We start from the raw sequence: 72,089 nt of genomic DNA on the forward strand, positions 1-72,089 counted from the left end.
ATTATGATACACTCAGTCTGGCTCATTCACTCCACGGTATGAAGCATTCAGACTAGGTATGGCCACACTCCTACAAGGTCTACTTTGCATTGCTAATGCTGGCCGAGATAGTAACTCAGAAACATTAGTGAGTTCTGCTTGACCCATTCATTGGTGGTAGGGAGACCCCTGCTACCTCCCTCAACCCCTCTCCTTACTCCTCCCTACCACCAGTGAATAGGTCAAGCGAAGCTTACTACTGGTGTTTTGGAGTTACTATCTTGGCCAACATTGCTAAGTGGACCTTGCAGGAGTGTGGTCAACTACAAATGTTGCATAAAATCTAGGCAGGTAGTGGATTCTGCCTGAGGCACTAAGGCAAGAATGCTTTTAGTCTAATTTCTGGATGAGATGCACACTTCACTGGGGATTATCTTATGAAGTTGCAATAAGATGGTGAGTACAGCTAGGGAAGAGCAGCACTCTGTCATAAACATGACAACACCTCTAGAAGGTGCTGCATGAAATAAAACATCACAAATTGCAAAATGGCACATTTATTATTCTACAGATGAAGTTCATGTTGAGTACCCTCATGGATGGGCTGACACAGCGCCCACTGCACTCGTCTTACAGTATTTGTACACATCACGTCATTTGACTGAGTCAAGTGCCGCAGTGCCTGGAAGCTCTGAGGCACACTGAACTGGTGCCTGAACTCAACACTCCCCATCATTTTTGGAGGGGTGGGGAAGGAGGGAAGGGAAATTAAGGTAGCATGGGTGAGCCGGCAGAGTTTATCAAGTGAGCGTTGACGCAGGGAACAGTATGGGTCCCTGCGAGTCTCAGGCGAACCAGGATGGATGGAATATTTCTGAGTTAAAATATTTAAATATGAATCTTTAAAAATGCACAAGGATAATAATTAGTTCATGAAACTTATGCTGGCTGCTCCTGTTATCAAACATTATCTCAACAAACCATCATAATATCTACAGAGTTGAGAACACACAATAAAATATTCTTAAAAAATTTCAATAATTTCAATAATCTTTCAACCAATTCTTAGCTAAATTATTTTGCCAAGTACCTAAAGCAAATATAAATCACACTGGAGGCTTGAGATCTTCAAACAGCTGTGCCTTGAAGAACCTGACAGTCAGATGATAAAGGTCAACTGTGTATAGAACTCAGGGTCATGGTTGTGTTTAATAATTTGTAATACATTATCCAATAGAACTGGATATTAATAAGATATTATGTGCAAACACCACCATGTACCTGCTATGTACACTCTTTTAACCTGACATGTGAAAGTGCAGTCCGAGATGAGTGGGATTATTACTTTGTCACTGACCCCAGATATAATTACCAACAAGTTAAATAACACTTCAATTGGAATGTTTTAGAATACGTAAATTACAGAAATCCGCACCATTTTGCGATCAAAGTAAGATTTGTACAATGCCATGTCACAACAATTTATGAATGACATTCAGCTGCAATTTTGAAAACAATTTTTCTTTTGTTGAAACCCAGATGGTCATAAATCTAATAATAAGCTACACAAAACTTCAGTTAAGCTGCTGTTTCTTAGCTGAACAAGTAAAAACCTCTAATTGATATAATGGATATCACTAACTCCCACAGATAGTTAACCAATGTTGAGGCACTGGACTGGTGGGCCTCCTTCCACTCGTGACAGAAAGGTGAACACAGGGTTCCAGCTCTAAATAATGAGTATTATATATATATATATATATATATATATATATATATATATATATATATATATATATATATATATATATATATATATATATATATATATATATATATATATATATATATATATATATATATATATATATATATATATATATATATATATATATATATATATATATATATATATATATATATATTACACACACACACACACACACACACACACACACACACACACACACACACACACACACACACACACCATACATGCACACATATATTTGCAATATATATATATATATATATATATATATATATATATATATATATATATATATATATATATATATATATATATATATATATATACTCACACACATACATACCAGTAAAGTCAGCAGATGAACACAGGAAAATGGGAAGCACTAACAACTACACTAAAATTATGCACTTAAAAGAGGAGTTGCTCAACACTGTGAAGCTACCTTTTATGATTTTAGCTTCTGAATCATATTCCTTGATGTAAACCATCTGTTCATTATAGCATTGTGCATTCATTATATTAATTAATCTTTTTTTCAGAATAATCACCTAGCTAAAAATGTGTTCTTAATAAAATAATGAGTCATTCTGTACACAATGTATAATAATTATGTATACAATGCTAAACCTAATACAGTCAAGTTCATTGCTTGGTCTTCACTGCCAACCCAGAGTGTATGGCTGTTTTTTAATGCCAACTCTCAGTTCATAGCACTGCACTATTCAGCTTCACTTCACAATCCAAGGCATCTTGTTGCTCTTTGTTAAAACCTTTCCAATTTCAATATTAATTTAGAGTCAGTGCTCAGCATGCACATTCATTTTTAGAGCTCAGATACACACCAAGACTGGCATAACTTCATTTTGCACACTTCAATGCATGTGAAGCTTAATTCACGTCACGTCATGACCAAGCTTAGGCTGCCTGTGATATGATTGGCTGCGAGATATTTTGTGGAAGATCGCACTCAGACCACACACTGAGCTGCACTGGGCAGGGGGATTAGGGATCCCTGGTGTCCTAAACAACAGTTCCTTATTGTCCCACCCCTTGCCATATTCTTGGCTGCTTAAAAAATATACACTAAACACATATAATTGCCCTAAGTCACAATCCCCTGCCACATGGATTTGCCACACACTGCCTCTCTCGCAAAGGCCTTGGTGTGACTCAGCTTTATTCAGTACACCCGCGATGGGGTGGGGGCCTCCACAACCCCACTGTAGTCTGAGGTGGAAGGGACTACAGCTGCTGCCAGTGGTGGTCAGGTTACTAATGAGATCCAGCACCACCATGGCTTAGATGATCACCCTGAAAAAATAAAAATATAGGAATAAACAAAACTATAAATGAGGATGCAAGTTACACAAGGTGTGTGTGTGTGTGTATGCAAGCACATATTTGTACATGTGAGGAAGTTCCTAGAATTTTCTGTTTTCTTCATGACTTAACACTGAAAGCAGGTCAAAGTCAGGGTTCTCAAACAATATTGAATAATTCAAATGTTAGGTAGAAATTTTAACCTAATTCAACAGTGCTTTAAACTGTAAATTATGAAATACATGTGCATTCATATTCCAGAAATTGTCAATACCAATTTCCTCAACATATCACACAACTGTTTCTAATTTTTCTGCTTGATACATTTCACAAGATATACTACTGAGCAAATCCGGGTGTAAATTAAAACACAGCCTTATTGCCTTAACATTTATCAGATCTTTTTAACACTGCTACACATCATCAGTATTTGACATGATCCTTAAGCAGATACCTCTACATTTCCATGATTTTTATTATTTACTTACAGGCAAATTTGGGTAAGGTGGGGCCACACTGGAGTGGTGTGGCAGGTGTGGTGGCGGCAACTTTGACCCATCAGATTTCTCTTCTTCACGTCTCTTCAGACAAGCTGCCTTAGGATTCAGATTACGTTCTGGTGGATCAAGGTAATAATAAATTAGTAACATTCTGTATTCTTGATAAGCTCAGCTTAAATTACATAATATATTTTCATGGTTTATGCTAAACATTACTATTTAAATTCAACAACATATAACTACTATAGAAAGCCATGTAACAGTAAAACCTTCCTAATCTTATTAACATATAAGTTTCTTTGAGGATCTATTATTTTTTTTTAAAGTTATATTTTATGTTTGCCTTAAAACCACATTGTAGTCTATCATGCATGATTAATTCACTTCAGATTTCCATGCCGAGGCCAGAAAAGCTAATTCAGAGAAAGACCAGAACATACATGATAAAATGCCACAATGATAATTTTTAGTTTATTTATTTATTTATTTTTTCTTTTGTCAAAGTCAAATTTTTTCTTTTGTCAAAGACTTCGTAAGTAGAGATGATTAGAAACAATTACTGTTATGAGCCACACATCATAACATACAGATACAGAAGATAATTTAAGGTTTTCATCCCTATGGAAGTAAGTTGCATCTTGCTGCTGTGGCTGCTATTAAATTGCCATGCCCATGGATTGTCAGTTCAAGACAGTCTTTGTGAATAAAGCGATCAAGTTTCTAAAATGAATCTAGAACTGATGAGCAAATAATTCCTTTCTGACAGAAATTTCCAACAAAAGATAAAACTTGCAAATTATACAATAAATTCCACCCATGTGAATTTGTTTCAGGAAACTATTATTTCACTAATATCACTGACTTTCTTTTAATCTACAACTGTATTGTAAAACACAATACACATCATGAAAAGGTGACAACCTGAAACTGTTTGTGGTCTGAGCTCCCTCCTCTATACTATCTTCTCATCTTTTCACTAACAAAATCTGCCCCCAAAACTGCTGAAAGTTTTTAATCATTCTGATATGCTTACAGATTATAGAAAAAAGCATTCTCGAGAAGTGGATCTTCATAATCTGAGTAGATAAACAGTAAACACAATGGATTTTTCATATGAAATTAATTGTTTCCACATGCTCCATTTCTTTGAACAGAAAAAAATCTGCTGCAGCTACAATGTATTAGTTCTGGCCATGCATGCATAAGAGACACAAGTGGATGCATCTCAAGTGTCAATGTATTACTGATAACAGGACAGGTGAATATAACCACAAGTGTATATTGCATACACACAAGAATCATGTAATTCTAAGGAATAACATGAATTCAATACTATTATCTCTATACTTTTTTGTTTCCATTGCATTAAAAATAGCTGCTAATCTCATATAATCATTTTAGTTTAACTGAGGAGATATGGTCTGAGACTTTCAAGCAATGCAGCAAAAAATATTCTATAATAATTCCTCTTACACTTAAATCAAGTCCTGCTTTTAGCAGGTGCTGTTCAGTGGCAGCAAGGAAATGCTGACAAAACTCTATCACAACACACTGCTAAAACTGTTACAACTACATTGTAAAAGCAACATCAAAATAATGATTCCTTGTAAAAAAAATAAATAAATAAAAAAATAATAAAAAAAAAAAAAAAAAAAAAAAAAAAAATATATATATATATATATATATATATATATATATATATATATATATATATATATATATATATATATATATATATATATATATATATATATATATATATATATATATATATATATATATATATATATATATATATATATATATATATATATATATATATATATATATATATATATATATATATATATATATATATATATATATATATATATATATATATCAATGATGATATTCTTTTTATTGTATGCTTGTTTAGTTATTATTTTTGTGGCATGGCACAGGTCATATCATTTGTCTATGCACAACACCAACATTCTCCTTAAAAGTGGCAGCTGAGGAGAGATCTCTCCATATTTAATTATGTACAGTCAGCTATACAAAGTGCTGTCATGCTGTCTGGTGAATTTTGTTCATCCACCTACCCTCCCCACAGGAAAGCATTGCAATTAAGAGCAACAATCTCATGCAATCCCTCACAGCTGCTTTATTTCATTTCAAGTAAGACTTTGAAGATAATGTTGACACATTACCAGTAGCTCTGTGTCATGATTTGTGTATGTGCACTTGTTTTTATGATAAGGTTGAAAAACAAATAGGATTAATGTGCACACAGTTTCGGCAAAGTTTAACAGGTGGTTCCTCACTCAGTTTAGAAAGAGATACAGACATTCATCACTTCATTCCTAAAATTATCTGATACAATTATGCTCAAATTATAGTATATTTTATTGCATTATGTTTTATAGAAATATGAAAATATGATGAAATAGTTCAAGAGATGCATTAACACACAGACATACATCACTACAAACATTAATGATGCCGCTGTACCATACAGTTGCCAGGGATTGACATTAGATGAAACCTTCTGACAGCTGTGAAAACACTTTGTATATTTCTCTGTACATTCACAAGTAATCTCTCAAACATTAAACTATAGGTCTCTGGAGGTCCAATCCTCAATGCATCACATAACAACAATAATAATAATAATAATAATAATAATAATGATAATAATAATAATAATAATAATATTAATGACATGAGGTGATTATAGGGGGAGAGGGAGAATAATGGAAGTCCAGCATCTGAATGTTGAACACATCCAGATTAAGAGTGGGTGCTGTGAAAATCAGTTACCCAAGATGGTTGTGTGGAGTGACAATATAGTTGGACGAGAACCATGAAAGTGTGCATGAAAGATGTAGTACGAGTGCTTGTGCAAGCAGTGTGAATTATGGAGTGGTGGAATGGATGAAAAGAAAAACTGAGATGCCATAGTCTTATGAGAGGATGTAGAGTTAAGGGTTTGTAAAAAAAAAAAAAAGTGTATGTGAGTGAACCTTATGGGGGGACTGACTGAGTTATTTTCAAATTTTATTATTATCATTTGTTATTTATGAACTAAACTGCACCAAATTTTTATGAGCTATAAAATTCTTTTAGATGAGTTATATGTATACATTTTATTAAATGAACAATAGTTTTTCCTTCTTTAATGAAAATACAAAAAAACTGATATTAGATTTTTGCATTCTTTGACAAGTTTTTCTTGGGTTTTCTTGAAAATCTGTCACAAAATACTTTCATGGTTTTCTAAGAAAATCTTGAGACAAAATTTAAATTTTTGTCTTCTTTGTCAAGAAAACTCCCCCCCAAAAAAAAAGAAAAAAAAAATGTAATTCCCTTTCTAATGACAGCAATCATCAAAACTGGGCAATAAATGGCAGAGAAATGTGTCTCAATAGTGCAAAAAGTTAGCTTTGAAATGTGGAGCTTTAAAGTTTGAAGGGACAATCATGTGTTTTTCATCCATGTATAGCTATATAATATTGTAATTTTTAGGTGCCAAGTGTTATAATCTATTTGTTTTGAGTTGTAAATGATTTTGAGCAATATTTGCAAGTGTTAGATTCAAAGATGACTTGTTGGCATCTGGAATCTCTTAGATGGAACATTTGCACACTTCATTATTACAATGAGGGCATGCCACAATGATTGGTGGTAAGTGTCAAGCTGGGGACATTTTAAATTTTGTTTTGGGACAATGCATGTTATCCACTAGAAGCTGAAGCAGCTCTACTGAAACTAAAACATTATCTCCAGGGAATGAGATTTCTTCATCGCTCTCAAAAATTTTCAGTCTCCTCAATAAAATTCTCTTGATAGTGGAGACAATGATGTTGAAGACAGTGACTGTAATTGTACCCCATCACTACTACACAACTGCATTTTTCCAGTAGCTTTTCCCAGCAGCAAGATATCTAAGTGTTATGATCACCTTCATTTTGGTAGTAAGTGGGTTGCTCCTCTCTGTGTCCCTCTGTAAGGCTTCCCTCACTAGATCAATCTAGACAGTATCTTCTGATGAGTTCTGTATTACTAAGTTCATTCAATACATCTTTTCTGGATAAATAATTTGTGAGCTGGAGATGTTGTGAAACAACCATCTTGGCTGTGGGAGCATCTGTGATAAACTGCTAAGAAAGTGCAGACTGGTACCTGGGAATGGATTAATCCATTTTATATTGATTCCTATGGGGAAAATAGTTTTGGTTTTTAAACATTTCTGATTTTAAATGACATTCAGGAATGAATTAAGTTTGAGAACCGAGGCTCCACTGTACTAGGCCTAAGGATGCCATAAGATGATTTTTGCATTTTTCAATATTTTTTTTTTATTTTCAGCTCAGTTGGTCCCCTTAAGGTCTTAATATGACACTTAGAAGATGGAAGGATGAACAAGTGAAGGAGCACAAGTGTGAGAGATGTGTTAATAGAGACAAAACCCTTGAAAAGTAGAAGGGTAATGTTTAGAATGGAAGAGGTGGAGGCTGTGTCCATCCCTTTTGCAGGACACTTCCAGGGAGAAGGGAGGCAAAGCATCAGAGACAGATAAAACAGATGGATGTTAATACAAAAAAATTATGATAAATATATTTCTTGATGCAACTATTCATTTCCTATATGAGTGAAGTGGCATTAGAATTATTATTAATTTTAACTGCTTGTCTCTATGAGTGAATTGATTCACTCAGCCTTTTAAAAAGCTTTCCTTTGGTTTGTGGAACTACAATGATATGGTGAAATGTCTTTAATCAATTATCTTTTGTTATACCCATTACAATTTGTTTTTATAGCATACGAGTCTACAATAATCACAAATGAAGTACTGAAATACTGCATGTACATTAGTCGGGTGAACCTACATCTTTAATGCAAGATGGAGACTGTGGGGGATAGCTAATTTACTGCTCTCAAAAAATTAAGAGAGAAAAGATTTTAGAAACAGGCCACTTTAGTTCCCAAGGTATCCTGGCACTCCTCTGCAGGCTTCAGATTATTCCTTGTCATGTTGCAATACTTCTAGGAAGGCTTTACTACATCACCTGTCTGACATGTAACCATCTCAATAATATTTCAATTGGAAACTGTTACAAGTAATTTCACTGCAGTTAATTCTTATAAAAGAATAAAATTTATAAGAAGTCTAATCTAGAACCCTGTGCTGCAACAAGTTTCTGTAATACTAGGAAGAAAGTACTAATGAAACTTCAAACTTTACTAAGAGTGGTGGTTGGTATCTATAAGCGCACACACATATGCTCATTCTTAACTGAAACTACAGTGCTTTGTATTCCACACTTGACTGATTTCTCCCTTCATGTTCAACGCAATCTTACCTGCTACACTTTCATCAACTGTTATTGTAAGTCAATTAGGAGATAAATTCAAACTAATATTTAAACAAATATCATACAATACAATAATTTTAAGAATGACAACTGAAAAAATTATTTAAACTCACTGCCAAACATGACCTTGTGAATTTGTCTAATAAAACTGATACCTTCAATATTACCATCTTAAATATATAAGGACCAAAATCCAACATGCAGCACAAGCAGACACAAGACATTAAATATGCAAAAAAATAAAAAATAAAAAATAATAATAATAAATAAATAAGTAAATAAATAAATAATAAAATAAAAAATAAATAAATAAAATAAATAATAAAAAATAAAAATAAAAAAGATATATATATATATATATATATATATATATATATATATATATATATATATATATATATATATATATATATATATATATATATATAAAATAAATAAATAAATAAAAACAAACTAAAACCCAAAAATAAAAATAAAAATAAATAAAGAAATATGTAATATAAAAAAGATCATAAAAAAGCCAAAGAAACATCTCATGGCAAGGTGAGGATTGTTTAAGAGAAATAAACAAGAGCGTAACACATGGTAAGGAGTGAGGGAGACCAGAGGGTGGAGTTGGAAGAACCAGAATCATTAAGAATCAGAGGATTTCATTTGTATGAACACTGTATCAATGTATGTTTGTGTATTTGTAAATTTGTATGTATATATGTACATATATACATACACTGATAAATACACACACATGCACACAAACACTGTGCATAATATATATATATATATATATATATATATATATATATATATATATATATATATATATATATATATATATATATATATATATATATATATTTTAGAATAGCCATTACCTTCCTCGTTTACATGCTGATTTTTAACTCAAGAGTGAAATGCAGTGTTCTGAGTCAAACTAGTGAACATAAAGGGCAGAATAACTTGTGATAAAAAGGGCATCTAGATTCAAGATTCCTTAACCATAGAGAAACCAGAAATGTACCCTTGAAAATTGTAAAATAAACTTATAAAAGGAAACCAAATAAAATTCAACCATGACTAAGTAGTTCCAAAAGATATTTCACACAGCAGAGCTGATCATATGAAGACATAACATGAAAACACCAATGACTGCACTCATTCTATTAGTAACAAGTGTGTACCTCTGACTTGCTGTTCGAGCGACATTATAACATCAACTGCCATGTTGAGAATGCCCAGCTTAGTCTGGGGCTTGTCAGTTTTCAGATGTGTCATACACATTCTTCCCAGTTCCTTGAGAGCGTCGTTTATGTCACGGATTCTGATCCTGGTGGGTGAAAGAACAGGTGATGGTGTGTTAGTGTTATTAGTTAGTGGATGGGTAAGAACCCCAAGCTGGGCATGGTGCTGCCCTACCCACACTCATTTCCAACCACCCATACCACATCAAATCCTCCTCTCAAAACAATGAGAGAAAAATAAATAAAATAAATACATAAATAAAATAAAATAAACTTGGATGTGGCAGTGGGTTGGGGCTGGATGAGGCTGGGTTAGAGCAATGCAGCCCTCAGAGTTGGGCTCAGCACTAGCAGGCTTACCTCTAACCTGCTGCTCCAGGGTGGTGATCACCTCCACAGCCATGTGCAAAATGTTAAGCTTGGTCTGCGCCTTATCATTCTTACAATGGATCATACACATACGACCTAATTCCTTAAATGCTTCATTTATATCACGAACTCGTACTCTGAAAGGCAAAACCGTAAATGTCATCATTATTGACAACCAAAGGGATTTCAGATGCAAAGTGCCTCAATGCACTTTATGAAATAATGAAGCACGCAACAGATCAAGGGTGTATTAAGTTCAAGATATCTGCGTAAGTAAGAAAGCAGCCCCTTCATATTTGGGTTATTTGGTAGTTACAATTAATGAGCACATTTACGGTTTCCATTTTCTTCTTGACTAGAAGCAGGACTATATTTTAAACATGTCTCCACAAATGTAATATCTGTAAATTAAATATCACTGTTAATAAACACATTAATCATATAAAACAATGAGAGTCAGACAAACACCCAATATGAAGGGGAAATACTGAACACAAGCAGAGGCAAACCAGGCATCCTATGAAGTAATTTGTTTTGAGAGAGAGAGAGAGAGAGAGAGAGAGAGAGAGAGAGAGAGAGAGAGAGAGAGAGAGAGAGAGAGAGAGAGAGAGAGAGAGAGAGAGAGAGAGAGAGAGAGAGAGAGAGAGAGATACATGAGTACATGAACAAATAAATTTTTATGTATACAAATAAATAAACAAGCAAATAAATACACAAAGACAAATTAAAGGTAAATAAGGGAAAGTTTTCTGTGCACCTTCACCTGATGTTGAAGAGAAACTTATCAAGAACGTGAAAATCTAGAGAATAAGATTAGTAAGCGTGTTTGGGAGAATGCAGCTCTTCTTGACTCATCTTCCTTCCTGGGGAACATTTTGATTAATAGGATCATATAATTATGAGTATGAACCCAAGAAAATATAAGACGACTACCTGTCAACCATCAGCACTGAATGAAACCTTGTGTAGTGGCTTTAATAGTCTGACCAACTTAACTTTTCTGGCATTTATGAATACCAAACTTTGCAATTACCCATAGGAACTGCTTCATTCCTTCAAATAATAAAGTCTATGAGCACATACCAAAATATCATTGACACAGACACTCCATATAGTATTAGATACTAGAGTCAAGACTCTTGGGCATAACCTTTCATACAATTATTTCTTCCTCTTTCAGCTCCTCTACTATGAACATTGTAAGGCTTCCTCTGACTCTCCAACTGTACTGCCAAATTTAAGAATGTAAAACACCAAAATCTGATCTCATGAGGAGACTATATGTCATTTATAGCTTGATCAGTAATGCCTGTGCCTAGGCATATATATGTCATTTATAGATTGATCAGTAATGCCTGTGCCTAGGCAGAGTCCACATCCAAATTACCAACTGAATTTAGCTATTATGTCTGATCAATAAATTATATTCTCAAGAAAATTTAACACTTTCCTAGCAGCACCTCAACATTCAGTTCAGTACTATCTCAGCAATTCCTAAATCTTCTTGCAATAAATTATCATGATAATGATATCAGGTTATTGGTTATCCAATAATTATTTTTCTTGCATTATAGATTCATCAGTATTGCCAATACTTTTGGTTCCAAATAGTGACACTCATTAATTTTAGCTTTTGAAACATGAGCATGTTGAAATTTTAAACTTTCAAAATCAAATGTTATTCTACTTAAAACTACTTTTCATTAGTGAAGAGACAGGACAAACATTGAATTTAATTTTTTTTCTAAGAGTTTTCTAAATTTTAAAGGTAAAAATAAAATTTCGATTTATCTATATTTAATTTAAAATATTGATACTGTTATCACCAGTACTGGCATTTTGGATTCATTGATTTATTGGTTATCCAGCACTAAATTTATCAAGAGTTATCAATTATCAGTTATCATTGATAAGGTTATCGTTATCAATTTACTGGTTATTGTAATAAACTTTTCCATTATTGCGCACAGCTATGTTCATTATTTAACTGACTTTTATCCTGTCTTCATACACATTACCAAATTTTGTTAGGATTCTGCAGCTAATGATACATCACTTTATGCATAAAGGAGACCAGCCAGGAGAGAGAGAGAGAGAGAGAGAGAGAGAGAGAGAGAGAGAGAGAGAGAGAGAGAGAGAGAGAGAGAGAGAGAGAGAGAGAGAGAGAGAGAGAGAGACTATTTTAGCTGCTCCTCAGAAATGTTAACCAGAAAAGAGATTCACAAATGGAGGCCAATTTTGTTCAGGAAATGTTCTAATATGTTCTTTAATCAGATCATCATAATACAAAGAAAAAAGAAACAGGCAGAGAATTCCAGAGTTTACCAGTGGAAGGAATGAGAGTGAAAAATATTAGTTCTTTCTTGTATTAGTGAGACAGACAGCATAGGGATAAGAGCGAAGAAAAAGTTTTATGCAGCGAGGACACAAGAGGGACCCAAAGAAGTCATTGGCCAATTCAGAACAGCAGTAATCACGGAAATAATAGAAGAACGTAAGAAATGCTAAATTAGAGCAAAATGTGAGATTGAAGACAATCGATTAAAGGAGAAGAAGAGGTCAGGGGGCAACCTCTTGATTCCATCTTGCTTAACTTATAAGGCTGTGTGAGTGGAGGCCCCCTAAATTAAATATTCCCTATGCAAGAACAAAAAAGGGTATAGTATCTCTGACAAGAAGAAAAATAGTTGGATGAAAAAGAGCATCTAACTTCATGGAAGCTGTTTTAGAAAGAGATGAGATGCAAAATTTCCATTTAAAAATTTTAGTACGTTCGATGGAGAGAGAGAGAGAGAGAGAGAGAGAGAGAGAGAGAGAGAGGAGAGAGAGAGAGAGAGAGAGAGAGAGAGAGAGAGAGAGAGAGAGAGAGAGAGAGAGAGAGAGAGAGAGAGAGAGAGAGAGAGCAGGGTTACTGAAGAGGATGGTATAGTTGTGAGGAAGGTTATGCTAAGTAAACAAATGAAAGAACTGAGCTTTTCAGTCCTTCAGCAGCAGTAAGTCTACCCTGCCCCATTTAGGAATTAAAGAAAGACAACTAGTTAGGTATTCTGTGTCTTCTCAGTGTGAAGAATTTAATTTCTGTTGAGTTAGTGGATGTCAGTGAGATTTGCAGGGTACAATCATTGGCAAAAGAGTGGAGAGGACAAGAAGTTAGATTGAGAAAATTATTTATAAGAGAAAGAGAATAGGTGATAGAACAAAATCCTGCAAGTCACCACAGTTAAAAGGATTAGGAGAAAAACAGGGGCCATGTACCAATACTGCAATAGAACACCTGGAATGGAAACTTGAGACAGAAATGCAGAAAGACCATATTTATTAGATTCTATTACAGGGTTTCATAAAAATCCTAAGAAAGCATGACCAAGAAAATTATCTGAAGATCAAACTTTATGAAACTGATAATGGCTACCGAAAAGACTGTTAGCATATGCTTAAGAATCTTCCTGGTAAGGATACTCATAAACTTTAGAAAGACTGGAGCTCAAAGTTATTGACAAGTAGTTTAAGGAAATGGAGTGGTCACCCTTCTTAGGAACAGGATGAATCAAGTCAAACTTTCAGTAAGAAGGAAAGGTGGATGTTGATAAGGCACAGTTAGAAGAGTTTGATCAGGCAAAGCATGAGCACAGAAGCACATTTATGGAGAAAAATAGAAGGGATTCCATCAGGTCCATATACCTTTTATGCATCAAGGCCAGAAAGGGCATAGGAAACATTGTTAAAAAATTCAATAACAACCATAATGTAATCAGAGAGAGAGAGAGGGGATGGAGGAGAAACAAGCCTATTATCATCCTGTTTTGAGTTGTTTATATAAGTTCAAGAGAAGTTCTGATTTATAGATAGATAAGACAACAGTGGTACCGTCTGGATGAAAGATGAAGAAGAGGTATTGCTGGGGATACCTTTGGCCAAGTGCCACAAATCATGAGAAGAGGATCTGAAATCTTCCTAATTATGTTATATATATATATATATATATATATATATATATATATATATATATATATATATATATATATATATATATATATATATATATATATATATATATATATATATATATATATATATATATATATATATATATATATATATATATATATATATATATATATATATATATATATATATATAAACACACACACACACAAGTTAAATCCAAAATGCCCAATATGAAGATCTTAAATAGGGTGAACATCAAATGTGTTGGTAATCCTACACTGTACTTTCCAGTATCATCTCTAGATTTCACTGCAAGAAAGAAGATAATAGCTTGGTTCTGAAATTCAAAAGTAACTGAATGAATCATAAGAGAGGGTGAGGTTCATCCATTTTTAAGTGGTAGAGGCAGACCTGAAACATTCAGGAACACAAATGTTTCTAATCTATATGGATTTTGTCATGCACGAACATTGTTCTTACAGTGGAGTTATATTTCTGAAAACCAACGGTATGTCTAAACTACTATGCATGCTAAATGTGAAAAAAAAAGTGTCATTAAGATTTCTGATGAATTCTGATTCTTCTGTGTTGTATTCTCATGGAAATCTCAACAAATTATAGAGCTCAGCACACAAAAAAATCTGATCTTCTTAATTTGAAGATTAATGTAACAATAATTTTTTGCCAGATATTACATATTTGAACCAGTGTTCCCCAATTTCCTCTAGGTTTCTCAGTAGACTCTCCTAAATTATTGTTGATATAAGTACTGGTATTGTGTGTGGTCTGCAGTTTTATGGATATCATCAACTTGGTATTTCCATCCTTATCCTAACATTTAAGTCACAAGATATATGATACTAAATGACCAGTCTAACTTACAAAATAAAGAACTCACTTTTCAGTGACAGCCACAGACACTATGAGATAGCAATAGATTTTTCTGGATGATCAGATTAGGCCACTTTTTTTTTGTATCTCACATGAAGTGATTTGTGACTTTATTTCATCTGCCATAAAGAGTGTGACATGCTACTAGTGTCTGATGTTGTATGCATAATGTGATCGTATGCTAAAAGTATATGGGTCTATTTTGTCAAGTGTATATATATATATATATATATATATATATATATATATATATATATATATATATATATATATATATATATATATATTCGTCTTTTAAGACGAATGTTGTATTGTAAGGCAACACCCGGGCTCAAGTAAGCTTGGACGGTCACCTAACTGGCTTGACTGACAGGGACGTGGATTTGTATGTTGAGTCATTACACTATGATGTTAGCTTAAGTAGCTATTTAATTCAGCCTTTTATATGATGTAAACTCAGTACTTTGCTTTCCAAGTATTTCCAGAACCATAAACCTTCCTGGAGCCAAGCCACAAGCTCAAACATGAGCTCTGAGCTGCATCATGCTTGGTCTATTATGCTACTGGCAGCGGCAGGAGCCTTACCGCTCTTGATCTTGATGGTACAGGTGGTCTACTACGTTGATGAATTGTCTCCTACACTCAAAGAAAAAAAGGTTTGCTCACATTTCTAATTAATTTTTATGAAAATAAAACCACCCTTTGACAATGAAAGATGTATAGTATATTTACTAATCACCAACTAGTATGTCATCGCCATATGAACAAAATCGGATGAGTGATTAATGTAAATAATACATGCTGCCAGCATGTGGAGGACACACTGCTTCACTGTGTGTATTTACCTATGGTAGTTTTATTTACAGAGTTGTAAATTTGTATTGAGTGCTCCAGCAAATTTGTGATGAGTGCTGAGACAACAGATAGTTTTATGAAAAGGTTTGATAAATTCATGGATAATGATGATAGATGGTCAAATGTAGGCTTACAGGAGCTGCTTTGTGTAGGTCAACCAGCCTCTTGCAGACTCCTTGCTTCTTGTGTTTTTATGTTCAATGGTCGGGTATATGGTGAATGTGTTCTTGTATGAGAATTACTTTTTTTCTTAGAAATTTCTTTCCAAGATGCAGTGTCTTGTAAGCCGTAAAATATGGTATATATATATATATATATATATATATATATATATATATATATATATATATATATATATATATATATATATATATATATATATATATATATATATATTTTTTTTTTTTTTTTTTTTTTTTTCAGTTCCAATTGTAGTTGACAGGTCATCAAATGTGTCATTCTAAAGAATACTCTAAAGATTTAACTAAACATACTCTTGAATTTTCTTAAGAATTAAATTGGTCACAGAGAAGTCTATGGTGGATAACAGAATGTTTGACTCCAAAAGTTTGAGAAACACTGGTTTATAAGTTCTAATTTGTAGACAAAGCCATGAGCAACACTTATTCTGAGCAGTTTCTATTTTACTGCTTGAGTGTCTATTTGTCTATATATTGTACATATATAAATAAATAAATTAAATAAATAAATAAAGATATATAAAAAATAAATAAATAACTATTAAGAAATCTGCATTAAAAGTGAACAAATCTCATCAAGAATGAATAAAGCTAAATTTGACATCTGATTTTGAGTCATGATATTGCTGCAACTTCAGCATTTTTTGCTACAAAACCTCTTTCAATGAAAGGATTGTGAATATAAAAAACAAAAATAATAGTAATAATAAAAAATAATAATAATAGTAATCGTAATCAGGTCTTGTATGAAATCACTAAAATATCAGCCCTCAAGATTACACTTACCATCTAACACCAAACATTATCATGTCACAAATCAGCAATGCTCAGCCACAAAAACCCAATAACAGCAGCAACACAGCACACTGGGACTCACCTCTCCCTCGCATTGTTGGCCTGACGCCGCTCCTTCTCTCTCAGGGCTTTAGTTTCTGGGTCTATACATTCATCCTCCTCCGTACTGGAACAAGAACTAACGCTAGGTCAGTAAGAGATACCTAAATATTGGGCATTCATGAACTAACAAGAAAAATAGATAAATTACAGTAATAAAAGAGCAATACAGATTCCATGATTTTAGGCAGGAAAAATGTTTTTGAAAAAGAATGATTACTTTTCTTAAACTTATAAGTGTCAGAGAAATTTCATATCCCTCAAACAACTATACAGAATTCAATAATCTAGTATGACATACCTCACTATGGTATATGAATGATGTAGGGTATACAATAAAATTTCAATATAATGAACTTTGATACAGTGCATATAATGAACCCTTTGAATTTATCAGACATGCATCACATTAAATAAACTTAAGATCATTTATTGCACTCCTAAGAAAATAAGGGAAGCTACAAGAAGCCATCAGGCCTACATGTGACAGTCCTTGTATGAAACATCACTCACAACCTTTCATCAACACACACACACAAGCAAGCACTAGGCAATTTATCTCATGTATCAAATAATAATGCCTGTGACATTGCTAGTGAGTCAGGTAATGGAGAATGTTTGTAATGTGGCCAGCATAACTATAGTCTGCTCACTGTATGATGATGGTGAGCTCTTGCTATAAGCCTCTCCTTGGAGGTCAAGAAAGAAGGGCATTTATATTCCATTGGTTCTGACTGACCAAGTGGCAAACTGACAGATGATGATGCAAAACTTGGTGGAAAGCATTTTACATTGCTTCATTATTTCCACATTTTTTGCTTTAAATACAGTACCATACTCTCAGGGCAATAGCAAAGCATTTATCTTGGATGCCACTTCAACAGTAATGCTTGTTTCACTGAATATGCACCAAATAAAGGATGAAGATCAAGGAAACTTCCTTGATCCTTCCTTCATGATGTATTGCCAGTATCAATGAATGACTTGCTTAATAAAATCTTGGTTTGTCAATAAAATGCCTCTCTAAAGAGACCTGTGTATAGTGGACTTCTGGAAGCAAGAATGTAGCTTTCTTCCCAATTAGTTTATTACATTGTGATTTTACTGTATACAAACAGACAGTTTCAATATAAGTTTTTAAAGAAGCACTTGTAAATTACAAAAATATTCAAGGGCAAATTAAACCTTATCATAATTGATCATGGTGGTGGACATGGAGAGGTAGGAAAATGGGAGGTTAGAGTTGGTCAAAAGTGTGATCCACCCATCCAATAACAGAATGGAATTTATTTAAAAGTGTAGATGGTAACATCATCTATGTGTTTATTTATATCTGATGCCTGTTCCTAATAAGTCCTACAATCAGTAAAATCTTTTAGAAAAAGGCAATGATATTCATTCACAATCACTGATCCTCACTTTGATCAAACTCAACCACCATAAAAACTATACATCAATACCTGCGAGAGCGTTTGCCACTCTTAGTTCCAGCTGGCATGGTTGCCGCAACATTTGTGGTGGACAGGTGTGAGGAGGACAGCTCTTCAGTCTTGATGTCCAGTTTGTCTTTAACACCTTCGCCTAAACCTGAATAGGAATGGTGCATTTATGCACATCATGTGGAAGGTATTGCAGATCTAGTACTTTCATAAGTATACCACAGTGTATATGATTAAAATAAAGGAATACATAAGAATTTAAAATTTTAACATTTTGGTTTTTAATGAATCATATTTTAACACATTTTCAAGTGGTCTCACTTTTTGATGGCAGAACTACATTTTTAATGGTTCTGGGGCTTTAAATTCAAATACAAATAGCGGTGTACAAACTAATATTCTATTCTCATTAGCTATCCATTCAACCCTACAGTTAATACAGTCATTTCCACAACTGTACAGTGCTCTGACATGACCACTTCTGCCACAGTCCTAATGCATTGTAAAGCTGTGTACTGTATGCTTAAGTGATAAAGAATTGTATTACTGCAAAATATGCATATTGTAGTGATGTTTCCTGTGCCTCTGCAATTGCATTTATAAAATACGTTATGGTACAATGCAAAGTGGAACAAGTTAGTTCAATGTAATTATAGCTTGAAACCTATGCCATTTTTTTTCATAAGAGGTTCAATTTAAAATCTGATGTTTGAGTTTTACATAAAAATTTGGGTGTTCAACTGAAATTTGAGATTCCACTTTGTACCTGCCAGGATATCATCTGTAATATTTCTTTTACAGTTAGGTACTTGGGCATTATTTCCTTTCCAAAAATCTTTCAGTGAAATGGACAAATATGATTAAAAACAAAATATGTATATAAATAATAATAATAATAATAATAATAATAATAATAATAATAATAATAATAATAATAATAATAATAATAATGATAACAACAACAACAACAACAACAACAACAACAACAACAACAACAACAACAACAACAACATTTATAATTACCTGAAACAAGTCCTTTTAGGTCTTGTGAGTGGGACCCCAATGTTGTAAAGGTGGAATTTGGTTGACCTCCGAGATGTGAATCCAGAGCAGAGGGATAAGGTGGAAGAGAGCCTCCATGGGAGGAGGATCCAAGGTGGGCCCCAGCTCCTGGCAGGCTGCCAGTCGTTTCAGCATGGCGCTGTAACACATTGACAGCATCTTCCAATCTTTCATCTATTCTTGATCCCTAAAAAGATAAAGAACAAAAAATTAGTATACTAAAAAGATTCACATTTTAGCAACACAAGACTTGACCTTTGAAGAAGATAACTTCAAAAAAAGTATTAAACATCAGTGATTCTTGTAGTCAAAGCATGAATGAAATGGCTCTCATTCAAATAACTGTACTTAATCTATCAAGAAACAGCAGGAGTAGTAATTCCATCCAAAACTCCAATTTTATCTAAATCAAATGCATCTTATCAAGAAAACAAAGGCAAACTGAAACCAATCTGCTTCTAGTCAAATTCACACACACAAACCAAAGCAGAAGAGAGAGTGCATCTTTACCTCAATATCTCGTAGGTAGTCGATTGCGGACTCTAAGTTCTCCTCTGCCATACGTGGCTACAGTGCAATAAAGAAGAAAAGAAGAAAAATGTATAATAACCATGCAAACTTAAGTGAAAAGGTGTACTAGTTCATGCAAAATGTGGTGCAGTCTTAAATACTGATAAAAATTCATGCCATGTCAGTGCAAGACAACATGCAATGTTGTCAGAGTTGAAAAATTAAGGCAACACATATATCTACAAAATTCAACAAAGTGCTACTTTCTCCTGACTACATCCTGACAAAGAACTTTCACTAATGCAGTGCAGTGTATTTCACTCAAGACTGTTATGGAACAGCTGTGCAAAAGAAATGAACATCTAGGTAAATTAATAAATGGAGGGTGGGATGTAGGGGGAGCAGGGCATACTTACAATATGCTGACTAAAAATGTTTATGAATAATTTCACAACTCCTAATACAGAGCTAAATGTATAGCTAAAACTGTCTAACAAGCTATAAATAATATAATGAAGCTTGCATTTCTAAACTAAACATTGAAAATACAACATCAACAAATTATACTAATTCACTGCCACACACAGATAACTGGATGATAGGTTTGTGCTGCAGAACTAAGAAGACTACAGACATGCATGATAAACTTGTCACAAGTAGAGATGCCGAAAAAGCTTAGTGCTGGTGTTGCAAAGGATGCCATTAACAGATACAATGCCAGAAGAAAATCTGACAATGTGTCCCTTTCTTATCTATATCTAATTGTGCCAAACTTTAACAATGTGCACAAGATTTTTTTTCTTTTTTCTTTTTTTTTTTGCGCTAAAATGGAGCTTTAATAGGAGGGCAAGATGACTTACCATAGGGAGAGACCGGTCAAAGTGTGGTGAGGTGGGAGTGTGAGGCTGAGGCCACTGTTGGGGGGCTCCACTGTTGGCCCCTGAGGTGAGGGGTGGCGGGGAGGTGGCAGACACTGGGGTGCCGGGATTACTGCTGTAGCTGCTCGACGTCTGGTCTCCAGGGTAAATCTGAGCCACAGAAATCTTTCTTAGTCTTTAGTCTATTACACTATTTCCTGTTGGCTATCTTACAAGATAACAAAAAGCCAAATACAGAAATTGTCAACATGAAAATACCTGAAGTGCTCATCATTGATATCTATGGAATGACACAGTGTTGCTGCAGTTCTACAAGACACAAGTAAAGAATATAAACCTGACTGATCACTCCATAATTTCATGTTGTCCTTTGTTCCTACATAACAGTAAACAGATCACACTCAGCTCATTAAAAAAAAAATTCCCTGAAATTTATGTGCTGAGTAAATAGTTGTGTAAAAAATTTCAGCAAAATATAACCAATTTTTCTATTGAAATAAATGCATATGACTGATTTCAAAGGCTCACTGAATATATGAAAATGAGAATTACCACATCAAATGTTTCCTAACAACTTCATCATGTGTATGTGAGAACATGATAGAATAAAATATCAAATATATCTGAAAATATCAGAGAACATACGCTAGACTTTTAGGAACATTTATTTGTAGCAATTATTTACATAATTTTGTTTTTGACTTGCCCTGCAATTTGGTCATAAACTCTTTTCCTTCTCTGGCCTTGCTGTGTTGCTACTATCAAGCCTTTGCCTCCCCATTCCTATGCTGCAGTTTAGTCACCCTGCTGTAGCCTTTGTGCATCCAAAGCTTACAGTCATCTAATTATGAATGTTATTTGCCAAAGCTTGTCAGTGTTCTTTTTCTTGAATGAACATATCATGTGCACAGGACTCCCCAGCAGCAGCAGCCACCATGTCCAGTACTCACAGAGGATAATGCTTTGCCGAGTGTGTCGCCGGTGTTAGCTGTGGCTGTGGCCTGGGTGTGGTTAGGCACAGGGGAGTGTGTGTAGAGTGGTGAGGAGGTAGCCACAGAGCTGCCTCCTGTGGTGCTGCTTGCACCAGGGCCCCGGAATGATGACATGGGTGGCAAGGCTGAGGCCATGGGTTCATAACTCTGCACGAGAAGGCAACATGCATGCATTACTTCACCCATCACCCAGGGACTGTGATGAAGCATTAATATGATAAGCTTAAATTATTGCTATGCATACAGCACACATACCTTGTTTATGGATTAAAACAGTAAAATCTTGCCTGATAACAATAAAGCAATACTATTTAGTGGCATATTCAACAAATATAATACATGGATCTGCAACAAAGAAGGAAAGGCATGGCTTTACAGCATTTATACAACGAATACTGGATAACATCATCCACCCCAAATATCAACAGTATGTAATTAAACACTGAGGAGAATGGCTAACCTATAAATGCATTGGGGGTACTTCACTAGCTGCAATGAGTGCTCCCATGCATGTTTTAGGTCCTTTATGAGTGTATCCTATAATTATTTTCAATTCACATGGGGCTGAATGGATTCATCAGGTACTCACCATGTGGTCAGGGAGATGAGGGGCCATGTAGTGGGACTGTGGTAGGTGTGGGGAGGGGCCCATCATGGACGGTGAGGGGTAGGGGTAGCTCATGGCTCCTGCCACTGCTGCTGCTGCTGCTCCACTCCCACCTCCCCCAGTTGTTGTCCAGACATCGCTGCCCCCACCATCTGTGTTCATGGTAAATGTATATCAACATATGAGACAGCTAGTGGGTGGCATGGTCTTGCTATTCTATATTTCCACAAGCAAATGCATTCCTTCAATAGGTATTCAATCATCACACACTTATAATGATTTACTTTACTTGAATAAATTTTCTACATTTTGCTTTGTACACAACAGTTTGCTTGTGGTCATTATCACATATCATGATGATAATAATCTCCTCTATCTTTAAGCCATATATTGTACTGTATGGGTAAACTACACAGGACTTCACAGGAAAATGAAGAAAGCAAGACACAGCTTTTACAATGAGAGGGAGACAGGCTGACTGAAGCCACAGTCCAATCAAAGATGATGTTACAAAAGTAGCTTAGGCTTCATATACAAGCTAAGAATGAACAAACTATAATAACTACTGCAGGTGTTCTTCAAGATCTTATTGATGTGTATCAGGTATAAGCTGTGGAGCATGATACTGTCAATACAGTATTTAGAATGCATGGTAGTACAACTGGCACACTCTAGGATGTATTTCCATAAATCAGCATAGCTCATTGTGTATGTGGAGAGATTCAAATACACTGACTTAATGTTTGTTACATTCATGTAGCTCCTAGGGCTTCAAATGGACCAGTTCAACCCTTGCCTTCACCAGGCATGGGGTGGAGGGTGTGGGGGGCTCTTGGTGTGATTAACGTTTACATAAACACATTTATAGCCTTAAGTATTTATCTATATCAAGCTTGCTATGCCTCCAGGAATAAAATAATAAAATAAATAATAATAATATGCAGTACTAATATATTTTTTGGTCTGTTATAAGAATCACATTGGCATCCTACACACTGAGGAGAGTAGGATTCTTAGCTTTCCACTCTTGCCAGAGAAGCAAGGTCACAATTCCTTGGCTTATTTCCTGTTCCTGTTTACTGCTGGGTGAACAAGGCTACAGTATGAAAGACAACAAATCCATTTTGGCATATAATGTCCAGGAATCTGAACAAGAACTTCTTGGTTGTGAGTTAAACATGCTAGCCACTATATCACCACTATTAATATGGACTGGTTCTGCTATTAATAATAACAATGAAAATAAAATAGCAAATAAAATTATTGCAGAAACTGATTTTAGCGTAATGTCATGTTGTGCAATAATTTATACTCATTCAATACATGCATCATATTTATTGTATGCTCATCTGAGTTAATGTATTTCATACTGGAAGGCTTTATAACCCTTGGGAGGGAAGATTTCAGCTATTTTAATGGGCCACTTCAAAAATAGATCTCCTGGCTCATCATTCACACTTCTAAAATTCACACTTAATGCAAAAAGTGCATACTCACCCATAAAGTAAGGTTCAGCATAGAGGCCGCCAGGTTTGGGCGACGTGTACCTTGGTGAGTCCTGGTTGAAGTCATCTGAGCCATACTGCAAGGAGAGACACAACAGTTAGTATGTATACACTGAAACTCCCCAGAAGCCCACTTTCTATGTAAACAAGAAAGACAGATTTTAAAATAAATGTTGAATCTTGAGGAACTGTACTTGATATGAAATAAGTCTGAGCAATGGTGAATAGATACATAGGTATTAACAAAATTTCAATGCAAAATAAAGTAACCATGAATTAGGAATAACATCTTTTGATAAATACTTAAAATATTCATATTGTGTACATATATGTATACACATGTATCCAGTGACATGACATTTCAACTTCCTCATTTCTAGAAAGCATATCACCACTGGATAATGATAATTTTAGTATCATCATTAAAAAAGTTGCCATGTGATTAAAAAACATGGCAAGAAATTAGATATCAAAATAAAAGCTGCCTGCATCGCCTTAGTAAAAAAAAAAATGACACAAAGGTGAATGACACCTCAACCATGCACACAATATACAAACAACATTAAGAAGTAAATTAACTTTAAAGCACTCATAAACACATTTAGACAAATGCCCAGATTAGGACCATTTTACAAGGAGATAAATCTATATTCATAGAATTTGGTGTTATGAATGAATCTCCTTACCGCTTGTTGGAAATTACCATAAGGAAAGGGCCCACATTCCAAGCTGATATTATGTGATTTCTGATGAAAACAAAAACTGAATCAGACCTAACTGAAGCCTATCCTAACTTTTAACCGTGGAGGGCAACTTGGCTCTTGGGGCTTTTGAACCCTGCAGGGCAACTATTCCTGAAAGGCATCCAGGGAACCTACTAGAGGTGTTTCCCTTGCTAGGCAATGAGTGCTTGCAGTGTGGCCCATCATTATGAGAGAGAGAGAGAGAGAGAGAGAGAGAGAGAGAGAGAGAGAGAGAGAGAGAGAGAGAGAGAGAGAGAGAGAGAGAGAGAGAGAGAGAGAGAGAGAGAGAGAGAGAGAGAGAGAGAGAGAGAGAGAGAGAGAGAGAGAGAGAGAGAGAGAGAGAGAAACATAATTTTGGATAAATATCAACACCTATGTATGCACATCATAAACACAAAAACTGATATGTGCCCCAGAAGTGTTCACCTAAATCCAGCATGGCACATAATATTTCCACCAACGTCTCACTGCTGAGCAGCTGAATGCCCTCCCTGCCTGTAGGCTGCTCTGAGTCTGGTGGTAGGGTGAGGCTGATGGCTGATGGCATGAAGAGTTATCACCTAAATACTGCAGATATCAAGTCCCTATTAACAGAATAACTGCAAGAGGAGGAGCTGCCTGGACGAGAGGAGATGCTCATGGTGGCCCAGGCAGGCCTCTGTGATACAGGGAGGCAGTAATATTGGGTAATATCACTTATCGCGTCGGTGGCTACCAAACCCAATAATGTGGGTGGGCGGCCCCAACGCTTCATCCAATAATGGGAAGCTTACCACCCCCTCTTCCCCTCCTTACTCCTCCCCTCCACACTACCACCAAAGCCCTCCCAAGCAGTCAGTCAGTCAGTCTCTCTTTCTGAATATCTTTGTTAAGCACATCTTTTAAAAACAGAGGAACAACACAACATGAATAACATCCTTTGGGTCACTCTGCAGGCGGCAAAACCCTAGTTCACCACCAAGCTAGTAGCCTGGCAGCCCTAGGCCAATGCATCATCCTCGTAGCTCCCTTGCTAAGCGTGCACAGAATCAGGGTCTCGACAGACCCCTCATGAGCGGCGGTGGTAGGCAAGGCACATGACGAAGGTGGACAACAAAGGAATAGAGTATAGTGACACATGATCGCCAGTGATGACTAAAAGGTTGGTGAGGATAGGTCAGAATTATGTGAAGGAGTTGAGGCTGCGATGGTGAGTGGGTACCTCATGAATGCGGGGCGGGTATGACAGGCTGTCGGCGACGAAACAAAACGGAAGTGTCCGAACGCCAAGTGCGGCCACTTTAATATGAGACTTATTGAAGCTATAAACTGGGAGTAAATAATAAATGGACACCCATAAAGCTAGGAAGTGCCAGGCCAGACATCAAGACGACGGCTTGAGAGGCGTAACCAGCAAAGCAGCTAGGGTTCATCCCAGGCCGCAACGGGTGGCAACTTGTCCCTTACCGCCCTACCTGCCACTCCACCGCTTTTCATTAAGTTGAGAAGATAATTTCGCGGAGCTGAATATGAAGAGTGCACTCAAGAAAATTACTTAATACGAGCGATAAATGGTTTGGTGTAAACATCCGTACTCTTAAACTCACCACCAGTCCTGCCATTGTGATGCGCTGTGGGGCCACCTTCACCCCTCTCCCTGCCGCGCTACCTAAAACAGCTGTCCTGCTCTACCACGCACGCATTTACAATTATTGTTCTAATCATCACTTTTTTCAGTCTTATATATAATGACGAAGATGAGTTGGAAAAAAAAAAAAAACTTACTATGCAATGAATGACACTGCATGACCCGGGCTCGCACTCACCACAGTAGCTGATCTGCACTCCCTCGATGCCTCTTCGTTCATGCCACATTTAAAACGCATCGTCATCACACATCGGATGCTCTTACGACTTAACAGTTTCCATACTATAATTCTTGACCAGTGTCCCATATCGTGGGTCGCATGAATAGGGCGTCTCGAGGCCACCTGGCCTGAGATGAGAGCGGGGCGCACACAGCAGAAGGCTGAGCATTTTACGAGGGTAGTGGAGCCCCATAAAGAGGGAGAGCTCGGGGCCGGCGAGGCCACTGCTATTTCCTTCAGTGTTAGTGCTGCTGAGTTTTGTTCATCTATGTTTGGAAGGATAATATTCAGCATTTATCACATCAGCAGAAAACATCAAAAATCTTTTCTTTATCCGCGGTTTATATCGAATAAACACAGCAAATGATTGATTGTTCGAAGCCCAAGTGGGTGCAGTGGGAGACGAGAACCTACTTGGGAGTACTTACATGCACACAATAATAAAGTGTAATGTATCAGACGAGGTCGTGTTTGAGAGAATGGCGGTAGCGAAGCGAAGCGAGAACCAACGTAACCTTTCCTGCGGTGCGGTGTCTTCATAATGCACGACCGTCAACGACGACCACTACTATCTTACAATGTTAATGACCTCTAGCCCTCACCGAGGAGCTATTGTAGCACGAGCCCAAAGACGGGGGCCCCACCTACACACGAGACGCTTCTTTACTTAAAACTGTATGTGCGAAAAAAATAATTAAATTACCAGCACTTGCTTCAAACTGGTGTGTACGAAACTTCTAGCCTAGCTATAGTTCAAGGGAATCATTTCGTTTTCTCAAGGCGAAGGAGGTTTACGTCCAGCTAGGGCAGTCCTGAGTGTGTCCACAGCTCAAGTCTAGTAAGTTACCGCAAACCGCATGAAATGGTCTGTCATCAAGATTCTACACACCTTACTCGTGAAAGTTAAAACACGTGGTGACTTGTGTATTATAGGATGGTTTATATAGCATCACTGCGTCATAAAACTTAACAAACCAAGTCATTAAGACGGGTTAGTATTCAGGAGTTTACTATCTTCTGCTTGAGGTCAGTAAGAAATGCAGTTATAATATTGTACACATGTGTGAATGCGCAAGTTGCTTACTGCCATCATCATCCGTAGCCGCCAGCGACAAACAGTCTTTATGCAGCTAACTGATTCAGCTTCATTAAACACTGAGGTCAGCCTTTTGATTAATGAATGACCCCACTATGTCAGCAGCGTCCTAGGTCAGCAGACGGTGGCCTTCTTTCACCACGGACGGCGGGGTAGTAAGGCACTGTTGACGCCTCGCTGCCAGGCGCGACGCACAGAAACAGTGTCATCCAGGCGTGCATAAACGTGTTTATGTCTGGACGGCAGCAGAGGCGGCGTCCAATAGCCGGGAGGCAGTCGCGGCTAGTGTTTCGTGATCCAGATCCATAATGAAGTTCTCGTTAAGCTTAAGGGTCATGCATGTTGAGAGACGGCAGACTATTGTGACCCAGAGCAGGCGATTGGCACAAACCGACGCTGGCAGCAGGGGCCGTGTGTGTGTGTGTGTGTGTGTGTGTGTGTGTGTGTGTGTGTGTGTGTGTGTGTGTGTGTGTGTGTGTGTGCGACGATAACCAGCAAGCCTGATGTGCCAAGCCTCATGATGCATCGACAAGTGAAAAAACTAAGGGTGGATGGATGCATTAGGAGGAGGAGGAGGAGGAGGAGGCGTCATAGAATAATGGGCAGGCCACCATACAAGGCAGGTAGAGCCTCTGACAAACAACGAGAGGGACAGGATTTGTGACAACAAGAACTTGTTGACAACTTTATCGTCAAAATGTTGCTCAATCATACATTTGGTTTTCATTTCCACGCCTAAAACCTTTATAAAAAAATATATACATTATATATATATATATATATATATATATATATATATATATATATATATATATATATATATATATATATATATATATATATATATATATATATATATATATTGCTCTTCTAGACAGGGTGGAATCAAAAGCTTTTCGTCTCATCAACTCCTCTCCTCTAACTGACTGTCTTCAGCCTCTCTCTCACCGCCGCAATGTTGCATATCTAGCTGTCTTCTACCGCTATTTTCATGCTAACTGCTCTTCTGATCTTGCTAACTGCATGCCTCCCCTCCTTCCGCGGCCTCGCTCCACAAGACTTTCTTCTTTCTCTCACCCCTATTCTGTCCACCTCTCTAACGCAAGAGTTAACCAGTATTCTCAATCATTCATCCCTTTCTCTGGTAAACTCTGGAACTCCCTGCCTGCTTCTGCATTTCCATCTTCCTACGACTTGAATTCCTTCAAGAGGGAGGTTTCAAGACACTTATCCACCAATTTTTGACCACTACTTTGATCCTTTTATGGGACTGGCATTTCAGTGAGCATTTTTTTATTAGATTTTTGTTGCCCTTGGCCAGTATCCTTCCTACATAATAAAAAAAAAAAAAAAAAAAAAAAAAAAAAAAATATATATATATATATATATATATATATATATATATATATATATATATATATATATATATATATATATATATATATATATATATATATATATATATATATATATATATATATATATATATATATATATAATTGAACCTTAACACTACAATATCTCAATAAACCGCTTCTTACATGATGGAGGTAATGTCATGATGCCTGTAAAGAGTATGGTGGAGAACAGAGATGGTGACTGTGCTGGTGTCACGATATTTGTAAAGCATGTGGTGCTTTGTTGAGGCTGATGATGTCCCCATGATTTGTGAACGAGCGTAGTGGTGGTGGTGGTGGTAGTGTCACGGTATTTACATGTATAAGGAGTGTGGAATTCGGTGTGTGTGTGTGTGTGTGTGTGTGTGTGTGTGTGTGTGTGTGTGTGTGTGTGTGCATATATATATATATATATATATATATATATATATATATATATATATATATATATATATATATATATATATATATATATATATATATATATATATATTCTTTTTTTTCTTTGAAGACATGCAATAAGACCAGCTGCTGCTTAACATACCACCAGCACCACCACCACCACCACATGCCTTACGGATGTCCGTGATATCCGTCGTTTCTTAACCTTTGTTGATGTGAATAAAAGCTAAAATGTGAATGTCAGGCGGAATAAGTTAGAGGCACAGCGGCCACGGCTCACCCAAATCCCTCGCGCTGCCCTCCACTCTGTTGTCTTTCACACATTCACCTGCCACACTAAAATGAGGCATAAGTAGCCGATAAGAATTGATGCGCAGGCATTTGTTATGTTCTCCCAAGCACTGGTCTCAAATAAGTTAAGCGAGTCACAAGAAATAATGTGTAAGACACTGAACAGACATCTTGGCCATCATGAAATACTGCTGAGTCGTTATGGTCTGTTAAACAGTGGTCTCAGCTACGGCAAGCGAGTGTCACAAATATCTGAGGTTATGTTTTAGCGTTCGTATCAACTACGTGAGGATGTGACGTCACGGCTGCGATAAGGAGTACAACAACTCGCACTTCACTGCCTTCGTCCTGCCCGTCAACAACAGCTTGTAACAAAGCAGACCCATCCTTAAGTCATGTACGGCCATGCTAGTTGTAATGTGTGTGTGTGTGTGTGTGTGTGTGTGTGTGTGTGTGTGTGTGTGTGTGTGTGTGTGTGTGTGTGTGTGTGTGTGTGAGAGAGAGAGAGAGAGAGAGAGAGAGAGAGAGAGAGAGAGAGAGAGAGAGAGAGAGAGAGAGAGAGAGAGAGAGAGAGAGAGAGAGAGAGAGAGAGAGAGAGAGTCAGTCAAATAATAAAAAAAAAAATAAAAATAAATAAATAAATAAATAAAATCCCGAGTCTAATAATGAGAGTTTTGGTTTTGAAACCATTCGTGGTTAGCAAAGCAGCTGCGTCACGAGCCCCGTGAAGTGCTGTGCGTGAATGCCATCGTGGAGGACTGTAACAAGATGACCATCCACGAGTCTCGGGGACGCTGAAGGAAGCCAACTTCCTTGTGCAATATAGACGTTATTAACAAGGGAGCGAGTGCCCACAATCTTCCCTGCCTGTGGCTTTGTGTTCGGCGATGGCAGCGTTTATCTTGTCAAGAGGCGAGGAAGGGTGTGGATGTGGAAGAGAGGGAGCTTGAACAGTGCTAGGAAAGACATCAAGTGGAAACACATCTGAGTCTTGAGAAATGTTGCCATTAATCAAATGCCTCGCCTCCGCGGCCTCTTTGGGACAGTATATATATATATATATATATATATATATATATATATATATATATATATATATATATATATATATATATATATGCCTTCATACAACACTAACAAACTCACTTCATAAAGTATCAAGCTGCCGTCATCTAAAGCGACGTGCGTTGTGCTGTCCTTGACGGACACAGTGACACAAAGGCTGCTCTTCTTCAACCCCAAGCCAGTCCACTCATGCAAAAAGAACCATTCTGAACTAAAAGCAATATCTGTAAAAGAGTCACAAGTACACAAACTTTCATTCGCCTGACAGTAGACCTTCTGTTGTATGGTAACAGGGAACACAGTAAAATGTACCACAACTCAGTCGCCAATACTGTCCACACGATTTTTCTATAGGTAGAAAGAGGCAGCCTCCGACAACTGAAGTGACCGTCTCGGGAAGAAATGAACACTATGACTAAACACACAATACTCTACAATGACCCACTAAAATTATGTCGAGCCTTGGGTTTGAGATTCTGGCGTGCATTTCTGAGGTCAACGTTGATCCTGACAGACAGAAGCACGGGCCGCGGTGCCCTCCTGCAGGTTCTTCCTTCAGGGTGACTTTTCCGCAGCCGTCATCAAGGTACAGCTCGGGTGGGGGGTGCGCGGTGTGGGTGCAGGAATGGGCGGCCAGTCAAGGCGGCAGGACTCTTGGGCTAAGCTTTTTCTCTCTTTTTTTTTTCCCTTTGCTTCGTCCGTGGTGGAAGGACCGAGGGAAGAAAAAGTGCAATATGAGAGAGGCGACGTCCACGGCAGGGTCATCATAAAACCATCACGACTTTCCTTCGCCGGCCACGAAAGTGAAGAGAGGGTGAGCGACATGCCGCCAGCCAGCCCCTTTCCTTTTCTTCCCTATCTCAGACCAAACCCTCCTCCTTGGCCTGTTCCTCTCAGACCAAACCCTCCTCCTTGCGCTGTTCCTCTCAGACCAAATCTTCCTCCTTGCCCTGTTCCTCTCAGACCAAACCCTTCTACTTATCCTGCTCCTCTAAGACCAAACTTTCCTCCTTGCCCTATTCCTCTCAAACCAAACCCTCCTACTTATCCTGCTCCTCTCAGACCAGACCTTCCTTCAAACATTAACTTGTTCGAGATGAAAATAATTCAAGTCATGAGATAATAACTTCCCCTCAAGGTAACCATTAAGGAAGCCCTGTCTTCGACTTGCGTGTGTGAGATGAGTCAGCCGAGACTCCTGTCAACTGTCAGTCTCCGGGCGGCGCTGCGGGTCTCGGATGCATTGTCACCTCTATTCGTTTGTAAGGTTCTAGAGTTATCATTGCGGTCTGGTGTGTCCCTGTCGGCACCACTGGTTCATGTAGCTGTAAATACAGCTTTACCAATAACAATGATGAGCAAAGGACGGCTGGAGGAATGGCCGAAACGGATGATCAGGAGGGGAGGCTGCAGGGAGGGCGGGAAGGCCTGGGGCGCCCACTAACTCGCCTAACAGCGAGGGTGTCAAGGGAACGCTCCACACCGCTTCAAAGGCGCCGCCCTCCTGTAATTTCCATATCGTTCTTTGTGTGGCAGCAGTGTGGTGGTGATACAGGCTCGCTGAAACCTGAGTTACTGAACACACACACACACACACACACACACACACACACACACACACACACACACACACACACACACACACACAAGAAATTTAATCTCTACCAATGCTGGATTTCAGTCGAAATAGGTCAAGAGTAATCAGTATTTCGACTCACCTTTCTCAAGTGTCCCTTATCGTGACACAGCAGCTCATGCCTGATAGGGAAACAGCAGTAAAAGAAAGGGAGTTACACATCCACAATGCTGCCGAATGACGAACACTGCAGAAAAGGAAAAATACATTCACCATTTTTCTTTTTCCCGTGCCTTGCCTCCCTGGTCCATCAGTGTCTCTGATCCACCTCGACTACTTTCATGTTGAATGGCTCGCATAAAACCTCAGCCCCACATCCAAAGGGACCGACATTCACTCAAACTTAGTCCAGAAAATCTCTATGTAAACATTTCTACGACACATTGCCGCTGTTCATCTACTTCTGGGGCTGATACTGAGGTCAAGTGGCGGTGGGGGGAGGCGACCCGAGCAGCCGCACCACCGCCCCAAATATTGAGGATCTATGCCATATTTCCAAGTCGTTCTTTTATTCATTGCCATCGATCCGAGTGACCAGGGTGGACCGGGGCTAAAATGAAACAGGAAAACACAGCATCCGCATCCCCAAGTCTCGCTCCCTACTCTCCTGAGCGACACCACAGCAGCACAAGAGGAAGCCTGAGTGAGCTGTTGTCTCCCTGCCTCTCGTAGGCGAACACCAGGAGCCATGGAGGAGTGTGACTGCCTCCTCTAACTGCTGAGGCGTCTTGCAGTTAGGTGTTTCTCGGTCCCCTCTTCGCACACCACCTACTGAGCCCTTCGACCCTTACTGACGAAGCGCTGAGACCCTCGATGCTGGCGTCTGAACCTGCACATACTAATATCTACGTATATGAACTATAGCTTCTCCTGGCGTGAACTGATCTACCGTCGAGTATCAGGTTTGAAGGCAGGCGTCTATCGGAAAGGAGGCTGGGAGGCAGCAGGGCGCTCCCAACCGTATGGAAATCTGAGCTCCCAAGGGTACTGATGATATATGCAAAATCTCCTTGTCCAATACTCGCAGGTCTAAGCGACCGATTCGTAAAATCGCGTTGGACATATACCCGCCTTATCGCCGACATTTGTTGCTGTCAAACGGAGATGTCCTCCTCCTCACACAAACGGAAAAAAAGAAAAGTAAAAATATAAGTAACAAAGCCATCCACTGTTTAGTTTACTTCTCACCTTTTAGTTTCACGATTTCCATGATTCCATCAACACCCCCCACCCCCTTTTTTTATTGAAACTAATATACGCAAAATATCAAATGAACTTCGAGTCTTCCACGCCAAGACATGTTAATGTGATTCAGGTGACGGGGAAGAGACCCCGAGCCACTGGCCTTTTTGTGGTATTGCTTCACAGGCAGCCGGCACGGGACGCCACACTGTTCCTGTCACAGGCAAAGATGAAGGCTAAACGTAGTTCACTCCCCCATCCCCTTCACCCTCGCTTCTCTGCACCCTCACCTCACCAAGACAGCTCCAGGCCGTCGGAGTTTCTTGTGTCGCTGGAGAGCGTCCCGAGATGATGATACTGATAGTAGATAATAAACTAGCCGCAAAAAGATAGACTGGCTTATATTTCAACACCGAGTGTGTGCCTCTGAGCCAACCTTGGAAGGGTGGCTCGAGCCCCTCGTAAAACAGCATTGTTGAGAAAGCATTGTCGTCTCGGGGAGTTGCACAGGTGAGCCGTGCCCTTCAGGGGAGTATCTCTCACCCTATCTTGCCTCCAGCCACACCCTAACCACGCTCGCTACCTACATAAAACCAAAAACACTGATTACGCAACACAACACATCCTACAAAAACAGCTTTACAGGGGCATCATCACTACCTGAGACTCGATAAACATGGAACAAAAAGGAGGTGAGAGGCAGAACAGTGGCCCAGAGGCTGCTGACTCCGAGGCGACACCCGCACCTACACACACACATACATCAGTGCTGCACCCACAAACCCTCAGTGAAAGCAAGCAAGAAAAAGATAGATAAATGGGAGGAAAAGTTAAATAAATATATGAAAGAGAAAATGAAAACTACACCTGGAGACAAACCTAAAACACGCTATCAAAAATGTCACAGGAGTCAAGTTCACAAGTTTTCTCTGCAACCTTTGCTTTCCCGCCTCGCTGCCACAGTTTGCTCAGCCTCGAGGGGCCCTGCAAGTCTCAAGTGTGGACGCGATTCCTTACTTCTGTCACCGGGAGGGGGAGGGGGGGAGGGACGGAAGCTGATGTCGAGCTGACGATGCTGACACGACGAATAGGACGCGTCAAGAGGGTGAGGAAAGAGAGCGTATGACGGCAAAGGCGAAAGTAAGAGAGAGAGAGAGAGAGAGAGAGAGAGAGAGAGAGAGAGAGAGAGAGAGAGAGAGAGAGAGAGAGAGAGAGAGAGAGAGAGAGAGAGAGAGAGAGAGAGAGAGAGAGAGGATGAGACAATGGAGGAGGAGGAGGAGGAGGAGGAGGAGGAGGAGGAGGAGGAGGAGGAGGAGGAGGAGGAGGAGGAGGAGGAGGAGGAGGAGGAGGAAGAACAGGAGCGGCGTGTAGGAGCCGTGGCTGTGGAACACGAGTCATCCATTACTGAGTCGATAGTCCCAATACGAGGTGCGGCTCGGGCACCTCCTTTCAGCCGACTTGAGGCGAAGGCTGCAGCGTCTTGAGCACCGCCCCGCGACGCCCATCTCCCGCCTCCCTTGCTAATGGTTGATATTACTGCCTCTCTCTCTCTCTCTCTCTCTCTCTCTCTCTCTCTCTCTCTCTCTCTCTCACACACACACACACACACACACACACACACACACACACACACACACATACACAAACACACACTTGTCAAAATGGTGTCAGCTCAATGCAACACTGTCAAGGTGTCCACATCTGCGGGATGGGATCAGAGATAAAATTCATCTGTTATCACTGTATGCCTGCCTGCCTGCCTGCCGAGCGGCGGCGGCTGCAGGTGCTAGGAGGAGCAGTCGAGACCCTGCCTCACAGTCAAGAGTCCTGCCCTCCTTCCTCCTCCTCCTCCTCCTGGCATTTCCTGCAGCCGGTCTCCTCCAACAGGCCGGTCACTCCCACGATCCTCGCCATGAAACTTTCCAGGGACACGGAGGGAAGGAGAGACTCGAGAGAGAGAGAGAGAGAGAGAGAGAGAGAGAGAGAGAGAGAGAGAGAGAGAGAGAGAGAGAGAGAGAGAGAGAGAGAGAGAGAGAGAGAGAGAGAGAGAGAGAGAGCAGTGGAACAGACTGATTTTACGTAAACAAAACAGCGAAGAAACTGAATTAGGGTCAGTCAGTCAGTTAGCCAGTGATTCAGTCAACAACCCAGCCAGCCAGTCAGTCAACCAGCCAGCCAATTAAATAGCCAGTTAGTTATTCAGTCGGCCACTTCTACACTTACCAGTTTCGTCTCTCATTCCTTCCTATTACATCTTTCAGTAAGGGACACCGAGACACCTCAACTTTGCTTCCCTCGTGCTGACCATCACCATAATAACGCAATACTGGCATGTCATGGAATGCGAGCGTGAGGCTGTGTTCCGTTACTTTGAATCTAAGGAGGGAAGGGTGTTGTTCGTAGGGTGCGTTGAAAGGGGGTGTGCAAAGTGTGTTGTTAATATGCGTAGAAGAGTGTTGTTTGTGTGTATGTGGTGTGATGTGATGTGATGTGTGTGTGTGTGTGTGTGTGTGTGTGTGTGTGTGTGTGTGTGTGTGTGTGTGTGTGTGTGTGTGTGTGTGTTGGGTATACGAGGTGTGTCATTAAAGTTCCAGGACTGGTGCCACACAAGTTTTATTTCACATCCAGGCTACAAACTATAGGTTATCTCCTTCGAAGTAATCCCCCTGGCACCGCATGCACTTGTCCATCCTTCTCTGCCAGGCTTGCATGCACTGCTGGAAGGATTCTTGCGGGATGCTCCTCAGCTCCGTCGTCACCGGCCTTTTTGATGTCGTCCGCATCATCAAAACGGGTCCCCTTCATGACCTCCTTGAGCTTGGGGAAGAGGAAGAAGTCGCACGGAGCGAGGTCAGGTGAGTAGGGCGGTTGCTCCAGCACGGCGATGTTCTTCTTGGCCAAGAACTCTCTGATGCTCAGGGGCATTGTGAGCAGGCGCATTGTCGTGGTGAAGCAGCCACGAGTTGCCCTGCCACAACTCCCGCCTCTTCTCGCGCACTGCACGAAGCAGACGCCGCAGTACTTCTTTGTACACATGTTGGTTGACTGTCTGGCCCTGTGGCAAGAACTCGCAGTGGACGATGCCCCTCACATCGAAGAAAGCGATCAAACATGACCTTGAAGCTGGACCTGGACTGCCTTGCTTTCTTCGGCCGTGGCGACGCCGGACTCTTCCATTGAAGGCTCTGGCGTTTGGTCTCCGGGTCGTACTCAAATACCCAGGACTCATCGCCGGTGATGACTCTCCTGAGCAAGTCTGGTTCAGTTTCCCAGACGCTCGAGGATGTCCTGACACACCTGCATGCGTCGTCCCTTCTGGTCATCGTTCAGGAGTCTCGGCACCATCTTCGCACAGACTTTCCGCATGCCCAGATCTTCAGTGATAATCTTCCACACGCTGTTGTGGTTCATGCCAAGCTCATCTGCGATCTTTCGAACAGTCAACCGACGATCGTCACGCACCATCTGCTTGACACGCTCAACATTGGCCTCATTCCTGCTCGTTGAGGGTCTTCCACTCCTGGGGTCATCTTCCACGTCCTCCCCCCGGCCCTCTTTGAACCTCTTGCACCACTCAAAAACACGTGAGCGTGACATTGTCTCATCCCCGTACACTTTTTGCAGCATACCCAGTGCTTCTGACGGCGTTTTCCCCAACTGCACCAAAAACTTCAAGTTTGTTCGCTGTTCAGCGCTCATTGTTAAACGACCTGCAACAGAGGACATGATTTTAAAAGCACGTAAGAAAAAGATTAGTGACTGTAGAGGGTTGGGAGCGCAGTTGTATACTCCAGAAGGATTACTTTGAAGGGGAAATATGGTGGTTTGTGGCTTGGGTTTGAAATTCATCTTTTAGGACACCAGTCCTGGAACTTTAATGACACACCTCGTTACTGTTTACGTTTAGACAATACTGGCAGTGAGTGGAGTGAACTGTTAGTTTACCCAAGTGAAGTGTTGTCTAGGTGCATGGTGTGATATGATGCTACGTGTATGTATATTTTTAGATGATAACGGTGGTGAGACTGTGGAGTAGATAAGTTTTCCTTCAATACCAGGGTGACAGTATATGGCTCAAGTGTTTATATGGAAAGACCTATACATGTTACTATTTATATCAATGTTAGCACACAAGACCTCATGATTTGTCAATGTTAAGTGAGAGTGTGTGTTAACATAGGAGAAAGGAGTGGGCATGTTTGCATAATTGTTTTCAAGCATCAGAGAAGAAGGAAGAAATGGGATAAGACCGTGTTGTGGTGGAAGGGGTGAGGGTGACTGCCTCGTTATTCTATTGACGTTCAATGCAACGGTGTCCTTTAAAAATGGCTCGTGTCATATTGCTAGTGAGTCAGTGGGACGTGCGGTACGCGGCGAATCCTCCCATGCCACTCACGTTCCGTCTCTAACAACTTTAACTCTGAACTTCTTCTGAGATCCATCACTGTACTCCCACATACAACACTGGTCTCTCTCCTTCCTTTCACCCACAATTTTGTTTAATACTTCAGCTTACTTTTGTATCCACTTCTCACAGGCATCAGAAAAACATTGCTCTCCCGAAGACTTAAAATACTTCGCGTTTCAAAGTTCACTAACACAATGCCCATAAGCCACCACTATACAGACTTAGTAAGCTGACTTCGAGCCCTAGCCAGCTGTTATTCCCCAACCATCAACGCCTGGGCGACGTAAAGGTACTGCAGAAGTTAAGTGCATCATGGCGGCAGAAACTTCATTACAGAACCCTTAGTCAGGACACTTATAAAACGTATTCTGTGAGGTTTGTATTTTCTTACGTCCTTTTGTTTCGAGGCTCTTCACTGGTCACTTAATTTATTTCATTTACTTATTTATATGCATCCAATAATTCATATCTGACAAAAACGTGGGGAAATTATCAACACACTAACACATAGCGAGAGAGAGAGAGAGAGAGAGAGAGAGAGAGAGAGAGAGAGAGAGAGAGAGAGAGAGAGAGAGAGAGAGAGAGAGAGAGAGAGAGAGAGAGAGAGAGAATGTGACACCTTTGCAAACAGCTCTTTATTAAGTCTCTAATGTGCCAACTTTCGTGTTTATTTTCTTCTTAATTAAGTTCTGATCGCAAACAAATCCACTGACGGACAGACTCGGTTACTAATGCACGCGGCGTCTGTACACCTCGCACACAAAATTTGAACGTTATACAGTAAAATATCAAACATCAAATATCTGTGAGTGTGTGTGTGTGTGTGTGTGTGTGTGTGTGTGTGTGTGTGTGTGTGTGTGTGTGTGTGTGTGTGTGTGTGTGTGTGTGTGTGTGTGCTTTCGAGTGTCACAAGGGAAGGCTGGGATGGGACTAAAGTACGGCATTAAGTGTCAAGGTTAATTTACGAAACTCGACGACAGGCTGAGGGTGGCGAGGCGGTGACATCCGGACAGCGAGACAGACGACACACCTGGACGAGGAATTACACCTCACGAGGAGAGAGAGAGAGAGAGAGAGAGAGAGAGAGAGAGAGAGAGAGAGAGAGAGAGAGAGAGAGAGAGAGAGAGAGAGAGAGAGTAGTAGTCACTGCGGTCAGGCATTTCCCTCAGCCCGAGAGAAGAATCAATTAAGGGATCACCAAAGTCTCTCAATGGGGGGAGGGAGCAAGGCAGTGGGACAGGCAAGCCATAGACAGGAGGTGGCGGCGGCCCGTGGTCACCGCTCCTAAACGACCGGAAGTCGATCAAGTTAAACCTGGAGGGGTCAAGAGGATGGGGAGCAGCAGCGCCGGGCCACGCTTTCCATCTTGTCTCCTGCTGCCCCACGTCATCTCTCACTTTTCTCAGAGATTATTAACTATGCAACCTCAATTACACAGGCTGGGACAACACTTAGGATTGTTGATCTGGGGAGCACAGTGAAGCCACACACCACCGGTACTCAGGGTCAGCAGTGCCCCTCGCGTGCCACCCTCACTACACTACTGCTATTCATTCCTCGCCACTTCAACTGTACCAGCTGATGCGTGTGGCTCTAATAACTCAAGAACAAAACCACCAAGACATCCACCGATGGAGGGGCGCCTTAAGTTGAGAAGAGTGAAGTGTATCTTACCCCGCGTGGCTTCTGCGGCGGCATGTAGACTAAAGGCGTCTTGTAGTAAGGGTACGTGCAAAACATTGTCGGTGCTAATGTTGTTGCTGGTCGTGGTGCTGAAGACGGTGGTGGTGGTGGTGGTGGTGGTGGCAGCAACGGCGGCGACGGAACGGCGGCGAAGGCGGCACCGGCGGCTACGATACTCTGTCTTGTGCCTGCACTCTGCCTCGCACCTCAGCTCACATGACAAACACCGGTAAATCAGTCGCTGATCGATGGTAACTTTAGCCGGAATCACAATTAGCTTAGTACTGCCGGGGCAGCGGGTCTGAAGGGGTCGTAAATCGCAGAGGTGCGTCCGTAGGCCACGTCCGAACAGTGAAGCCTCTCACTGCCACACAACTTACGAGTGATGCTCACACACGGGGGAGATAACCCTGGCTCATCTTGTGGCGTCCGTGGGCGGGCTGTCCTGGCAACCAGCCCCTCGGATTGGCCGTGCACCGCCCCGCCCCGCCCACTCCATCACCACGTTTCTTGTAAGGCTTAACAAAACTATGCATTGCCTAACTGTGCTCTGGGGACTGCTGAACACACACCCGAGACTGCAGCGGCGGCAGGCAGTGTGAGGGGTCGCAGGGCGTGTGTAGGGATGATGCGGGGGAGGACGTCCGGCGGGAGGCATCGTTCCTCCGCCACCCAGCTGAGGGGAAGTGCAACAGCCGGTTGGTTCCATCACCGAAAATGTGAAACCTGACATTCTAACCAATTTTTGTGTCGACATTTAGCAGCGCGAGGAAGATTTGATTAGCGACTGCTACTCAGAGTAAGTGCGGAAAAAGGGTGCGATACATGGGCGGGAAAAGGGAAATGTGCCCCTTCCCTCTGCGTGTGAGCGGGAGGTGCACGTCCCTAGTAGCACTAACCTTACACCACACACACACACACACACACACACACACACACACACACACACACACACATTTAAATTTCATCAGCTACCACACCATAGGAAGGTGGAGGCACTTGGGTTTACTTTATTCCTGGCAAACACTACTCACTGGATCCGCAAAGTTGTGGGTCACCCTCCACATGGAACTCACCTGCAACACAAGAACATACTCATTAATGACATGCACAAATATAATAACAATCACAATCATAAGTATCTAAACACACACACACACACACAATGCTTGCTCTTTCAGTGGTAGATTTTACCGTTCTCAGCTGTCATCTGATGGGCAGGATCTTACGCCCCGCTCACGTCACTGAGGGTTCTCACTGATGACCAAGCAACTGCTGTTCTCCTTGAGCAAGTGGATGAGAGATTGGCGTGTGGAAGGAACTCTCACCGGAAGGATAAAACTGACATTCACATGTCCACACACACACACACACACACACACACACACAAGGGACAGTACACACCTTTAAGATCAGTAACCATCGATGTCGAAAGTCTTTACTATCAATCAAAAGAACGAGCTAATTCCGTTGGGAGTCATCACTTACACATCTCCCGTTTCCCTCACAAACCCCTCTCCACCCCACCAAATTCATGAGTCTCATCAAGACGCGACGAGAAGTATATTTAAGATTAAATATTTATACAAATCCGCGAGAAAGCTGTATAGTTGGCGCAGGTGTTTATGTACTTCCCGACCAACGCTATCAGGTCCGATCCTTACGTTCGTCCTTGTACCAACCTGTACTTTGCGAGCTGCCCAGGGTCGCTGAAAACTAACGGGCCAAGCTTCATCAATTTCATGGTTCCATTCTCTCTCTCTCTCTCTCTCTCTCTCTCTCTCTCTCTCTCTCTCTCTCTCTCTCTCTCTCTCTCTCTCTCTCACACACACACACACACACACACACACACACACGTCTGTTTTATGGCGTGCCACTGCCGCATCCTGAACACATTTTTTTTTCTAGCGCCAATCATCATCATCCTCTGCTTACATCATCATTTCACAAGACAGGCGTTCTCATCCTTCTGTGGTGTCAATAAGAACATGAGACGATGTTGACGCCACACTTATCGAGGGTTGCTGCTAATCAGGACGAGTCAAGATGTGTGACACTCCTTCAGCCAATGAAAGGAAGAGAGCGACGTGTAAGTTTTATCACCTTCTATCACACATGTACCGGTTATCTGATTGAATTTGTCAAAATATCATATCTATTCGCAGAAAAAAAAAAAAAAAATCAGCAGTCTCCTGGGGACGAAAGACGCAAACGGGCGCCACCCAATGCATACACAGGCAATGCAATACAAGCGGAGGCGACTAGTGATCAAGGCTCGGAGAGAAATGGTAAAATGGGACTCGGATGATGACCGCCAATTTACTTGTGGGCGTCCATGGATGGATGGAAGGTAGTGGAGATCACTGGTGCGTGATCAAGGACGTGATCCGGCTGAGTTAAGGTTTGCAGCAGTAGGTGTCTCACAGATGACCGGTACACACATTGTAAAGTAAAAGGCAGCCTTCCACTTATTCCTCCATATCCAAGGCACTTTATTGGAGCCTGAATGTTTGCCATCAAAGGAAATAGATAAAGAGAAATGTAAGAAGATTGGATTTACAAGAATCAAGTAATATATTTTCCATTTAGGTTACTGTGTGTGAGTGAGTGACAAGCCTCTTATGAAAACAACTCTACTCGTTGGGCAAGTGTTTAGGAAAGAGATAGCAAGACTAAACCCTCGTGCCAGGACTCAGGAGTAAGCTGCGCGTAGACTAAACCAGCGGCCACTCACAGCAGCAGCACGCCCAGGTTCCTTGAAGCAAAACCAAAACTTCGTTTTGGTTTTGCCTTCCGACTTCCCTCCCATCTGACCACTATTACATACAAAGTGATATTAGCTAATTATTTACATGCTCATACTCGTATGTAGGCTTTTGTTGCTTGAAGTGTGAGAAAGATGGGTAACTGAGGTGACCATATTTTAGAAAATAACATTCAGAAGGTACCAAACTATCAAAATAATTTCAACCTTGTATTCAAACACATGGAAAAAAATAACAATGAATGATCTAAAATCATATCGATCTAGGAATGTAAAAGGTTGCACGACTTAAACATCATCATCATCATCATCATAATAATAATAATAATAATAATAATAATAATAATAATAATTCCCTATCGACATAAGATATCAACCGCATATAGTTAGCTGCTTGACCAGCAGGCGGTGCGCCCCAACACAAGCAGTAACACACACACACACACACACACACACAAAGAACTATCAACGCATAAAAACCAAGGGAATAGTTATATTCGTAAGTCTCTCTCTCTCTCTCTCTCTCTCTCTCTCTCTCTCTCACGCGATCCATGGTGACAGAGTGGGGGCGTGACAATCCAGGTGCGTGAGGGAGACAATCAACAGGTGGCGTGGGAGGCAGTGAGGGACCCAAACTTATTGTTACCTGACACACCCTGCTCGCCCCCCCCCCACCCCTCACCACCACCGCCTCTACAACCACCACCACCACCACCACAGGGTACTGATCCGATACACACACTGCACTGAATGTATGTAAATGAATAAATGTATATATGCAAGGGAGATTCTCCTACTGAAAGACAACATGCCAATTAACCAGTGACCTTGTAATGAGCAATGTCTTCATCCTGACTCCCTAGAAGAGGACGGGATGGAGGGAGGGAGGGAAGAAAGGGTCCGTGGATGGGTGGGAGGCGGGCAGGGGCTCAGGAGTGAGGTGCGGGCCCGCGGGGAAGCTCCTCTGGGCGCCGCGGGACATTCCTATAAAAAGTGGCGGGCTTCTTCATGCGGCGTGAGACACAGGCACGAATTAGATCAGCGTGAGTTCCCAGACAAACCAGAGGAAGGGATACTGGTAAACAAATGCAGTACAAAGTGAATCCTGGGTCACACCTTGGGTCACTATTGACCTCACTACTCGCATCACCTCAGGCTGCAGGTGAGATACACAGCCAACCAATCCCCCATCTCAGCTTCTGGGCTACTGTGTGGCCTGGACTGTCCTATCACTCGGCTCTTCAAGCGATTACAATGTTACATGACTACTATACCGGCTCTGATGCAAATCAAAGACTACGGTTCAGCAGGAGCACAAGAGTAGGAATAAATGAACGACGGTGTGTGGCTGTGCACGATTGTCAATGAGACAGGGAAGCAAGGCAGGGCAGGGCGCCTGGACAAGCTTTGCTGGCGTCGTGCCCTGCAGTCGAGGAAGAATAAGTAAAAATATTCACTCACTCACCAGTTGCTGCCCAGCCTGCACTCGACGCCCGACGCCGCTGCTGCAGCTCGACTCTACCGTCACCCCACGCAGATGTGAGTGTGGGTATGGGTTTACGGCTGTGAGTCGCCGGTTGTGGGTAGAATGGAGTCCCCTCACGGTGGTGTTGGTGGACGCCATGTGCAGGGTGCGGGTCATGAGGGAGCCGTTGGCCATGTGGGTCACTCGTGTGGAGCGGTCACTGCCGTAGGTACTGCCGCCGCCACACGCCATGGGTGAGGCAGTGGCGCCCTCCTGAAGAACTCACGGGGCTGGGGTGACAACTGTGCCGGGGGACTTAGAACTCCCGCACGGCTACCGTCAACAGGAGACTGAACGCCCATGTATCCGCTGACAATGGGCTGCATCATGCTCACCGCCACTCTGGGCTCCACTATCACATACTATCACTAAAAATATATCGAGTCACTAATCCACGTCCTGAAGGTAATCATTACACAGTTCAGCTCAAGTGCGTGGGCGCGGTAGTGTTGAAGGGAGACAGGGTTGGGGCGAATCGCAAGAGAGCAGCGGTCAGGCCCAGCGCGGCCACAAGACTGCCGTCCCGCCAGGCGAGCCAGCATGTTGCCCCCCTCTCATCTACCCCCCCTCTCCCTCCCCGCGCTCCTCTCCTCCACCACTACTACTATTACCACCGCCACTGACGTCGCCATGGCCCCACAGACCAAGCACTAACACAACAAGAAGTTCAATTCATCACATTAGACAAATACCATTTTCTTGAGTGCAACAATGCCACAGAATGTGAACCAAGACTAGACAGACATCAGCTGCGTTAATAGTAGTCCGCTGGCAAGTGTTCGTTCGTACATGTGCAGGTGGGAGCGGGTAGACTGCGAGGCACCACGCCACTAACCTTGCCAGAGCCGTCCCGTCCTGCACACCACAATACCTACGTCCGCTGCCATCCAGTACCCACACCAGCGCCATGGGCAAGCCTTTATTTCAGTAGGAGCAGGTTCGGGGGGAAATAGTGGAGCCTTATAGCAGGGAATACCCAAGGCTGATGAGCAACAGGAAGGATACCAGCCGCAATCCACGACCTGGCCCATGCCCGCCCATCCTTCCTCTCTCCCGGCCTCAAGAAGCACTTCACGGAATACTGTGACTTAACAAAATAATAATCCAAATAAACGATCATTACTGACTGAATGCGAACATAATGTTTAACTAGCGTTCATGTAGAAAAAAATGGAGTGGAAGGGAACGTCGACTACCGCGGGTTATGATTCCCCCAAAAATATTAAGGAAAACACACTCACACACACACATGAACGTTCCTCGAAGCAACGCATTCAGAGCAGCACCAGACCTACTCATCCTCGCCCTTACACAACCCCACCCATGGGCCCGGCGGGGACAACTCGCCCGCTGCTCTCTCCATTCTTCCATACTAATACTCAAGTGACGACGTTGACTATTTATCTCGTCGACAGATAAGGGAGCTCACGTAACACCGAGATAAGGGTTTGACGGAGCGTCACACCCAGCTCTAGCGTCCTGTCATTCTTATCGGCCCCCTAAGTCCCACATCCCTACTAAACGTTCACTTCATACTGTTGTTATTCTCCGCTGAACCTCTGCTACCACTGTACTGGCATTTCGCTTACGAAGTTCCCGTATTGTACTTAACAGTGCAGAGGCAGCAGCAGCCTGTCTGTCTGGCTATCTTCGTGTTAATCTAAAGCTCAAATTACAAATGTCAAACATTTCGTCTCCCTGGTGAGGGAACAATTTACATCTTTACCCCTAAAACAGCTTCCCTCTGAGTCAGTATGAATGATTCTCTCTCTCTCTCTCTCTCTCTCTCTCTCTCTCTCTCTCTCCTCTCTCCTCTCTCTCTCTCTCTCCTCTCTCTCTCTCTCTCTCACATAATTATACCGTATCCTTCAATTTTCTAACCAACTCATTTTATCACCATCGTTCTCTGAAACAACAAGGAAGACATGCAGAGAGAGAGAGAGAGAGAGAGAGAGAGAGAGAGAGAGAGAGAGAGAGAGAGAGAGAGAGAGAGAGAGAGAGAGAGAGAGAGAGAGAGAATCAAATTAACAGCAGTTCAGTTTGTCAAAGAGCCACAGTTCATCCTTCACTGGGCCCATCATGACTGGCTGCCCAAGTGATGGCATGAGATCATTATTTTTCCCTCAGCCGGAAATCATTCAAGATCACCAAGTCTATACAAAGCACCTCTTTCTGTGCGCGTCCCTTCCTCCCGCACAAATCATAAAGCTCATGATAAGCTTAACCAACTTGAGAACGTAGGCAGCGCCGGAGGCGATCAGTGCAGTGTGGTTCCTCTACTGCTCGCGGCCTCGCCTTATTCTTAACTTTCCCTGCTCGTTCACCACCATCGTACATCACTATATCTCCTCTCATTTCTTTCTGCCACTGTTCCACTAACATCACCGTCAACAAGCTGGCTGAGCGTCGCCACACTCGCCGCCGTCACCGTCATACTCAATATTCATGTGGGTTCAATGCGTTTCCTTCAACGCCTCGCATCAGAGGTCATGTCTTGGCAAAGGAGCGATTTACTTCACTAGACTCCAGGTACTGTGTAAAAACAGAAGCTTTTACCGGACACCGTCGGTCTGGGGGACTGTGACTATCTCTTATAGTCATCATTCAAAAACTTATGTATATGAAGTCTCCCCGTGGTGGCCAGAGGCCCCATCCCCCTCCCTCATCACTGACAGCCCATCCAGCAACACGCAACACGCTTCAAGAAAACTCACAAGTTGACCACTTCCCAAACACTGCCACTGGCAGGGTGTATAAGGACGAATATACACGAGAGAGAGAGAGAGAGGAGGAGAGAGAGAGAGAGAGAGAGAGAGAGAGAGAGAGAGAGAGAGAGAGAGAGAGAGAGAGAGAGAGAATGTATAGGAGTAATGGGGTTATGTAGATATTAACACCTCGCGCGCCGTGACTCACGGAGGTTAGGGAAGCCTTGTTCAGTAATAAATTTGCACTAATATCTCTCTCTCTCTCTCTCTCTCTCTCTCTCTCTCTCTCTCTCTCTCTCTCTCTCTCTCTCTCTCTCTCTCTCCTTCCTCTAATTAATTTTTAACGGCCTCACTCCATTTCCTATGAATTTAATTTCCATAGCCTGTTTCAATTTCCCATTTACACGACTTGTTCGTTGACTTCTGAAATGCAATACTTACGACATATATTCCGAGTAACCAATCTTCATCTCTATACGCTGTAAGTTTTCTTTTCAATAAATTTCAAGGGCGGGCGAGGACGCACCGCCGCTTAGGCGCCGCCGTTATCACTCTGCAGTGAATCAAACCGCAGCCACCCTCAGCGGACCGCCGCCCCGCCATGCACACGCTGTCATACTTCCCTGAGCCCCAAGGTCTTCATGAGGGTAGCTTAGTCAGAGTACAAAAAAAAAAAAAAAAAAAAGAAAGAAAAAAAAAGGAAATAAAATGAGCATAAGTCAATATTCTAAGAAGTCTTCGTGATACGCAGGACGCCGTGGTAGTGATAGAGACGCCGCATGTCAAGGATCAACACACACACACACACACACACACACACACACACACACATATATATATATATATATATATATATATATATATATATATATATATATATATATATATATATATATATATATATATATATATATATATAAACATATATATATATATATACGAGGTGTGTCATTAAAGTTCCAGGACTGGTGTCCTAAAAGATGAATTTCAAACCCAAGCCACAAACCACCATATTTCCCCTTCAAAGTAATCCTTCTGGAGTATACAACTGCGCTCCCAACCCTCTACAGTCACTAATCTTTTTCTTACGTGCTTTTAAAATCATGTCCTCTGTTGCAGGTCGTTTAACAATGAGCGCTGAACAGCGAACAAACTTGAAGTTTTTGGTGCAGTTGGGGAAAACGCCGTCAGAAGCACTGGGTATGCTGCAAAAAGTGTACGGGGATGAGACAATGTCACGCTCACGTGTTTTTGAGTGGTGCAAGAGGTTCAAAGAGGGCCGGAGGACGTGGAAGATGACCCCAGGAGTGGAAGACCCTCAACGAGCAGGAATGAGGCCAATGTTGAGCGTGTCAAGCAGATGGTGGCGTGACGATCGTCGGTTGACTGTTCGAAAGATCGCAGATGAGCTTGCATGAACCACAACAGCGTGTGGAAGATTATCACTGAAGATCTGGGCATGCGGAAAGTCTGTGCGAAGATGGTGCCGAGACTCCTGAACGATGACCAGAAGGGACGACGCATGCAGGTGTGTCAGGACATCCTCGAGCGTCTGGGAAACTGAACCAGACTTGCTCAGGAGAGTCATCACCGGCGATGAGTCCTGGGTATTTGAGTACGACCCGGAGACCAAACGCCAGAGCCTTCAATGGAAGAGTCCGGCGTCGCCACGGCCGAAGAAAGCAAGGCAGTCCAGGTCCAGCTTCAAGGTCATGTTGATCGCTTTCTCGATGTGAGGGGCATCGTCCAGTGCGAGTTCTTGCCACAGGGCCAGACAGTCAACCAACATGTGTACAAAGAAGTACTGCGGCGTCTGCTTCGTGCAGTGCGCGAGAAGAGGCGGGAGTTGTGGCAGGGCAACTCGTGGCTGCTTCACCACGACAATGCGCCTGCTCACAATGCCCTGAGCATCAGAGAGTTCTTGGCCAAGAAGAACATCGCCGTGCTGGAGCAACCGCCCTACTCACCTGACCTCGCTCCGTGCGACTTCTTCCTCTTCCCCAAGCTCAAGGGAGGTCATGAAGGGGACCCGTTTTGATGATGCGGACGACATCAAAAAGGCCGTGACGACGGAGCTGAGGAGCATCCCGCAAGAATCCTTCCAGCAGTGCATGCAAGCCTGGCAGAGAAGGATGGACAAGTGCATGCGGTGCCAGGGGGATTACTTCGAAGGAGATAACCTATAGTTTGTAGCCTGGATGTGAAATAAAACTTGTGTGGCACCAGTCCTGAACTTTAATGACACACCTCGTATATATATATATATATATAAATATAATATATATATATATATATATATATATATATATATATATATATATATATATATATATATATGAGAGGATAGCGTAACGCAGTAGATGTTAAGATACATTCGTCACGAGATAACCCCTGAAGTCATGATTCTCAAATAGAGGAGCAGAGAACTTGGAGCCCAATACAACAGGAAAGAGAAACACCGCAATGTCACTTGCCAACAGTACTACATTTAGGCGTGAGATGTTGCCTTGCAATGTCCACCAACAAGGCTACTACTGCGGCACCGTACACATGAGTTGTCTGTGAAACAGATGACGACGCAGCAAGGGTGTGGAGCGCCGCGCCGGGTAAGGGTGAGGCGAGCTATCGCAACAGAAACGGCGGGTCGATAAGCGGTAAGGCAGTCTTTCCTGTGAGACCGACGCACCACATTGAGAGGTCTGGCGCGTGGGGGTAGGGAGAAGAGGCATAATGATGACGGTTGGTGTTGTTGAAGACCATGGGTGAAGCGGGTAATCCTCCGGCAGCGTGGAGAGTCACATGGAAGCCACCGGAACCAGCTCGTTACGTCCAGGCCAACCCTCGTTATGTCACGTGATACGACCTCACTTCATGCGATACCCTCTTGTCCCCCCCCTCCACTCCTGCCGCCCCTCACCCAGTTGTTGAGGACAAACTTTGCATGCTCGGTCCAGGTTCGGGTCCGGATCCATAGTGAGGGCACGAGGAGGGGAAAGTACTGCAGGTGCCACAACGGTACAACTCCGTGAAGTTAAAAGTTCTGACACTCCAGCAGTTTTAAAAAAGTTTATTTTAACTGATTATTTAAATCCTTTTCAGAATATAAAAAGAAATCGCACAAGACCGAGAGTAACGCACATCCATGTTTTGAGTGTAAACTTCCTCCGAGGTAATCACGAAAAGGATGAGCGTACAACGACCCCGACAGTAAATGGCGGAGACGCAAATGTGTGTCATTGTCGAGACGAGAGAGAGAGAGAGAGAGAGAGAGAGAGAGAGAGAGAGAGAGAGAGAGAGAGGAGAGAGAGAGAGGAGAGAGAGAGAGAGAGAGACTCCCTCGCTTACTGTGTAAAGTGAATTATCGAACCTACACAGACTTCATTCACCACTGGAGGTCAGCACATCTTTTCGCACGGCCTGTGATAGCCGGCGTGACTCGCTGCTACCACCATATAAATGAGCGAGAGAAGTCACCACTTAATCTTCTTGTAGTAGTTTCACAAATACAATTCTTGAATCCAGAGATTTAACTCAAGAAACACGCACTGCCTACTTGTAAACCCAGGGGTGTGAACGACAGCTATTTTCTACTGAACGTTGTCTTTGAAGAGGACAGGACGTCTCTTCGCCTACCAATGAGGAAATAGTGGTACCAGTTACTGCTTGCGACAAGACCCAGTCACTGAGTGTGGACCATCTGACGAGCTTGAGTCTGGAAGCATCTACTTGCACACTCACGAACAACTCGCTGGAATCGTCCATGATGGTAAGAAAATAATTGGTCGCGACAGCTGTCCGTCTCCTATGGCGGCCCTCCCTGAGTCAACGGTCCGTGATGGTGTGATGCTCAGTGGATTTAGGATACGAAAAGCGCACTGCACACAGGACCATCTTAAAGGTGTAGGATATGCTGATACGCAATGGAAGTCTTCTAGGGTTCTGGTTCATTAAGTTTTAATCTGTCCTATTTAGGCCACGTTTACGTTTTGACTGGAGTAGCCAGTGTTCCTCGGGCCAGTCCACGATACCGGGATTCACTCGTAACATGATCACCGTCTCCATGATGTTAATCCGTCCCGGAGAACGCTGGCCACGCCGACATACGGGACCATTCACCATCTCATACACACACACACACACACACACACACACACACACACACACACACACACACACACCTGGACCAAGACTCAATAGAATTAACCATCCCACGTTCATCCCTCTACACCAGGAAATCACAGCATCACACGCCCCACTTTGGCCTCTCGAGTCCAGCAAGGGATGTACGGTAACATGCAGGGGAAAGTGGCTGGGGAGTTGGGGGGGGGAGGCAGCAGCTTTGGATCTTCCGAGAACACTACCGGAGCACTTTCCCGGGCCGGAAGCTACCGCGGTAATCCTGACGCTCCCTCCGTAGGGTAGCTGCGGGCCAGCTAGTTCTTCCTCTTTGCATTTTACTGAATATTATGGGCGAGGAATATTCAACCTGCACGAGGCATTTGTTACTAAATACTGCACAAGCTTGGCAGGGCATTCGCACCGAACATCTACCTATCAAGTTTGGCCAACGTTCAGGTCCTTGATCCAATTTTCAATATCTTGTTTTAAATTCAGCAATTAGATTCAACCAAAACATAAGTAAACAAAACATTAACCCGCACTGCCAAACACAGCGCTTCGGCAAGACTGTGGAAGTAAAAGAGGCTGCGAAGAAGGGTTGTGTAATGCACTTCCAGGAAGGGGAAGGGACCCACCCCCGCCCATCCTGCGGGGCACTACAAGGAGGGCGTTGTTGCTTCTGGAGGCACTGGCCCACCCCTGTCCTGTTTGCCCAGCCCTGCCCGCCAGCCCAATCTGATGAGCTACCTTCCAACCTGCCAGCAAGTTGTGTCTCGCAGTGCCGATCAAGTTTTAGCGTTGGCAAGTCCGGCGTCCCTTCCGCACTCGCCCTTCAAGCAACAATGATAGCGTTAACATACCAAAAGGAATGCCATACGAATTAATTTACTTTATAAGTCGACCAAATACCAATGACGAGGACGAATGGGGGTGGAGGGGGACAGAGCATGAGGAAAATAATTATACGAAGGAGGCCACTTAAAGGGTGCGGGAAGTGAGGCAAGGGGGCCGGAGTGGTGGGAGTGGGAGGCGGGAGGAGTGAATGGTCAAACACTACCTCAACTGGAGCATGAAAACTGTGTCGAGAAAGAAAATAACTCCCTCATCCTTGCCACCCTGAGCTTAGGGCAAGGCTGGTCTCCGCTGCCCGTATCCTTATTCACTGCAACACACCCCTCATACCCCTGCCTTACACTCCGGCACACTCCTACACCCTCGTCCACACACACACACACACACACACACACACACACACACACACACACACACACACACACACACACACACACACGCAATTAGAAACTTCAACTAGCAACCACTGTACCCATATTCCCCCCTCAAGGCCACGGCAGAGGCGAGGCAACACGCTGGGAGGAGAGTGGAGGTACTTAGGAACAAGAAGACACTACAAGGATACAACACAGGTGGAGCCACGATCCTGAGGCACGCTACAAAATGGGTCACCCTCACTCATTGTAGGCAGAGAGAGAGAGAGAGAGAGAGAGAGAGAGAGAGAGAGAGAGAGAGAGAGAGAGAGAGAGAGAGAGAGAGAGAGAGAGAGAGAGAGAGAGAGAGAGAGAGAGAGAGAGAGAGTTATGAGAAGAAAAGCACTGCGTGGTGATGCTGATAAAAATGCCTGGTAGGGAAAATAAGGGCAGAAAGAAGGCTGGGAGTGCTGGCAGGCCGGGCAGGAGGCAGGAGGTGGAGCTCTCACTCGCTGGCGCCACATCAAACATCCCGCCGGGGAAGGCTGCCAGGGAACTTAACTAAGGAACATTCACAACACTACCCCTTGGATTTGCTCTCTACTGCCATATCACGCACTGCACCTCACTTTTTATTTCGTCCATTTTTCCTAAAGAATCTACATCACCGTCAGTTGACACAGACGCAGCAGCAAGTAAACACTCACCACCACTACTACAGCAGCAACAACTACTACTCTTACAACTATTACTAATACGGCTGTTGCTGCTGTTAGCTGCTACAAGAACAATAAGAACTGCAAATAAACAACAACAACAACGAGAACAGCAACAACATCAACTGCTGCTGCTGCTGCTGCTGCTGCTGCTGCTGCTGATGATGATGATGATGATGATGATGATGATGATGATGATAATAATAATAATAGTAATATGGAAGGTGGCTGGAGAAAGGAACACTTGCCTTGTACCATAATAACCGTGGTCATGTCTGAGATGCATCAGGTGAATCTCCCAAGCCATGGGTCTTGTCTGTGGGTGTCACGTCTGGCAAGGCGCAGCGAGACATGTTGCGCTGTTTCCTGCTCGCCAACTAGTGTTGTGAACACCTAGAATAAACTGATGCCAACCTTACGGCACTGTTGCAGCTGAAAGATGCAGCAGACATGGCCCTGCACCGCTCCACGCCCACTCCCTATCCCCGCCTCCTTGTTGGTGCCATTCATATCCCACGCACTCCCCAGGAACCGCAATGCCCCATTGATTCATGACTGGTGAAGAAAGAACGAAGGCAAACTCTACTGTACCTAACTACTTGTGGTGGAAATCGGACCATTATCCTGAACGGTTGCCAAGTGTACGCATACACTTATCATAGTCAGTGACGTCCCACAGAATGAGTATCACTAAAACTGATACGTAATTGCATATGTGAAGAGTACATGCAAAAAAGTTATCTGAACCTTTGTAGACATATTAACTGCAGTTCTTTTTCCAATACAAGTGAGTTTTGTACGTAATCACTGAAGCAAAGGTTTCAAGTACATGTGTACTTGAGCTGCTGCAAGCCCCGTTTCTCAGCAACCGCTTGGTGGTTACTGCTTTAGAACTTTCAAGAAAGTAATACAGGACAGATATTAAATCACTAAAAATCAAGGTAACGGCGTAATATTAAAGACAATTGCTGTGAAGAGGCAAGATAGCCAGCCAAGGAAATATTTTGGCTTCAAGCTTGTGTCTGGGTCTGATATTAACTTTATCTGTATTCTGAGTCAGACTCAATGATGGGCTTGGCTGACGCAGGAGTTTCTTCAACATTAATAAGTTTACTTCCTGGTGTTCACAAAGAACTGTCTCACGATGGGCTGACGTTGTGTCGCGTATGCGACGTTCGGAATCTCCATCAATAGAGCACCCGCTTGACATCGCCACGGGCTGTGTTTCTCCCTTTCTGGTACAAAACAGGCCACCCGAATAGCCCACATCCAGATGTTAAAAATCATGGGGTCTATACGACGCCACACCCGAGTGTACGTAACAGGTCTTAACTCAATGAAATAATGTGGAGAGTGTGAGAGGGGCCCCAAGGCCGGGTGTGTGGGGCAGACGGGTGAGGGGCGGAGCAGGTGCAGGTGTGGCGGGTGGGACACACCAGACAGCTTGGCGCCTCCCCCATCACCACCACCACTATGCTCACCAACTCGCTCGACACCCTACTAAAGCAATACCACTTTGTCATATTAAATCAAACGCTCGTTTCCTTTTACGTATGAAGAGTGGTCGGGTAGATGGCGTGGTCTTGGCGGCTGCTTCTCCTCCTCGGGAGGCCCGCAAGGGTTGCGCACACTGACGCCACACTCCTGTTAAGTACAGTGGCGTCTGTTGCCTTATCAGGAGAGACTCTCGTCCTCCTTAGAGGTTACTTCAGGGAAGAAGTGGTGGCGGCGGAGATGGTGATGGTGGTGTATTGCCTGGCTCTATGCTGGAACCTATGGCCCTGGTGGGTGCCATGCTGTGCTGCCTCACTCTGCACGCGTAGCACGAGCTGTGCTGCTCATGTTCTCTTGGGGTGAATGCTATTTTGAGGTGGATGAACATATAGCGGTGTTGTGAAGGATGTAACCCTAAGGCAAAATATGTTTGTGACCGGGTCTGGATAGAACCAAACACTTGGTTTAAGCAACGAGAACACATACTCAGGGACAAATCGGTGAGCCATATTTTGCATACTTAGATCATATCACGTACCTAAATTAACAGCAAATATAATGCAGATCTCTGAGATTAAAATAAAAGACTTGAAAAATCTCTCGCATCGTGGTCGTGGAAGTATGAAAGAGAATAGTGAGCAATGCGATGATGAAGTTGCACTGGCACGCATTACAGCATAAAAAGCGACGAAGCAACAGCAACAGCAGCGGTGGAAGGCGGGGAGCGGCGGTGGGCAGGGCAAGACGGAGGGACTGGCATGGTGCCAAGCCAGCACGTCGCTCCTCACCCAAGCTCTCGTGCCCACTTGACAATAGTCGCTTCAGCTACCAACAAAACAGGTTTCAGCAGCGTATCCTCCTTCCCGGGCCTCGGGCTGCCTTCACATTCCAGCACGCCGTTATGGCATCCTCGACCCCCCGCCCCGACAAGGAACACGCCTGCCGCAACAAAATCCAGCCGCGGGCGTGCTGCACCACCGCCACCTCCATCATGGCAGGGACGACGACTTGCCTCACACATCGTGAATAATTACAATAAGAAAACGATCTGACACTATCTAATGGCTTCAGTAAATATGAAAATATAAAATCCTTAAAAACTATCTCCGCTACAGTTGTTTTCGTCCTTGAAGCTTGGGAGTGGTGGTGGGTGCCAACGTTTCCTCATTTACTGTTCAGCGACAAATGATGTTCTCTCTCTCTCTCTCTCTCTCTCTCTCTTGCCCCCGAGCAGAAAATGGAGCGAAGACGGGCGAATTTAACACTTTTACAGCCGTTAATTAAAAATCATGGCATAGATCTATCAGTACCTTTGAGACTGTCTATTCATCTTCAGTGTGGTTCTCATTAGAAAACCCCCACTGTCGATGCAGCGAGCCAGCAATGAGGCAATTCGAGACTGCCTGACACTGTTTTACTTCAGTAGAATTCATGCAACACATCACCAGGAGGAGGAGGAGACTACAATGACCACTCGAACGACGAGGGGAGCCCTATGGCAGCAAACTTATTAGTACTCATAAACCTGAGCATCCCTTGAAGGACCATGACCACTCACGCGGGGACAGAGATGTGATCCCACCAGCCACCGCCACTAAGAGGGCACCACCATCTCACGGTGCACCACCTCCGACAGGCCACCAATCCATGACGGACACCACCTCGTCAACTGCGGAGTCTCGTCCACCAAGCCAAGCCCGCACGTCCATTGCAGTAAAGAGCGCTCAACAGGTGTCGCCTTTTCGAAGACAATCATCATCTTGTGATCCTTGACGTTCGGCTCTCCCTGGCACCTCACCTTGCTGATTCCCGCGTACAGACACCATAAACCCACAGCCACAGCAAGGGCTCCCATGGACAATATTTACATTTATTAAGTGTAAATTAACTGTTCCTAAAGACCAACTCAGTAACAGTTATCAAGTGTAAAGTAATACTTCCTAAAGAGCAACTCAGTAGCAGACATACCTATGAGTATTCAGTTTATAATGATCAAGAATTATGCGGAAGCAAATCAATTGACTTGTCTAGCTCCTGGAAGGCCCCACGGTTCAAGATATTCTCGCAATGTGACACCACTGGCCAAGGACGACTGTAGGGCAGAACAGGGACACAATGGGACGCGAGATGGTCGGGAGCGTAACCCGAAGACAAGGGGACGGCACGTGTGACCCTGCACTGACAAGGAACTCGATGTGGCACATCACGCTCACCAGGTTTGCTTCACCATTCTAAACGCGAGGCAATTATCGTTATGGATCAAGAGGGACGAGTGTTACACGAAAGGAGTGGGGTCACTGCCATCTCAACGCTCTTATCGGAACACAATATAAAATTGCATACATACGTACACACATACAGGTTAAAAATCAAACACAAGTAAGTGAGGAGTGATCAATGCAAAGCTACATGTGAGACCTCTTTGTGATGGGGAAACCTGAGCGAGAACGGGACAGGGAGGGAAACCTCATGGCTCACAACTGTTTCTTCGGCATTTTACTGATAAAACACACACACACACACACACGGAAGAAAATAACATATTATGGACTATGTTATTTTTCCCTCTAGAGTGAAACAACAATTTCCATCCCATCGCTCTTCATCGAGTGGACCCAGACAGACAGCAAGAGAAAGCGTCAGACAGAACTACGCAGCACCGCTGACTCACCTCTCCAGGACACCCAGCAACACACAATATCATCGAGGTGTGTATATGTTCATGACTGATGAGGAACATTCACCAACACACACTTCCTATCCCGAATAAAACGTTGAAGAAATGAAAAGCACGTCGACGTTGCTGCTCACACCCACCCGCAAAACATTACACGCCAGGCGAGGCAGGAGCTTTCTGGGAGGTAAGGATTTGTTTCTTTGATTCTACCTTAATAAGTAGTACTGGTGAGGTGGTGATGCGAGAAATATTCATCACTCCTGGTAGAGGGAAGAAGCCTAAGGTGTGTGACGACGTGAACCGCCGCCGCCTCATCCTCCTCACCGTCATCATCTTGGATCTTATCAACGGGGAAATGGAGACAGACAGATGCAACGCTAAAGTGGCACAAGAAAGCAATGGCAGCAAAAGGAGATGAGGGGCGGGCACAAGAGACGGCGGGATGTGAGCAGGAAAGGGAAAGGTACAGCAGGGTCTGCCAGGTCACCAAGGTCCTCCCTCCCTCACACTACTTCTGTCATCACCTGAAGGTAGCAGTGCTACAACACATGGTTCTGTGTATCTCTCTCTAACCGTCTGGCAATATGTCTGTCTGTCTGTCTGCTTGTCTGTTCCCCCTCCCCTCATCTTTGTCGTGCCAGTTCACCACTGACAATCCAAGTAGGTACTATCTATGAACACAGCTGCAACATTTATCTTACAAGTCTGTCCAGTGCTTGCGGTCAATGTTCGCCACGAGCCGCCTTCTTATGTGACCTATTCGCATCTAACAGCGGCGAGTAACTGCACCAAGGTTCCTTTCTTGTGATCAAGGTCCAGGCAACGGAGAAAGGCATGCAAGGCACATGTAACCCGTCGTCCGTCGTGTCCTCCTCGCTCACAGGGTTCCTTGTTTCACCTCCAGCATCATGACGACCTCCTGAGGAACAATCAATGTCTTCCATCGTGTGTTAACTTTAATGGAGTGTTTCCTGTCGCAGCCTCACGCTACGCACAGATATACTTGTGACGACTATTTTTTTCCTACATTCCTTCACCGCATCAGTCACTTTTATTAAAATGGGAGAAAAAAACACGCTTGACGAGGCAAGCTTCGAGTGAACCACAACGCCTCATAAGGGATGGCTACTTTGGGCTATGTCTGGCACCTGAGGTATATGCACCGCGCGCGCGCGCGCGTGTGTGTGTGTGTGTGTGTGTGTGTGTGTGTGTGTGTGTGTGTGTGTGTGTGTGTGTGTGTGTGTGTGTGTGTGTGTGTGTGTGCTCTTTCATCAGGTGTGTGGCACTGGCTACATTCTTATCCACACACGTGCATCAGGCGTATTTAAACTACAACATTGCAGATCAATTATTCATCCCCACACCACAAGAAGACAAGCGGCAGCGTTGCACGCGGGGTTTCCGTGGCATGGCGGGCATGGGCCAAGCTGAGCGCGTCTTGCACACCTGCCTCGCTCCCTCGATGGGCACCCAAGCAAAAAGGTTAACAGCAGCAGCAGCAGCAGTAGCAGTAAGTAGCGACAGAGTAGCGTGGCGCTAAGCGGGGGAGTCAAGGGGCGGGTCCTGGCGGTGAATCTGTGAGGCGCCACACTGTCTGGCGGGACACCCTTCCATCCCTCCCTACCCCCACTGCTCTCTCTCTCTCTCTCTCTCTCTCTCTCTCTCTCTCTCTCTCTCTCTGACACACCTACATCTCTTCAACGACTTCGGAGAACTACCGTATGCCGCGCCCTCTGCCAGAATGTATTTCAATTCCAGGCCGTCATTTTCCTCCATTCACGATGAGTCAAAAACAAAAATAATGAATGATCAGTGAGCACGCACGCGCGCATGCACGGGCGCACACGCACGCAGGTATGCATGCATGCACGTACACACACACACACACACACACACACACACACACACACACACACACACACACACACACACACAAACACACACCAAATACGTACTTTCAATCTAAAACAAATACATTGCAAAAAGCATAAGTGAACTCGCACATTCCAGACAAAACTATTTCCTAACTTCCTCCAGGAGCGCTGCACGTTGGTAGTGCGGGGGGAGCTTGGACAACTATTACAAGGTATAGAGGAGGGGCGGCGTAGTGGCGGGGGACGCGGCAGGAGTGGTCGGATGAGGCCTGTCCTTGAAAGTGTCGCCTCAAGACAAACTACACGTCTGAGGATGAGAGGCGGGGGCGTGGCGGTCAGACCGGCACAGGCAGGGTGTACATTACCTGCCAGCAGGCCGCCCTCCCACGCGCACTCCAAGACAAGGACATAAGGCACAAGGAGCTCTGTCTTAAGGAACAATAGATGTACAAGTGATGAGTGCTGTGTGAGAACCTTGTCATTTAGGATGGAAAAGCGTGGGAAGGGGATGAAACTATGGTCTTAACCAAATACTCATGTGCACTGTTGTCTACGGCGGCGGCGGCAGCGGCAGTGGTGGTGGTGGTGGTGGTGGTGGTGGTGGTGGTGGTGGTGATGGTGGTGGTGGTGGTGGCGGCGGCGGTGGTGATAGAGGTGGTGTGGTGGAGACGCAGTGCGGCCTGAACATATCAGGAAATTCAAGGTTATAAGCTATCATATCTTTCTATCTCGTCCTGTGACTGTACAATCTAAAACTCACTATCTGAATGGAGGAGGAGGAGGAGGAGGAGTAGGGGTTTGGGCATGATGGGGGCAGGATAAGGGGGAGGCCAGTGGTGGAGAGGCGGGAGGAGGTGGGAGTTACAGCGGCCCAGAGTACAGAGGTTATCACCATCGCGTCTACTGTTCCCTGCTCGCCGACTTAGTCACCGATATAAACATGGTAAAAACTGCCTTCCCCTGCCCCTTACACACCCTGGAGGAGGGAGAGGGAGGGAGGATGGTTAAGGGGGAGGAGCAGACAGTAAGCAAACATGCAGTAGAAATGGCCGCAAAAGCCGCAGCGGATGCGAGACGTCAACTGCGGCGGGGAGTGTGGGCTGGACGGGGGCAACAAGGTAATTTATATGGGCGTGGGGAGTTAGCGACCCCGTCCCGCCCTCCCGCTCAGACCACTGTTAATGAATGGCACGTCAAGGAGCGAGCGAGAACGTGTGTCCAGCCAACAAATGAACGTGTGCAAGTTTTGTATCCTTTCATTAGCATTCCTTCTCCTCCTCTTCCTCCTCCATTTCTGGCCTCCGTTCATAATAACTACATTACTACTGCGATCCTTTTGAAATGACTGGCTGGCGGGTACTACGCCAAAAGTAATGCGTGATTTGAGAAGACAACCTCAAGACAAATATCTATTTATATTGTCTTGTTTTTCTTCTTCTTCTTCTTCTTCTTCTTCTTCTTCTTCTTCTTCTGAGAGAGAGAGAGAGAGAGAGAGAGAGAGAGAGAGAGAGAGAGAGAGAGAGAGAGAGAGAGAGAGAGAGAGAGAGAGAGAGAGAGAGAGAGAGAGAGAGAGAGAGAGAGAGAGAGAGAGAGAGAGAGAGAGAGAGAGAGAGAGAGAGAGAGAGAGAGAGAGAGAGAGAGAGAGAGAGAGAGAGAGAGAGAGAGAGAGAGAGAGAGAGAGAGAGAGAGAGAGAGAGAGAGAGAGAGAGAGAGAGAGAGAGAGAGAGAGAGAGAGAGAGAGAGAGAGAGAGAGCGGACCTCCAATCATAAATTCAGCCAGATTACCAACCGCCAGATACTTTCCCAAAGCTCAGAATCGCTCCCTCCAGTTTCAAAAATACAATACTGGCCACCTTGCAGTGGTCGTCGCCTGAAGCACCATTCCAGTACTATTGTGGCGAGCAAAGCGTCAGAGAGGCACCGTAAAAAGTGTTCCACGTGCCTTAAATCTTTGCAGACCTTTTACCTTGACTCTCGACACTCACCGCCATCTCCTTCGAATCCCACGCCCTCCCTGGCTAGCACTGTGACCTTTCCATCTCACTGACTCTCCCTCTACGTGGCTTTCCTCACCTCTATCACTTTATTTTTCTCCCACATCTCTCTCATACAAGTCGCGACCTCTACTCCTTCCCAAAGCCTCGCAGTCTCCTCTACTCTTGACATAACTTGCCTCCTGTTTCAGACTCCGCCTCGCCTCTCCGGCCTGCGCCTTTCTGTACTCCAGGACCAAGGGTCGGTTGCGGTTCGCGTGGGTACAGGCAACGGCGTATACACGATAGCCTTGGAGATTTTTTTTTTCTATAACACATAAACTTGGGCGGCAACCATCAACGGCAAGCACGTCTTTATATGTCCTGTACGAAGCTCTCTCTCTCTCTCTCTCTCTCTCTCTCTCTCTCTCTCTCTCTCTCTCTCTCTCTCTCTCTCTCTGAAGACACACACACACACACACACACACACACACACACACACACACACACACACACACACACTCATCTACTTGCATCACGAGACATGAAAGTCTTTCAGCAGTCTGCTAGCAGGTTAGCGGCAGACGCCGTGGCTTCTGCTCTACGCTGACAGTGAATGTAATGTTGACGGCGGCGGCAGTGCTGGTGGCGGTGGAGGTGATGATGGTAGTGGTGGTGGTGGTGGTGGAGATAGTAGTAGTAGTAGTAGTAGTAGTAGTAGGGTAGGAGGAGGAGGAGTAGTAGTAGTAGTAGTGGAAGAGCGTGACATCTAAAGCCGCGTCCATTACAAGGGCTCTGAACACTAATCAGTGACGAGAGGCTGAAATGACCAGCGCATGAAACAGATCACCAGGCAGACCAGATAAGATATTATATTGTATTGTAATAAAATTAAATGACTATCAAAATAACAATATAAGTCACATGAACTCGATGACCAGACAGGCCACAATGAACATTATTAAGAAATAATGAAAGAAGAGGATACATTTCGCAGCAATTTGAATGAAAAGTTGTTTTAAAGAGAAAAACTTAAGTGGTGCTAGTAATACGAGATGAAGGATGAGAGAGAGAGAGAGAGAGAGAGAGAGAGAGAGAGAGAGAGAGAGAGAGAGAGAGAGAGAGAGAGAGAGAGAGAGAATGATTGACGGGTATTTATATATTAACAGGAGTGAGGCAGGAAACCTAAACGGCGTGCAGCTGAGCCTACCAAGGTCACAGTCAGTGCCAACAGGCCCTCTCTTCACTGCCCCGCTGCCAGCTGATGCCTTGGAGCCCTACCGCTGAGCCGGGGGGATGACGACAGCAACCCCAGCCACAGCAGCACCAACACCAATAGTAGTAGTAGTAGTAGTAGTAGTAGTAGTAGTAGTAGTAGTAGTAGTAGTAGCACGAGGAGGAGGAGGAGGAATACAAAGGAAAGCCAAACAACAGAGGAGGAGGAGGAGGAGGAGGAGGAGGAGGAGGAGGAGATTAGTATTCAGCGGAACACAGGATAGCAAGGACAGCACAGCAAATGCGTCGGGGTCACCCTGCAGAGAGCGATCCTAAAACTGTAGGGATGACTGGGGCGGCAAGGAGAGTGGACCGGATGTGCGTGTGTGTGTGTGTGTGTGTTAGTGAGCGAAGTGATGGGCGGATGAATTAAGTTGTGGTGAGGGAGAGGAGGGTGAGAGCAATGAGGAAAGAGATGAAGAGGAGGAGTACATACTCGTAGAGAGAGAGAGAGAGAGAGAGAGAGAGAGAGAGAGAGAGAGAGAGAGAGAGAGAGAGAGAGAGAGAGAGAGAGAGAGAGAGAGAGAGAGAGAGAGAGAGAGAGAGAGAGAGAGAGAGAGAGAAGAGAAGAAGAAGAAGAAGAAGAAGAAGAAGAAGAAGAAGAAGAAGAAGAAGAAGAAGAAGAAGAAGAAGAAGAAGAAGAAGGAGGAGGAGGATGAGGAGGAGGAGGAGGAGGAGGATGCGAGTGGAGATGAGGGATGAAAGCAGCTACAGGGCGCCGTGGGTGTGGGCGAGAGGGGGCTGGGGTGAGGGACGCTGAGGGTGGAGGGAGGACGAAAGGGGCGTTGATTTGCTGAGTTGCAACATTCATGATGCGGAAATTACCGTAGAAATGGAATAGTTGAAGCAATCCGAGACTACTTCCGGAGCCTGCTTGAGCAATACTTAGGAGGAGGAGGAGGAGGAGGAGGAGGAGGAGGAGGAGGAGGAGAGTTGTGTTGGATGAACGCTGGTGGAGAAAACGATGTATTGAGAGGAAATACGATGTGGAGCAAGTTACAGAGCTGAGGTGGATTGAACAGTGGGAGACTGGGTGAGAGTGGAGAGAAGGAGAAGTAGCAGGAGTAAGATTGTGGGGAGTTAGGAGGTGGACTGGAGGAAGCAAAAGACAGGATAAGAGTCGAGGGATGCAGTACGTAGATGGAGTAGCGTTGTGGAGAGCTTATAGATGGAGGAGAATGTGGAAGACGGGCTAAAAGGGAATAATGGCATGGGAAGGAAGGGTTAAAATGAAGAGGGAGCACGACCCTTGTGTCACACTTACTCGTCGTCACAAAGGCCTTTCCGGCACCTTCCCCATGAAACCCTTTAAACTCCTACCTGGAATGGTGGCGGCTTCCTGGGCCGTGAGCTGCTACTCACAACTCTCCTCAGGATACTCCTTCAAAGAAACACCTGCTCTGTTTGCGTCTTCTGAAACATTCACTCTCTCTCTCTCTCTCTCTCTCTCTCTCTCTCTCTCTCTCTCTCTCTCTCTCTCTCTCTCTCTCTCTCTCTCTCTCGTATATATATTTTTTCCTAAAGCACATTATTAATTCAATTTGGTTTCAGAAACACTTCCCTTTGCTCAAGAAACGCTTGCAGCTACAACCACCACCATCACCACCACCACTATCACCTACAAAACATCAACAACAACAACAACAACAAGCATTTTATAATACTCCACTTAAACTGAGGAATTTCCCACTCTGCCTTAACTCCCGACGCTGCATCTCCTTCAATCACGCCTCGATGACTTTCCCCAGTGTTTATCAATAAGCATCCCACATGTGATATCTTACTCTGGGGTGGTGGACGTCGCTATACAACCTGCCGGGCCCCAGTGTCTTCTCCTGACTCTGTTCTTGCTCGCCACAATCTCTCCACTGCAGGGGGAAGGTTCAATTTGAAGAAACATAGCACGATACTGGGATTGCAACCATGAAAACTTCGTCACAACAAATTGTACGGAAGATTTGTATCAGCAGATCTTAAAGGGTCGGTCTCACACACACACACACACACACACACACACACACACACACACACACACACACACACACACACACACACAAAGCAGCCAGCGTCAGATACTCAAATAAAGAACGAACAAAGGGAAACATAAGCGACCGGAATTTCTTTTTATATAATTCGTCGAACAAGTGGCTTGGGTTGGGTTCGCGGTCCTCCGCCCCGACACGCCCGCCTCTTTATGGAGTATGATGTTCAGCTGACGTCATCGGAGCAAGCTGAATACAAGGAAAATGCGCACGTGGACACCCCCACATCATAATATCAAGTGTTTATTCATTTACGTAAGAAAGTGGAAGCATAAATCAGGCCAGCCTCTCGGAAAGGAAGCCTCAGGATCGCCTTCCACGCCAAGCTCCCAATTTCCGTTCACCTTACTCTATTTTTTTGTTAGTGGGCAGAGAATTGATTCAAGAGAGATGCTGCCGTGAGAGGTGTGCAGCACAAGGAGCTCCGGGACTTGTTTACCTGAAGGGAGCGGCCAGACCCTCTGACGCCTTGCTTCCAATCGCTCCACTTCGTCTTTTGCATTCCACAATGACATTCGTATTAAGTAAAAGGGGAAGGAACTGTGTCCACCGTCACTGTAGGAACACCGCACCTTTCTACATGCGCGTCAAACTACTCTGTAAATACTAATTAAATACAGATGCCAGCCCAGACACTACTAATTGATCAGGCATCTTTTCATTAAACTACATGGTCAAACCTAAAAATAAATAAAGTGAGAAAATTGTGTGTGTGTGTGTGTGTGTGTGTGTGTGTGTGTGTGTGTGTGTGTGTGTGTGTGTGTGTGTGTGTGTGTGTGTGTGTGTGTGTGTGTGTGTGTGTGTGTGTGTAGGAGTAACTAGAAGGTGAAGGAGACAGAGATGGGAGGGAGGGAAGCAGTATGGGTGAGAGGGACTACTGCGGGAGCCAAATATAACCTTTCTCACTGCCAGCAACTGAGTTCTAGGTGCAAACACACACACACACACACACACACACACACACACACACACACACACACACACACACACACACACACACACAGCAGGCAGTACAACAACAGTAATCCAGCGCTTCACATCACATTTACACAGTCAACACCCACACCTCCGCCATTCCAACACCCATTATATCTATAGAAACACTACAACTTGAATGAACCACTTTCCATCCTCACATCCACACCTGCACCTGACAACACCTGTATGTAGTGCGTGAGTCACCTGTCCGCTATCTCATGAGCGATAATAGGTAAACACAATACATTTCTCAATCCTAACCTTTGTTGTCAGCTAAGGTCATGGATGGATGGAAGCACTGTGTGTGTAGCCGATGTCCTTCAAGACCTAACTCTGTATACTGAAAACTTCCCTCCACAAGACTTGAGAGAGAGAGAGAGAGAGAGAGAGAGAGAGAGAGAGAGAGAGAGAGAGAGAGAGAGAGAGAGAGAGAGAGAGAGAGAGAGAGAGAGAGAGAGAGAGAGAGAGAGAGAGAGAGAGAGAGAGAGATACATGAATATGAATGCATTTCCTGCTATACTCTTCACTTCCTGTTTCGTAAGTTCATATACACAATATAATGTTTGAAAATAAATACTCTCACTCATTCACACACACACACACACACACACACACACACACACACACACACACACACACACACACACACACACACATCACTAGGCAACTCTCAGAAAAAAAAAATCTAAAAAGAGTAGTCTCGCTGGGGTGAGCTGCGGAAAAGTCACAACATGGAGTCTCCCAAGCAAGCAGTACACGATATAATGGTGAAACACCGGATTATTATACACTCCAAGGGAAGCTTAGACAACCGGCAACAACCTCAGAAAAGCGGAGGACGGAGGAGAGGAGGAGGAGGAGGAGGAGGAGGGGGGTGGGGGTGGGGGAAGAGCAAGACATCTCCTCGGGGAAGCGTCCCAAATAACTGTGAGGGTTTTAAGTGGCGCTTTTGGGGTGGGGAGGCTCGGCTGACGGAGAAGGTGCGGGTGAGCGGACGAGACTCATGATGTCCACGACCACCACCATACTTCACACACACACACACACACACACACACACACACACACTTTATATAAACTTTATTCATTTATTTCAGTTTCGTTAAGGGGAAGGAAACGAATCGACCATCCAGTAAAGATGCCTTCACTGACGACGCATGCATGTGCGTCTTATCAATGTAGCACCAACTCGTCAGCTCCATATTGGAGCCAAGCACTGGAAATAATGTGGGCTCGGAGAGAAGTATCATTGATGGCTGGTGGGCGCATGCCTGTCCTGCAGTCATGAATGAGACAGGGTGGAGCAACAGCTGGTGGGACGCACACGGAGGAGGGGAGCAAGGAGAGTGGAGGGAGGGTGGAGGACACGAGGGGTGGAGCTGCCCTACCACGAGGTCGCCGCTGGAGCCAGGCTGTCTGGTGGATCCAGCGCTGCTCAACCCACACGTCCCTCCCTCCATTAAGGTGCTCCCCACACCCAAACACGGGGCGGCTCTGCCCATATGGCCGTGATGGTCGTATCAGCTGATCGCCTCCGGATAAGCGTCGTTTACATAGTCACAAATACAGCTTGAATAATATCGCCCACGCACCAGCTCACACAGGCCAGCTAAGCGCTGCCTCCTCTACAACAGAACACTTCATGACTATTCACTACACTTCTTATGCAGGGAATGCAGGCACCTGACGGCCTTAACGAGGCCCGCGCGGGAATGCCGGTGTGACAGCTTTCAAGATTACACAGTATAGTGAATATTGACAGTACGGGAAAGCAAGCATGTAGTATGGTGGTGCACTTATTGTGGGGTGGCAGTGAGAGGGACGAGGATAGCGGCACTGTGGCAGCCGTTGTGGTAGCCAAATCTAGTGATGATGTCAGTGGTCCGAGCTGGCCCTGAGCTCCAGTGGTGAGGAGGGGGTGGGGTAGGGGAAGGGGAGAAGCAGGCCTCGTAAAGACAACCCACCCTGGCCATGCCTCCTTCACTCTGCCCTATACTTCCCCTCCTGTAAATGCAACTTGTATTATCACAAACCTGCCTCTACGCCCAGCAAACTGGTACCTCCCCTGCATGCCTCGACCCTCCACCTGCCCCTCCGAGCACCCCGCCTAAGTCAAGTCGGTTTTGCAAAACACCACACGCCCTGCCTCCTGCTGCTGACAGGGATAAACTCTGGCGGCACTGGGACCAGTGTCAAATGACTTGATGTGCACAACTAGTGGTGCGTGTGGCGATGTCCTAACACCCTCACGCCTCGAGTGGAGGAGGCAGAGGCGGAGTCCGAGGAGCAGAGTAATGTAAAGACCACAAGGCTTCAAGGACGAACTGACACAACCACTGATTCATCACCCGACAACCAGAAACCTAAAACCGGCATATGATCAGCAAGTGGAGTGAGTCACGTCATGAAGGAGGCTGATTCAATACAGTGAGGAGGACCAAGAAACCTCCTGGAAGGTTTGGCGCGGTTCCTCTCCACTTCAACCATCCTGATCAAAACAACACACTTCAAACACACGCTACAGTTTTACTGCGCCTTTCACTAATTAATATTTATTGTTTAATCATAAACAAAGGCTGTGAGATGAAGAACAAACGACCACAAGTTTTCATTCAGAAAAGTTTCCCTCATGACTTAATTGTTTTAACTCTTAGCACAGATAACAATATAAAATGCCCTCCTCTTCGCCTAATCGTCTCCACACTAAAATCTCCAGGCACTGGTGAGAAGCATTCATGGGCAAGACTCAAAAGCAAATGTCAGGTATCATTAAGAACAAAAAGAGACATGGCCATCGATCGGGTGGCCTTGGTGAGTGGCACACGCGGCATGCTGGACGAGTGAGGCGTGGCTCGGAGACACCCAAGTAGTCCAAAAGTGGAGACGTTGATCCAAATGTCACAAGGTATGAGTGACTCCGGAGGCTGGACGGCGGAGAGGATCTGCGACACTGGGCGGAAATACCGAGATGTGGGCGGTGGTGCCCCTCCTCCCAACAGACCACCACACGCTCCTTCACCCTGAGTGGGCAGCACACCCCACCACACGCTCCTTCACCATGAGTGGGCGGCATCCCCGCCACCACATGCTCATACACCATGAGTGGGCGGCACCCACTACACCACACGCTCTTTCGCTCGGAGTGGGCGACACCCCCGCCACCACACGCTCCTTCACTCTGAGTGGGCGGTACCCCCGCCACCACACGCTCGTTCACTCTGGGTGGGCGACACCCACGCCACCACACGCTCCTTCACCCTGAGTGGGCGGCACCCCCGCCACCACACGCTCCTTCATCCCGAGTGGGCGGCACCCCTGCCACCAAACGCTCCTTCACCCTGAGTGGGCGACATTCCCGCCACCACATTTTCCTTCACCCTGAGTGGGCGGCACCCACGCCACCACACGTTCCTTCACCCTGAGGGGGGGCACCTCCGCCACCACACGCTCCTTCACCCCGAGTGGGCGGCACCCCACCGAGACGCCCCTTTTCCCAGAGTGGGAGGCAGCCCATCGCCACACCTTTCTTCACCCCGAGCGGGCGGCCCACCACCACTACCGCCAGTCCTTCCAGCTTGAGCTTCAATTGCTCCTCACGCCTTCCACCAGAGGGCAGCGGGCCTCGCCGCGCCACCTCCACCTCCCTCCGTCACCCGCATCTCGGGCATCACCGCCACTTGAAAACATCAACTTAACTCTCTTCCTGTGTTTACCCTATAAACACGGCAATAAGCTCTACAGTACACTTAATGGTGTGTGTGTGTGTGTGTGTGTGTGTGTGTGTGTGTGTGTGTGTGTGTGTGTGTGTGTGTGTGTATTTGAGCGCCACTCTCTCTCTCTCTCTCTCTCTCTCTCTCTCTCTCTCTCTCTCTCTCTCTCTCTCTCTCTCTCTCTAAACCGGCATGTCGGCAGATCACGAGTCCCGCAACGTGACATGAGTACTTACTGTTCCTGGAAAGTGTCTGTCTCTGCCTAACGACACGATGGAGGCACGCGAAAACATACCTGGTACCCCCCTCCATCCCTCAATCTCTCTCTCTCTCTCTCTCTCTCTCTCTCTCTCTCTCTCTCTCTCTCTCTCTCTCTCTCTCTCTCTCTCTCTCTTCTGATATCTGTGTGCTTTTCTAATGTAATCTTTCGAGTGCGCGCGCCTAGAGCTCAAGACCGAGTGGACAGCAAAGGCTTACACATCTGCTCCTGCTAAACACTCCTCGCACTCACTGGCCACACGGGAGAGACGTCTCTTTCAGCACCCAGTGTTAGTGTTAAGAACGAATGCACCGTGAAGGAAATTTTGGCTAATATCTTTTACAACGTCTGGGAATAAATTACTTTTCTGAAAATTGGTTTGTGGATGAAACTCTAACACAAATAATTCACCAAACACGAGTGGGCAGGGACCTTCGTAAAGAGCTTTAGTTCTCTCCACCTCGTTTTCATTTGCACGCCACACCCTCATAAGTCAGCACGAGAGGGTCACTTCCTCTGCGGCACAATACTCCACCCACCTGCACACCTAACCACCTCACCTGCCACTGTACACCGCCACAAACAACTGTCTTGCCGCAAGTGCGTGCAAACATATTTACACACACACACACACACACACACACACACACACACACACACACACACACACACACACACACACACACAGAACTAATGTACTGTTCGTGTAGGATAAATATTCAGGGATGTAAAAGTCCCGAAGTAATATCAAAGTTACATTTGGCAATGGCAAGATCTCATCAGTTTTGGTACGCATATTACAAAAAGGACAATGGTCACTACTGAAGAGAATGATTACAAAAATATGAGGAATGCCTAATATTTCTTACGAGAGGAGATTAAAACTTACATTTACATTTATTAGAGGCGTTGATTAAGAAATCTAATAGAGGTATTTTAGTGGCGTAAGGATATAACAAGGGTAACACAGACAAAATCATAAGAAGGATAAGAAGTAACGGATTCAAGTTTGATAAAATTTGAGAGAGAGAGAGAGAGAGAGAGAGAGAGAGAGAGAGAGAGAGAGAGAGAGAGAGAGAGAGAGAGAGAGAGAGAGAGAGAGAGAGAGAGAGAGAGAGAGAGAGAGAGAGAGCAAAGCAACCAAACAAGAATGAAATAAGAGATCTGAGTAGAGCAGAGGAGGAGGAGGAGGAGGAGGAGGAGGAGGAGGAGGAGGGGGAGGAGGAGCCAGCTTGTGATTACCTGGACGTGCACTTCCCAGCTCCTAGTTTTGCCATGATGGCCGTGGGTGAGCTGGGCCTTAACTAAACACACCCAAGCGCCGCCCCTCGCAGCCTCGCCGCCGCCCGCTGGTCAGCCCGCCCCCTGATGCAAGGAGCAGCTCCACGCCTACAATCAACTTGTTTTTTCACCGCCCATTACCTTGTGGCCGCGTCCCCTGTAAGTGATTACTCCCCGCACACAACACAGCCTGCAAGACTCTCTCAATGGTGTCGTAAATAATCCTCCACAAGCACACTTAACAAGGAGAGGAAGAATATTACTGATGGACCTCATGACTTCATTAAGATGTACATTCCCCTCCCATCCCCTTCCCTCCAGCCTCTCCCTCCACTCATCCACTCCTCTACCACCAAGCAAGCTGATACTCCACACACTGACGTCACTGCTGGACGCTCCCCTCTCACTCTCTTGTTTCCCCCTTCCCTCCCCTCGCCGTGTCCCCACATTTTAGTCCTTCCCTCCCTGTCCCCCTCCTCTTTTCCGATTTGACTCTCTCACTTCTTCCCATCCCCTTCTCCCTTTCCCGCCCTTTTAAGATATCCTCGCCGTAGTGACTCCCTCTCTGTCCCAATCTTTACCGAAAGCTTTTCCAAGAGGCTTTTTCTGAATCATCATAAGTAATAAGGGAACTACATACATCATTTGCGAGGCTACACTTAGAATACAAGATACAGTAGTTACATACCAATAAAGCAAAAAAATATACTCGTGCCAACTGTTTGGAGGAGTTAGGAAGCGATACTGGCCAAGCGGGGGAGTGTGGGGTGAAGGACACTGCAGGTTAGAAAAGGAGGAGGAGGAGGAGGAGGAGGGGTGCTTGATGAAAGATGTGCAATAAATACGAGGAAGATCGAGTGAATAGTTAAGCAAATAGGAATCAGGAGTTCGGGGGAATGAGAATGAGGTGGTTATGGAGAAGGGTTGAGGGCGGGCAAGCAAGACGAGGAGTGAGCAGTGGGGGAATGAGAGGCGGGTGGCAGGAGTGGGCGGGGCGCAATGGGCAGGGAGCGGGGATGGAGGGCAGGGTGGGGAGGGGAGAGGAGGGGAGGATGGGTATCGAGCATGGTGAGGTGTGCGGTTGATTATAATAATTATCTCCAAAGGCTTGGGTGGGAGAGTATGGAACAGACCTCGGGGAGCAGGAACATGATAATGAGAAAGAAATGAGAGGTAGACGAGAAGGAGAAAAAGGAGGAGGAGAAGGAGGAGGAGGAGGAGGAGGAATAAATGGCCTAAATTAGGGTAGAAACACAACGGAGGGACACCAGCATATTCTTAAGGGAGAGGCGATGGATTAGGTGGACGAGGCAGTGAGTGGAGGGGTGGAGGGACGAGGCAGAGGATGGAGGGACGAGACAGTGGGTGCAGGAACGAGGGAGTGATGCTGAGGGTGAGGGAGAAGGGACGAGTAACAGCATGGTGAGA

At 43.9% G+C, this 72,089-nt stretch overlaps 1 protein-coding gene across 6 annotated transcripts; it reads right to left on the reverse strand.

Annotated features, from left to right (window-relative positions):
- Nucleotides 1-2,332: 2,332 nt before the first annotated feature.
- On the reverse strand, nt 2,333-44,875 carry LOC135114271 (transcription factor 12-like). Of its 6 annotated transcripts, none has more exons than XM_064030141.1 (12): nt 44,295-44,875; nt 24,308-24,392; nt 22,793-22,962; nt 22,162-22,350; nt 21,194-21,361; nt 20,334-20,390; nt 19,785-20,010; nt 18,783-18,909; nt 17,306-17,401; nt 10,106-10,251; nt 3,559-3,686; nt 2,333-3,061 (listed from the first exon to the last, which is right to left on the reverse strand). In XM_064030141.1, exons 1-12 carry the CDS (start codon nt 44,544-44,546, stop codon nt 3,023-3,025), a joined length of 1,683 nt encoding a protein of 560 aa, XP_063886211.1. In that variant the 5' UTR covers nt 44,547-44,875; the 3' UTR covers nt 2,333-3,022. The 6 variants fall into 6 exon arrangements, with proteins under 6 accessions (XP_063886211.1, XP_063886213.1, XP_063886214.1 ...); XM_064030143.1 differs by lacking the exon at nt 44,295-44,875 and adding an exon at nt 41,100-41,216; XM_064030144.1 differs by lacking the exon at nt 44,295-44,875 and adding an exon at nt 40,057-40,444.
- Between the last annotated feature and the right edge of the window lie 27,214 nt (nt 44,876-72,089).

This window comes from Scylla paramamosain, chromosome 27 (genome assembly GCF_035594125.1).
Source record: "Scylla paramamosain isolate STU-SP2022 chromosome 27, ASM3559412v1, whole genome shotgun sequence".
NCBI lineage: Eukaryota > Metazoa > Arthropoda > Malacostraca > Decapoda > Portunidae > Scylla > Scylla paramamosain.

What these genes read in the sequence shown, in the direction of transcription:
- LOC135114271 (XM_064030141.1), bottom strand. Translation starts at nt 44,546, where the DNA reads ATGGCGTGTGGCGGCGGCAGTACCTACGGCAGTGACCGCTCCACACGA. An exon ending in CTCATCTCCCTGACCACATG is followed by an intron (nt 22,351 to 22,792) that starts GTGAGTACCTGA and finishes CTTCTCGTGCAG; the next exon opens with AGTTATGAACCCATGGCCTC. An exon ending in CCTAAAAGGACTTGTTTCAG is followed by an intron (nt 18,910 to 19,784) that starts GTAATTATAAAT and finishes ATTCCTATTCAG; the next exon opens with GTTTAGGCGAAGGTGTTAAA.